Source organism: Suncus etruscus, chromosome 16, assembly GCF_024139225.1.
Source record: "Suncus etruscus isolate mSunEtr1 chromosome 16, mSunEtr1.pri.cur, whole genome shotgun sequence".
NCBI lineage: Eukaryota > Metazoa > Chordata > Mammalia > Eulipotyphla > Soricidae > Suncus > Suncus etruscus.
Window position 1 is genome coordinate 79,121,713 of NC_064863.1, and position 72,089 is coordinate 79,193,801.

The window sequence follows — 72,089 nt, forward strand, 5'->3', positions numbered from 1 at the left end:
AAAAAATTAAAATAAGCCATTATCTCATCACCAAAAATCAAATGTTCAACACATATATTCATCATACATTAGTGATATGATTAATATGGCATAAAGACTCATGATGGCAGACTGTAATAATATTACAGTAATAATATTTAATATTTAATAGTCTCTTCTTTTTCTTTAAATAATTATTATCGTAATCAAAGTGAATTATGAATCTTTCACAGTAATATTTAAGGCACAAAGTGACAATGAATCAGGCCATTCCCACACCAGGGTTGTCTTCTCTATACCCCTGGTTCCCAGCATGTATCCCATATATCCCTCATTTGCCCCCCTGCACTATTAGTGTTACTGGTCCTCTCTGTGTATAGCTTGTTGTAGATTGGGTATCGGTGTCTTTGTCGTTGACTTCGGGTTTGATTTTAAAGTCCGATAATTTTTTATTTCCACTCAATGCTCATATGACTGTTTGGTCCTGGTACCATCATGTCCCCCCACCCTAATTATGAGGCAGAACAAGATGATTTAAGTTATGTGATTCTGTTGGTGGAAAAAAAAACTGGGAGGAGTCGGTCTAGAGACTATAAATATCTATTTGTTTTTGTTTGGGGTCACGGCCTGGTGATGCTCAGGTTACTCTTGCTTATGCTCTCAGAAATCAATCCGGGCTGGGGGACCATATGGGATGCCGGGGATAGAACCCCCATCTGTCCTGGGTCAGATGCGTGCAAGGCAAATTCCCTACCTCTGCACTATCACACTGACCCCCTATAAATATCAATTTAAAAGAAGAAAGGAAAAAAAGAATAAATAATAACAAAAAATAAACAAACAAACAATAACAAAACCAGCAACTATATAAAAAGCACAAAGCAACAACAAAAATACAACAAAATAACAAGCATAGAAAGAAAAGAAATAAGAAAAAAATAAAAAGAGAAAATTAAATAAGTAAATAAATAAACAAATAAATAAAAAGGAAAAAAGAAAAAGGAAGAAGGGCTGGTGTAGCAAGGTTAGATTTTGTGCCTTTTTTTTTTTTTTTTTTGCATAGCACAGTAAGTATTGAAAAAATTAGAAAGGAAGGAAATTCCCTTGGCCTAAGAGATACAGGATTTCTCTGCCCCTTTGAAGCATACTGTCATGGAAGAAGTACAGGACCCATTACATGCCATTATTGAACCCTAAGGTCTTTTTATGGTGCCAGGAATCTTTTCTGCTCAGTTGTGGATGATAAATCAGGCCTCTGTAGCTAGAGATCTTGGTATTTGCACAGGTCATATAGAGCAAAGTCTAGGATACAGTCTTCCTTTATTGTTCTAGAAGTTCTGTTCCATCATGGTTGTTGTAATCAATCCTTCTGTAATTAGTGGGTCTTGGTTTTTTGCACAGGATTACTAGGGACAAAGCCTAGGAAAATTATTTTCAAATAAATAAATAAAAATTTACAAAGCAATAATAAATCTTTGGACAATGGGGGCTTACTAAAACAACGGTATCCAGGGAAAAAACCAATTTTGACAATATAGTTTCCTTTCTTTTTCTTTTTTTTTTTCGGGCCACACCGTTTGATGCTCAGTGGTTCTCCTGGCTAAGTGCTCAGAAATTGCTCCTGGCCTGGGGGGGGACCATATGGGTACGCGGGGGGATCGAACCGAGGTCCTTCCTTGGCTAGCGCTTGCAAGGCAACACCTTACCTCTAGCACCACCACCTCGCCGGCACTATAGTTTAATCTAATATTAAAATTTTAGATAATCTAATTAATTTTCGATTATCTAAAAGAAAGAACATAATAATACTTTTTAAGCAGGAATTTCAGCAATATTTTTTTGAAATTGTTTCTTGCTGAGTATTAATGTCTCAGAAAGAATTTTATATTGCATTTTTGACAGCTTCTGGATTACAGATAGATATTCTTCAATTAGAGGATGCTCCACATTATTAAAACCATCAAATAAACTAGAAATTCTCTGCAGAATAACAGAGTAAGAAGGCTTACAGGAATTACAATGAGCTACAGAACTTTTAGCCTTTTGATCACATTGTCTCTTGTGAGCGAGAATGGCAGTAACCAAGGTCATTTCTGGCCAATACTTTATAGGAGAGAATATTGATAGCTTAGTTCAGCAAAGTGTTATTATCATGGAGAGGCTTTCATTATCAGCTATAGATCCAATGAGGAACACTACCACTTACATGCTGCAAATGTGATATGGGTTTGCTGTGGTTTTATAATCAAACTGTAGAAGAAAAAAATCTGTCTCTGTCATTATTTGGCTTGTATATTTTCAGACTGCCTATTTATCTCTGCTTACTAAATTAAAAGAGAATGATATATAAGTTATACAGTACATAGAGATATTTTTTTCTGAATTACTATTCTCTAAGCCAAAGTGAGTTGTCTTTGTCATTTGTAGATAAAGAACCTGTACAATTATTTTAAAGGGTAAACTAAATTAAATACCTATTGTAAAATTTATGCAAGTTTCATCACTCTTTTTAGTAATTAAGGATTACTGGTTTGTCTGGAACTTCCTTTTACTTTTCACTAATGCAAGGTTATGGGATTGTTCTATGGTTCAGCTGAGAAGCATGTGCTTTGTATTCTGTAACTAAGTGATCTTGAATTGCTTTTCATTTAATTCATGTGTATTAATGTAAGTTGGATTTTCCCAAAGTGACTGATAACACCCATGGGGCTACTAGAATGATAGAGGGGCAGGATTATATCAGGTTCAACTGAGTTATGCTTTCCGTTGGTTCACTAAAAGAAGGTAGATTTTTTATAGGGGCATTGAATTTTTTTTCTGAAAAGAGGGTGGTAGTCCAAATAAATTTGGAAAAAAACCTCTGGTTTAAGTCATCTTATTTTATATAACACTTATTTATCAAGAATGTGCTCTTATGTGAATTTAAGGGGAAATATCATGAATAACTAGTTAGTAAGTCAGAAGTATATTAAACTGTTTCAAATTATGGTGTCCCAAATCCAGGATTTGAAACAAGAGTAATTTCTTAAAAAGATAATAAGAGAAAAGCTTTTCAATTTTTTTAGTACTAAAAGAAATTGTGTATTTAGCTAGTTTCTAATGCCTAAAATAAGAGTTGTCAGAGATTATTTACACAGAGAACTGGTCTTCAGATAACATGTAAGTCTAATGCAATTTAAAAGACAGAAATACATTTTTTCTTTCATAATATCAGCACCTTGTTGAATATCACCCTTGTTGAATGAGCTGGAGTGTTGTTGGATAATTGCTAAATAAATGAATACTTAAATGATAAATTATAAAAATTTATTATTTACATATTAAATAAGTCTTCTATACAATTTTATTCCTTTTTTTTACAGTTGGAAGAACTTAATTGAAGTCCAAAAATCAAAGATTTTCTAGAATATTGAAATTATAAAGCCCATGAAGTATACATATGAAAGAAAAATATAAAAGTCTTTGATGTAAAAAACAAACAGAAAAAACCATTACTGGGGCCGGAGAGATAGCATGAAGGTAGGTCATTTTTCTTGCGTGCTTGAGGATGGTGGTTCGAATCCTGGCATCCCATATGGTCCCCCGAACCTGCCAGGAGCGATTTCTGAGCATAGAGCTAGGAGTAAACCCTGAGCACTGCTGGGTGTGACCCAAAAGCAAAAAACAAACAAAAAAGTCTTTGATGTAATTTGGGACTGAAGAGGTGGCGCAAGTGGTAGGGCATTTGTCTTACACACAATAACCTAGGATGAACCTGGGTTCAATCTCTGCATCCCATATGGTCCTCTGAGCCAGGAGTGATTTCTGAGCACATAGCCAGGAGTAACACCTGAGCGACACTGGGTGTGGCCAAAAAAAAAACAGTCTTTGATGTATTTAATCTTGTACTTCTAAAATCTTATACTTTGATACTACAACAAAGGTATAATAGAACTATAATATAGAATTTCATTTTTTATTTTCATATGACTACTTTTCTACATTGATTCCTTAGTAGTAAAATAATAATCACCCTCATTCATGAGAAAATAAGGGCTAGAATAGAGAGAAGTAAATGTTTTATTATTAAATATTTAACCTTGCCTTGTAGAAAATTTGAGAGCATAATTCAAAGTGTATGCCTTGTATGTCTGCATAATTTATTTGCACATACTTTTATTTTTGTTTTTGCATATAATTATTTTTTGGTTTTTGGGAAGAGGGTCACACCCAGCAGCGCTCAGGGGTTACTCCTGGCTCTCTGCTCAGAAATCGCTCCTGGCAGGCACAGAGGACCATATGTGATGCCAGGATTCGAACCGCCATTGGTCCTGAGTTGGCCACTTGCAAGGCAAACACCCTACCACTGTACTATCTTCCCAGCCCCCTGCATATAATTATTAATATTAACTTCACATAATGCGATAGTTGGACTGCATCTATAAAATAAAGCCTCCTGTTTATTTTTAATGATTCAGACTGTGATGTATAAAATTCAAGGACTACTAAATTAAATTTTTATTTGTATGTATGCAAGAAATAGCCACTTGAGTGTATGATTATTCTCTGGATGAAAGAGAGTAGAATTGTGCTACAAAATTTTGTTTCTCAATATCCTTTAGAAGGACAAAATGTTAGTTTCCTAGTTCAGCTCATTACAAAATATTCCATATTCCCTGTCATTGAATTGACATTTCTCTTCAAAATCAGCAGTGAATAAAACATGAATGTAGCCAAGAGAGAAAAGTTACTCTATGTTTTCCTCATAGATTGTTCTGATAATAATTGCCTGTACTTTCCCATTTGTCCTTTGCTCTGACAGAAACCCTCACTGCTTCCATAAATCCATCCTATGAGAGGTCATAGATCACACAAAACCTACAGAAACAGGAAATCAAACTTCCTGAGTCCAGTCCAAAACACAGAAACCTGTTTCCTCTACACATCTCAAATTGGTTAAGTTCTTTCTTAGTGAGTCAGTGTGGAAGCAACTGCCAAAAGGGTGAGAAGAAATTTATACAATCTACCTTACTTCAAACTACAATGATGAAGGAGGCAAAGTTATTTGTTTTGCTATCTAGTTTATGGAGTGGAGCTGTGGGACTTACCAATACTACGCTTACAAGAACTTCTACAACTAAAGAGAAAAATTTCCAGAAGAACATGACCTCAACTTCTTATGCCCTAAATCAAGCACAGAGTCTCCAAAGGATGCCAACCACTCCAATCATGACACTTGAGACAACTCCTAAGACAAGATCTTCTGAAAACAGTCTTCTAACATCAACATTACTTCCCTCAGAGATTGAAGAACTTCCTGAGATGAGGAGAATCCAAGCCCCTACCAAGGAGAAAACAGAAGAGGTGTTAAAGATGCAGACTCTTGCACCTCTGAGCAAATCTAGCATCCAGTTCAAACCCAAATCCAGAGAAGAGTCATTTGTCCTTTCTAATTCTACATTGAAATTCCTTCAGAGTTTTGCCAAAAACTCAAATCAACAGGCAATCCCACTCAGCTCAACTGGAAGTCTGGAACATCGAGCCACACGGGATATGTACCTCAGTAGAGGTGACAATCCTAGAAGCCAAAGAACCAACTCTCAAAAATCAAGTTTTGAAACAACTAGAGGAAAGTAAGAAACATTATTTTCTCTTTTCCCTCGATTGGATAGTTAAACTAGCTTACTTTCAGAAAATAATTTCATGTTCAAAATGACATTGAATTACACTCCAGTTATAGAATTAAGTGTTGCCTTATTTAATAGAAAAAAAAAACGAACAAATAAAAGGTAGTAACTTTATTTTAATTGCAATAGTCACAGTCACTTACAGGGTGCTTTACTGGAGAGAATCAATAATAAGTGATATATCACCAAAGAAATTGTTGAGTTAATTCAACTCAAGAGTAAATTAGTTGTGTGCATAACTATATCGATAGTTGAAAAGTGAGTGTGAAAAGGAGAAACATACTAATATCATTGGGTCTTGGACATATTTTTAAGGTGGACCCTCTGATGTTGAAGAAACTACATTTACAAAGAACTCATCAACCAGAGCTGGGTTGGAATCCAGCCATTGGTACTTTTTAACTCAATGACTTTGAGCAAAGCAATTGAGCTCTCCAAACCTGAAGAAGCTTCTTAGCTTCCATGTATATCAAATAAACATTAGTATAAGAAATACCAGTAAGTACATCAACTTTGTGGAGTTGAAATGCTAAATTCAGATAAATAGAATATGTTTACATTTTAGGCACCCCACAGAATCGATAGTGAACAAATAGAATTTTATAGTACTGTTACATTGGGTTATGCTATGATCATGAATGTGATGATGAATGAAAACTCTTTAATTGATCTTAATGGAAAGTTCAAGAAAATTCTATTCGTAAGTAAAGAATAATTGCTGAACGCAAATAGTAAAGCAGCACTTTAAAAAGTATTTTAAAAAACTTACAAAACAAAGTATATTAAAAGCATCTGTGAAAACTTCAAGCCAGTTCTTTGCTCTTTTAATGTTTAGATTTTTTTTTGTATATTCAGAATAGTGGCAGCTTAGTTCTATAAAACCATGTTTTTGCTGATGGTACAATAATTATATGATGTCAAGTAATACGTTAAGAGCTTAACTGAGCTAGGTACCTTACCAACTATATAAAATAATTAACTTGTAGTATTAGTGCATTTTTCTCAATGTAAGTCATTGTGTTATTATTATTGACTAAGATAATGCAAGTATGGAGGTTCATTTTAGTGTATTTTAATTCCTATAACTCTATTTTACTTTAGTAGAATATTTTAATATATAAAAATTCTGACTTAAGCTAACAGCCTATAAAATAATCTTTTAATAATTAGAATAATAATTCTAATAAAAATTAGAAGAAGAAGAAGAATTCTACCAAGATAGGTAGTATTTGAAATAATTCCAATTTTCTATAAAAGTACTACAGATAAAATATGTTTACCTTAAGACTGGTAAATTTTTGTCTACAATGGATATTTTAGTATTTAGATCAATTCTCCTCATGTTCAGAAATAAAATATTTTTGCTTTAAAATAATGACCAATATCAGTTATTGACTCTAAGTCACTTAAATGATAATTCTATTAATCAGAATTTGTTGGTGTTTGTCATTTAATTTTTAAAACCAGTTACATGGAACTCTGGGGACTTAAGAAATTATGTGAAATGTTTAGACATTTCTTTGTCAAAGATTTTTAATAGAATAGGATGTATAATGAAAACAAGAAGACAATTCAAATCAAAATGTCACTTATATTTTATATAGCATATATAAAGCATATTATTGGTTTCTTAGAGTACCTCATTTTCAAGTTTGGGAAACGTAGTAAAATTATTTGCTGGTAGTTTATTGTTCCCTTATTTTGTGCCAACATTATGTTAAATCTGGATATAGGTGAAACTTTGATAATAAGAATAATGTTTGTTTACAAATAATGCTACTTAAAATTAAGCACCAGTGTATCTGACAGAACTGGAAACTTATCCACAAATTATCAAATATTAAGTTAATTTGGGAGGGGTTGGGTCACACTCAGCGATGTTCAGGAGTTATTCCTGCCTCTGCACTCAGAAATCGCTCTTGGCAGGCTTGAGGGACCATATGGGATGCTGGGAATTGAACCCGGGTTCACCCTGGGTCGGCTGCACGCATACCTTACCACTGTGCTATCTCTCCAGCCTCAACTTAATTTTAGATACAACTGAACATAGATATTCTTCAAATTGATATTTTGGAGAGCTTGAAATCCTCTTTTGGTAAATCTTCCCATAAAGTTTAGACTTCTTATTCACATGCCATGCATTTGAAAATGATGTTAGAGAAAATTTAAGTCTTATAAATCTACTGCCAATGCAAAGAAGCCTTAATAAATTCAAAAGAATGTTTTTTAAAAAATATATTGTCTCTTTATTTTACAAAAGTGAATAATGAATACTTTATGGGACTAATTCTTGGTGCTGCCATTATACTACAACGAACACACACACACATATATATTTAATTAAACATATATCTTAACTACTTAATCATTTTCATAACTCATAGATTGTAGCACTTTTTAAGGTAAAAGTGGGTCTCCTAGGTACACCAAGGATCCTAAGGTCTCCCGCAGTCACAGATTTATGAATGATGACTAAGGCTGGTAGTGTGTTGCCCGCCCCCACATTTCACCCTCTGACATTATGGAATTGCTCTTGTAGTTTAGAGGTGCTACAACTAGTGGTTCTCGGGAATCATGAGATGCTGAATAAATGGGCCTAACACTTTTAGCTACCCTCCCTCTTATATCTTTACAGTAAGATTAAGTAACTTAACCAAGGCCACCTACTGAGTAAACATCAGAATAAATATTTAAATTCTAAATGGCTTTGATTCAGAAACAAACAACTCAACCTCAATTTATAGTCCTTCAGAAGAAATAGTCAAATATTGAAAATGGAAAAATTAGAATGACCAGTTAGTTCACTTTTCTAGTTTATAAATTTCCAGAGGGAACTCTCTGCCCTAGAGTAAGATCTGGATGTATTTTTTCCTAGTTCGTCATCTAAGTCCTTTCTATCTCATGCAGTTTCATCTTCTTCCTCTTAACCATTAAATATATATAGGTTCTGTTAAGTGTATTTTGTTAGTTAAACTTGTTGTTCTCTTTTGCTCCTTTGCCTCTTCTCTCCTGACCTGTTCATCATCCTTACAAATCAGCTTTGTGGTTAGGACATTGGTAAAGTCTGACATCTACTGGAATAGAAATAGTTTGCATTGTCCTGTCTCTGGATATTTTGTATCCAGAACTTATCTAACTTATTTATTTGTCCCATCCTATACAAACACACACTCACACACATGTCAGCCTATGTGTGTATTTGAATAGGGTGACACAAATAAATAAGTTAGGAACAGAGAAATACTACAAGGCATAAGACTTATTGCCCTGCACACAGCCAAGTCCAGTTTGATTTCCAAGACCACATATGGTACTCTGAGCACTATGAAGAATGATATTTGAGCACAAAGTCAAAAGTAAAGAGTGAGACCTGAGCACCACCAAGCACGGTTTAACACCCCACCCAAAAGAACTTGTTTATTCTTGAATAAACAAGAAAAAAAGAAAAAGAAAAAAACTCCCAACTTAACTCTACAGATCACGTAATCATCAGCAAGAGCACATAACATAATATATATTATGTTAGCTCATTCAGTGACATAGTAATTCAGTAATATTATTTTTGTTGTATGGCTTGTATACACAATGGAGAAGGCAAACAGTAATATTTCCTAGAGTTCACATCTGAAAGAAGGAAAGTTACCATTAGCACTCATTTACCTCTAGCATGTATTAAATTATTTCTTTATAATTTTCTTTCACTTATTCGATACTTCCAGCCTTTTTCACCTTCCAACTTAACTTAACAACAACAACAACAAAAATAACAACTACAAATACAGATACATTCTCTTCATTTACCCTCTAAGAAAAAGACTAGGGACTGAGAGAGGCAAGCAGGAATGGTGCTTGCCTTTCACGTGGCTGACTTGGGTTTGATCCCTGTCACTCTATATGACCCACGAACCCTACCAGGAGAGATTCTTGAACAGAGCCAGGAGTAACCCCTGAAAATTATCTGTGTGGTTTTAAAAAAATAAAGACAAGAAAGGAAAGGAGGTAGAGAGAGAGCAAGAGAGCTTTATTTTGTTTCATTTTCCTCTTGTTCCTCTATGAATACCTAAGAACCTAAGTTCATATCAATTAAAAATAATAAAAATATAGTCCTAAAACTTTTCAGTTTGTCAGGTTTCCTGACAGGCATGAAATCTTTTTGTCTGAGAGAAAATTGCATTGAATTTTCTAGTTAATGCTAAGATTTTAGATGGTTTATTCTGAATTTCAGTGAGCATTCACAGGATCTGTTGTTTTCGTATTCTTGTGTCAGTTCAATGATAGATTATCAAGAGCCTGGTAACCCAACAAATATCATGGCAGATAAGATGTTTGCCTTATGTACAGTTGACCAGGGTTACATCTTTAGCATCCCTTATGGTTCCGCTGAGCCTAATAGGAGAGATTTCTGAGCACTGAGCCAGGAGTAAACACTTAGCACCACCAGGTGAGGCCTCCAAACAACCAAATGAACAAAAAGAGGACCTGAGAGTAAGTACTGGGACAAGGTGCTCATTTGATTGCACACAGCTGACCGGTATTTGGCACAGCTTTTGATCCCTTGAGCATAGAGCCAGATATAAACATTATACACCATAGTGTGTCACCAAAAAAATTGTTTATTTATACTTTCTTTCCTTCATTGTCCTCAAGTTCTATAAATTAAAATTAATTCTGCCCTCTCCTTCTTTGGTTTTGGGCCCATATCCTCAGGGTTTACTCCTGACTCTATGCTCAGGAATTACTTCTGCCAGTCTGTAGCTACTTCTATATATTACTTCTATGCAGTTCAGAAGATTGAACCTAGTCCAACTGTCTGCAAGACTAATACCCTACCTGCCGTACTATCTTTCCTGCACCGAATTTGAATTCATTTACTCCCTTATTTTGTCAATTCCAGGAACTAGGATCTTGCTCATCAATAATTAAATAGATCTGTCTTTTCTCTAGAACAAAACTACTAACTTGCAATATCTAAATAATCAATAGGTGCTTTATTTTCAGTACATATTGTGGCACAAGCAGAGTTAGAATTCCAAATTCAAAGTGCTATTTATAGGATATAGCCATGTGAAAAAAGGAACACTTGAAGGTAACTGCCTTCCATCCACCATAATCAGTCTGGAAAGGCCTAAGGGATTTCTTGATTTAAGGAAAAAGCTTGCCTGGTATGACCCATTGACCTTTATACTGTCTGTCACCTTTCTACCAAGACAAATTTTAAAATTTAATTTGAAGAAAGAATTTGGTTTTGAAATACTGCGTACATCTTTGACATCCCCTTAATGAATATATTTCATTAGAAGTATATGACAATTATGAGTCACTCAGGTGTTATTTAGCTGTGGATAGTTCTGATTTACACTAGATCAAAAGTTGCTTGACCATAAACAATCTGAAGTTTTGCTTTATTTGCCTACTCAGTTATGATAGCTGTGAAATTGTTAGGCTGTTTAGGATTTTAATACATGAATCTAACTTGTTTCACAAATAATATTTATCTATTCATTAATTATTCATCTACCACTCACCTCTCTTTTTCTATTTTTCTTTTTTAAAATAAATATCTTTATTTAAGCACCATAATTACAAGCATTTTTTAGTTGGGTTTTAGTTACATATAAAAATACAGAACACCCCCTTTTAGAAAATTGGTTTTTTGTTTTTTGTTTTGATTTTTTTGGTTTTGAGCCACACCAGTGACACTCATGGGTTACTCCTGACTATGTGTTTAGAAATTACTCTTGGCTTAGAGAACCATATGGGATGCCGGGGATCGAACAGCAGTCAGTCCTAGGTTAGTGCATGCAAGGCAAATGCCCTACCACTTGTGCCACTGCTCCTACCCCCCAAATTGGTATTCTTTAAAAAAATTTTTTATTGTGGCCAAAGTGAATTACAAATCTCTCACAGTAATATTTAAGGTACATAGTGACAACGAATGAGGGGCATTCCCACCACCAGTGTTGTCCTCTCTCCACCCCTGTTTCCAGCATGCATCCCACATCTCCCTCCTTTACCCCCTGTAATGCTAGCACAATTGTTCCCCACGTTCACCTCTCTTTTTCAAATACTAGGCCATATAATAGGTAAATTTCTTCCTATTGTATCATACTCTATATCCTTCTATAATCATTTGCCATTGTTTGTGTTATCAAACAATGTTTGATACAAAGTTTGAAACAAGTTTGTTTCAAACTGTGTTCGTTGAAGTGAGTTATTCTCTATCATCCTTGATATAACCAATGAATTTATATGGGTAATAAAAATTTTAATGTCCTTTTATTGTGATCCTATCATTCTGAATCTTTTGTTTTTATTGGTTCTCCAGTACTTTGTTCTTTAGTTCTTGGTTTCCCAGTTCTTTGTTTAATGCATTTTTGACTCAAATTCCATCTTGTTTCAATGGGGTGTCATGAAAAAAAGGCTCTTTATAGAATTGGATCTTCTTTGTGGCACTAAATTTTTCAACTTTTTATTCAAAAGACTTATTTACAATAAATTGTATGTTTTCTATTTCTCTGCTTTAGCTTCATAAATCACTGAGTTAGATTTACTTAGAGAACATTTGGTCCTTAGAAGTCTAAATATTACAAAGCAAATGTTAACGACTCTGACAGAAAAGGTTGTGGAATGACTTTAATGAAAATGACTCTTCATCTTTATTTTTTTCTGACTTTGTTTCTTCCATAGGAACTGGTGTGCTTATGTACATACTAGATTATCTCCCACAGTGATACTGGACCACCAAGCCACTTACATCCCAAGTGGGATAAGACCCTGTGGATCCTGTTCTCAAAGGTATACATATTTCTTAAGAATAGTCACTTCTTTTTTCTCATGTGTAAAATAGATCTGATATTGATTATATCTCATAAATGCTTTGTATGAATTCATTATTAATACAGATACAATTATATATGAAATATATAAAAGTAGTCACTTCTTTTACTAGAATCATGTATGACCTATGATATAGTAAATTAATCACCCCCGGTACAGGTTTATGTAAAGGTCAGAGAAAGATCATCCTATTAACTTAGGTGAGTGATCTTCAGTAAGTTAAATGCAGACACTAACAATACTAATAATATACATGGTAGATTTTAGAACATGTAATAATGCAGTAATCTACTTAGCTTGGTGCTTGGGACTATGTGAATCTTCAATAAATGTTGACCTTTAGCTTGATTTTATTATTATTATTATTATTATTATTACTATAATTACTGCTATCCTACAGCCTAATCTGTCATTCTCTTCTTTAATTCATGTGACATTTATACACAGTTTTAAAGCTTTACTAATGACTTCTCTGTCGTGGACATACGGCATGTCATAGCACAGAGTAAAGTCCATAATAGAAAAAGTCTCTAATTACAATTAGGTATGGTAAAGCAGTTAAGTGAAGTTTTCTTTCTAACATCTATTTTAATTACTTGCTTTATACAGTTTATATTTTTGTAATTCTCTGTAATTGCCCTATCCTAGACTATATGACTAATTGATAAATTCTCTGAATTCATACAGTTAAAGAAGGTCATCAGATGGTTCAGAAGAAGTTGATATAAAAAGTAAAATTGTTATTCTGGACATGGTATTAATAGTATGTATTATCATACAAATAAATGCAAGGTAGTGAAACTGCTATATTAACAGTCTGGAGCACTATGCAATAAGGATGCATAAAATTAAGGTGTTGTGTAGACCTCTGAGGGATAACTAATGTTCATAGTAGAGGGAGCTAAGTACAGCCCAGGGATTTATGAGATCTGAGCTCCATTTCTTCTTTCATCATTTATTCCCATTGTTATAATTTTCTTGCCTACAAAGAACGAAAAATGCATTTTTAATTTTTAGTAATGAAATTTTCTTAGTAACCCTTAAAGTATTGAACATTTGAATTCAAGATGAGCTTTTGTTCTTTTTAAACAAATCAGAAATATATCTTTTATTTACATCTCTTGCATCTTCACCCAATCATTTTCTCGGTATTTAATTAGTATGTCATATTTTATTTTTATCTAGTGTAAGAGCCACATTTACATATATAAGAAAATCAGCTTAGATTTAGGTTTTGGGTAGAGATGGTATTTCATTAAACAGAGTCATTTACTAAAAAATAATGGACTTGAATGAGCATATATTAATGTTTAGGCTACTTTAGACTTGGAAGGAACCTTATCGGTTATTTTTAAAATGAAGGAATAACCTCATACATTTTGCATTAAATCAAGTAAAGCAGCAGTTAAAACTCAAAAATTTTTTTGTTTTGGGGGCCACACCCATTTGATGCTCAGGGGTTACTCCTGGCTAAATGCTCAGAAACTACCCCTGACTTGGGGGGACCATATGGGACACCAGGGGATCGAACTGCGGTCTTTCCTTGGCTAGCGCTTGCAAGGCAGCCTAGCACCACCTCACCGGCCCCTAAAACTCAAATATTTTTAAGTCCAGCCTATGATGATACATCTTTCTTCTATAATAAACTATTTTAGTTGTGAAAGCAATTACTATTTTCTCTATTTAAGTATACATGACAGATTCTAAGATAAAAAAGGGGGAGACTAACCCACATAACATATATTAAAGTATTGTCTCCATGACTTTTTTGTGTCCTAGTGTTTTCATCTTTCTGTTCTTTGCTCCTAATCAACAACTTGGCACAATTATTATGGACTGACTGTGAGGACTAAACAAGATAATTACATACTCATTTCATACACCGTTTGACTAATATTAGCTAAGTTTCAAAGTGATGGGCATGGGAGATGGAGCAATAGTATAGCTAGTAGGGCATTTGCCTTGCATGTGGCCAACCCAGATTCTATCCCCAGCATTCCTAACAGTCCCAAGAGTATTGCCAGGAGAAGTAATTGTTAAGTGCAGAACCAGGAGTAACCCCTGAACCAAGTGAAGCCCCCAAAGAAAACAAAAAAATTAAAGTCCCAGACATAAAAATAATATGTTTTAATGTTTTATTACTTACAGAATATGACTAGTCTGAATCTAGCATATGCACTACGTTTTCTGAGTGTTACACTAAGAGTTTAGTTTTTTTATTTACCTTCTATTATTTGCCCTCTAAAATAGTATTTTCTTCAAATATCTCCCTCCCTTTCCCACTTTTCCTCTTTCGTTTCTCTTTCTCAGAGAAATACTATGTGAATAATATATAATATTATTTTAAAACTTGAGAGATGAACAAAGGCAGATTGAAAAGGATAGAGATGGGGCCGGAGAGATAGCATGGAGGTAAGGCATTTACCTTGCATGCAGAAGGTGGTGGTTCAAGTCCCGGCCTCCCATATGGTCCCCTGAGACTGCCAGGAGTGATTTCTGAGCATAGAGCCAGGAGTAGCCCCTAAGTGCTGCGGGGGTGTGACACAAAAGAAAAAGAAAGAAGAAAGAAAGAAAGAAAGAAAGAAAGAAAGAAAGAAAGAAAGAAAGAAAGAAAGAAAGAAAGAAAGAAAGAAAGAAAGAAAGAAAGAAAGAAAGAAAGAAAGAAAGAAAGAAAGAAAGAAAGAAAGAAAGAAAGAAAGAAAGAAAGAAAGAAAGAAAGAAAGAAAGAAAGAAAGAAAGAAAGAAAGAAAGAAGAAAGAAAGAAAGAAAGAAAGAAAGGAAAGAAAGAAAGAAAGAAAGGAAAGAAAGAAAGAAAGAAAGAAAGAAAGAAAGAAAGAAAGAAAGAAAGAAAGAAAGAAAGAAGAATTAAAGAAAAGAATAGAGATTATATTCATTTCAGTTAGATGACTGATATATGATTTAAGTTCTTTGATATTGATTTAAAAAAAAGCAGGTCTAGAAAAATCAGTATAAGGATATAAGAAAATGCTAAGAAAGAACAAAAACATACCTTTATAAACTATTTTAATGTTGTGATTAAACCACCTTTTAATATCGGCTTATGGAATGCATTATAAAGAGAAAAACTACAATATCACTAGAAAATGTAATAATGGTAAAATTACAAAATATAAAATACCTAATTTTTGTAATATATTTAAAGAAATAAAAGTTTGACCATCATATAAATTAATCATCATCATCATAACAGAAAATACTTACTAAATGCTTGTTATAGTTCATGCATTTTCCCAAGTACTTTAATTTAATGTGAGACAAAAATCTACTCTCTCTTTCTTCTTTAGATCTCTGAAGTTATCAAATCCTGTCTATAAGATGCAACATAAAATCGTTACCTCATTGGAATGGAAGTGTTGTCCTGGATTCAGTGGCACAAACTGTCAGATAAAAGGTATATTTTAATTAATGTCATAACAGCAATCAAAAGCACAAAACTTGTAAAAAAGCAATTGTTTTCAGAGAAGAAAAAAATGCTTGGTACCTTTTGAAGTAAGGCTAATTGACATGCAGCCTAACTATTGGGACAGTTAACCTTTTGAAAGGTTCTGATTTGTTATTATAGGTCCTTAAAATCTAATATAAATTATCCTTTGATTTCTTTCACTTTTTATTGGTTTTATATGAGAAAACAGACACAACTATTGTCTTATTTGCTCTAATGCTTTTTTAATAGAAATATGTGTTATTTAGGTGACAAAACCTTAATTTTATATGATGATTAAAAATAACCTTTCTTAAATGGAGACTGCAGTCTGGATTTTCTACAATTCAATTATTTGAAATATTATGCCTATGAATGAAATTCAACTTTAAAGAATATATAAATGGAACATGCATAATTCTGCTTTTTAAAAATATTCTAATGAAACCATCATTTGAACTGAGATTTTAAAGGTTTTCTAGTGACAATTCTGATTAAACTCATGTGAACTGCTGTGTCCTAACATCCATGCTACTATTATTTTCTTTTAGCTTTAAACAGGTTTCCTTTGAAAAATAAGATATGTCATCAGCATACATTTTAAATGAATAAATATTACAAGTCTCTTAGTAGTAGTGGGAAATTCAATCATCAGCAAAAGAGAATGTTATTAAAAATTAATGTAAGTGTGGAGAAAACCATTATGATTCACATTAAGAAAAAGAAAATTGTACTACCAAACCTCCAGGAACCTGATGGCTTAGTTAGGAAAATTATATATGGTTTCTTCATCTTACACACTATGAATCTATACTATTATCTGCTTTGAGTTGGGCCTAAATTTCAGAGATGTTATAAAAATTTCATATATTTTAAACTATAACATAATGTGTAGTAATAATGAAACAAAATATTTATACTAAAAATATTTATAACAAAGAAATTCACATATTTCTAAAAATGTAAGTATGATCTTTTTTCCAAAGCACTTCTGATTTTCATGAGGTACACAGATATAACCAACAGTTTATATATATATATATATATATATATATATATATATATATATATATATATATATATATATATATATATATATATATATTCCTAGTCTTTATAGGATATAGAAGCTCTGATAGTATTTAAAATAATATTTATCTCAAGTGTAAGATTAGTTTTTATATTTTATTTATAATTTACTCATCTTTTTGTATAAAAAGCCTATCTTAGGAAGATTAATTTTATAATTCTTAAAAATATTTAATTACCTACTTTCCATAAATTAAAAATGTTATTAGACTCACAATTCCACAGAAGGGACTTAATGTAGAAGTCTCAGGGGCAAAGTGTATGTCAAAGAACGTTATGAATTCCAGCTGATGATTATGACTGTGGTCTGATATTTTGACCTTTTTACCCACTGATTGATTATTGATCACCGGACTTGACTAGATATATATATAAAAGGTAGAAAAGCAAATTCCATTATTATTATACATATAAGAAACAATGAATAGTTAATGGCCTTGAATATTTACTGTGAAAATTACTTCCTTTTTCTAGTGTATTATATGAAATAAGTGGAGTTCAAATAGTTTGGCTTTTATTCTTTAATGCTCTAATCGTGTTCTATTTGGAAGGAAACTGGATATCTTTGATTTTAGATTTATGAATCAGTATCTTGACCCTTTATTAACAAAACTGATCCTGAATGGTTATTGCTTCTGTCAAAATATTGCAATTAGAACCAGCCATTATTAACTTGTCTTTTGTTAAACTACTGTAAAAATGTCCTTTTTATGACATTGTTGGAAGGAATAATTTTCGGGTGCTCTTTCATCAGTAACACACTCCTTGTACCAGCTGTTATGTGTTCAAATTCAATATAGCTCTAATTAAAAAGAAAAGTATTGTTGTTCCCTATAATGTTCTGACCATCTTACTTATTACTTTTATTATAGTACAACATAAAGCTAATGCATTTTTATTAGTGCAATTGTTACACTGATGGTATCGATAGCCAGTGTGTCCCTTTGTTCCTGATTTATTCTTTATTGTTTGAGCTCTCATATTTTTGGCGTAGGACTGGGGTGGAGCATTTTGCACATTTTTTCTCTTCTACTTCATATCCATACCAACTTTCTTTTCCATCTTTTCTAAATCACACTTTTCACTGTGCACTAGTCTTTTATCTTTTATAAAGAGAAAATTGTCAAGTTTCCTATTAAATCACGTTATACAGTCTCATGTGACAATACCCCCAAATATGGCAGGAATCATCTGTATGTTTGATTAATTCTTTAAACCTTACAAGGTTTAGAATTACCTGATTTTATAGTTGCCAGGATGACAACTTCAATACTACCCTCCACCACATCAGAAGATAATTTTATTCATAGGATATTCAGATAATGTGATACTTGAATACCTCTGCTTTCTACTGGTTTCCTTACAACAGATTTTTATCATAAGAGAAGTATGATAATATAACAATGATTTTATTTAGGGATATTAGGAATAATCTCTTTTAAATATATAAGAAATTAATAGATCTATGCATAGATTATAAAACACACTATAGCCCTTCCTAACAGTATGAAGAGAGAGAATGCAAACAAAAGAGTGATGGGCAGAAACCACCATTTTATTTATTTTTAAAAATTAAATGGCCTTTATTTTAGAGATGTGGTTTACAGAATTATTCATAAATAGTTATTTCTGGCATTCAATAATTTACTACCAATGTAACATTGCCCTCATCCTGGTCATCAGTTTGCTAAAGTCTGGCTCTTGGTCGGTAGGAATAATTTACTTACTATTTTGTCTTTTCCTATAACGATATCAGAATTAAAATCATGAGGGTATCGCAAGGTCATCTAAGAGGCCGAGAAGTTCACAGATTTTAGGATCTGTAGCACAGAGCTAATGAGCTCATATAGAGACAGGATGGAAGCCACCATTTTAAAAGTATAAAGAACCAGAGAGATAGGGCAGCAGATAGGATGCTTGCCTTACAAGTAGCTGACCAGGGTTCAATCCTGGCATCCTTTATGGTCCCCCAAGAACCACCAGGAGGAAACCTGGAACACCCTGAGCCCAGAAACAAAACAAAGTATAAATAGAAGAAATTTGTAAATTAAAATTTACTTCGATAACAAATGGACATTTTTACAGTTGTTAATGCTTTTTGAAGGTCATAGAATTTTATCTTTAAAAGATAACTAATTTATTATATAGAATCCAAGACATTTTTAGAAATATCAATTGCACATATTTCTGAAGTGTTTTATAAAATCTGCAATAATATGCTTTTCCAGTAGATGTCTCTAAACTGTTCTGAAATAGACCAAGGAAATTGTGATTTGCTCTCATAGCATAAGGATTTTTCAAATCAAATTGTATTAATGAAGACTAAAGAAAAACTTCCTTCACAAATCTATTTTCAAAATACTTATTCAATTTAGATTCTACATGTTAAAAAAGGCTATATAATGCGGCCTCAAAATTGAAGGAAAAAAGAGAATTATTGTTAAAAAAGAATAATTATGACAGTTTAATTTTAAGTCAAATTAGAAATTACCTTAAGTCCTTGGAAAGCACCAAACTTTTTTTTTCTATTTTGGTTTTTGGGCCATAGTTGGCAGTGCACAGGGGGTTACTCCCAGATCTGCACTCAAGAATCACTCCTGGTGGTACTTGGATGCTTGGGGTGCCAGAGATCAGGTTGTTGGCAGGCAAGGCGAGTGCCTTAACCACTTGACGATCATATTAGCCCTGTATCAAACTTTTTTTTTGATAGAACTACTAAATATCAATATATTTGTGTTGAGTGTCTGAAATTGCTAATTCCTTTACAATCATAAGATCCTCTGGAAAACCACCTTCTAAAGCTACACAGGAAGAGCTGCTGTTGGTGATTTTACAAACCTTGGGAGTAAAAAACACAAATGGTACCTGTCAATTGAAGTAAGAAAGAAAGAAAGGAGCCCGACTCCTGCTTTTGATAGCCTGAGCTAATCTACTTGCTCTTGCAACTTGATCTACTGATATCAGTTACCAATATTAAGGGAAAAGACTAATTGTAGTAAGAAAATGGGGCGGGGTATGTATGACAGGATACAACATTTAATATATTGCATTTTAAAAGAAAACTAAAGTGCAAATATTTAAAAGCTTTAAACTTAAATGTCTTTTAGTTCTGGCACCCTAGATTTCCAAAAGACCAGGATAAAGGAATAGAAATTTGTACCTTAGGAAATAAAGCAAAGGTATTTGCTAAATTGCAAAGCAAGATTACCTGGAAAACAGAGCATGTGGCAGTCCTGGTGGTAGAGAATACATTTGAGAAGACAGAGAGATTGTTAAATGGTAAAAATAAAAAAAAAACATCGGTCAAAGAGGAAACTTATCACAGGAGAGTAACTGACTCCACTGTCAGAGATGCTCTGGGAATCCTCCACAGATTAAATCCTCTGCAATAAAGTGGAATAAAGTAAAAAGAATTGAATTGCAGTCAGAAATAGAACTAGGCAAAGAGCATAAACTGCTGTATTTGTTAAACGAGTATTTCAAGAATTTTTCTTTCTTTCTTTCTTTCTTTCTTTCTTTCTTTCTTTCTTTCTTTCTTTCTTTCTTTCTTTCTTTCTTTCTTTCTTTCTTTCTTTCTTTCTTTCTTTCTTTCTTTCTTTCTTTCTTTCTTTCTTTCTTTCTTTCTTTCTTTCTTTCTTTCTTTCTTTCTTTCTTTCTTCCTTCTCTCTCTCTCTCTCTCCCTCCCTCCCTCCCTCCCTCCCTCCTTCCCTCCCTCCCTCCCTCCCTTCTTTCTTTCTATCTTTCTTTCTTTCTTTCTTTCTTTCTTTCTTTCTTTCTTTCTTTCTTTCTTTCTTTCTTTCTTTCTTTCTTTCTTTCTTTCTTTCTTTCTTTCTTTCTTTCTTTCTTTCTTTCTTTCTTTCTTTCTTTCTTTCTTTCTTCTTTCTTTTTCTTTTCATATTTTTATTTTTTCCCTTTATTTAAACATCTTGATAACATATATGATTGTGATTAGGTTTAAGTCATGTAAAAAACACCCCCTTCACCAGTGCAACATTCCCACCACCAATGTCCCAAATCTCCCTCCATCCCACCACACCCCCACCTGTACTCCAGATAGGCTTTCCAGTTCCCTCATTCATTCACATGATTGTGGTAGTTCTCTGTGTAGTTATTTCTATACCTGCACTCACTACTCTTTGTGGTGAGCTTCATGAAGTGAGCTGGAAGTTCCAGCCCTCCTCTCATTGTCTCTGAGGATTGTTGCAAAAAATGACATTTATTTTTCTTAAAACCCATAGATGAGTGAGAGTATTCTGTGTCTCTCTCTCCCCCTCTGACTTATTTCACTCAGCACGATAGATTCTATGTACATTCATGTATAGGAAAATTTCATGACTTCATCTCTCCTGACAATTGCGTAATATTCCATTGTGTATATATACCACAGTTTCTTTAGCCATTCATCTGTTGAAGGGCATCTTGGTTGTTTCCAGAGCCTGGCTATTGTGAATAGTGCTGCAATAAATATAGGTGTGAGGAAGGTTTTTTTTTTTTTATTGTATTCTTGTGTTCTTAGGGTATATCCCTAGGAGTGAAATAGCTGGGTCGAATGGGAGCTCAATTTCCAGATTTTGGAGGAATCTCCATATTGCTTTCCATTGAGGTTGGACTAGACGGCATTTCCACCAGCAGTGGATAAGAGTTCCTTTCTCTCCACATCCCTGCCAACACTACTTGTTCTCATTCTCTGTGATGTGTGCCAATCTCTGGAGTGTAAGGTGGTACCTCATCGTTGTTTTGATTTGCCAGCACTGATTGCTCTTATTCTTTGTGATGTGCACCAATCTCTGTGGTGTGAGGTGGTATCTCATTGTTGTTTTGATTTGCATCTCCCTGATGATTAGTGACAAGGAGCATTTTCATGTGCCTTTTGGCCATTTGTATTTCTTTTTTTTTTTTTTTATCAAAGTGTTTGTTCATTTCTTCTCCCCATTTTTTGATGGGATTAGATGATTTTTTTCTTGTAAAGTTCTGTCAGTGCTGTGTATATTTTGGAGATTAGCCCCTTGTCTGATGGGTGTTGGGTGAATAGTTTCTCCCACTCGGTGGATAATTTTTGTATCCTGGGCACTATTTCTTTTGAGGTGCAGAAGCTTCTCAGCTTAATATATTCCCATCTGTTAATCTCTGTTTTCTCTTGTTTGCCTCCCATTTGTGAAGTTTCTGAGCTGTTGTTTATCCATGAAGCTATGTATTCTTCCTTCAAACCTGAATGTGAGCCGGGCTGGGTGCAATATTCTCGGTGAGGCATTCATTTCATTCAGTTTTGTCACAATATCCCACCATTGTCTTCTGGCCTTGAGAGTTTCTTGTGACATGTCTGCTGTAAGTCTTAGGGATCCTCCTTTGAATGTAATTTCCCTTTGTGATCTTGCTTCTTTCAGTATTCTATCTCTATCTATGGGATTTGTCATTGTAATGAGGATGTGTCTTGGGGTGTTTTTCTTTGGGTCTCTTTTAGCTGGTGCTCTTCAGGCATGCAGGATTTGATTGCATGTAGTCTTTAACTCTGGGAGTATCTCTTTGATGATGTCTTTGACAGTTGATTCTTCCTGGAGATCTCCTTCTTGGGCTTCTGGGACTCCAATGATTCTTATATTGTTTCTGTTGAGTTTATCAAAGACATCTATTTTCATCTGTTTGCATTCCTTGAGTACTTTTTCCATTGCCTGTTCATTTCTCTTAAGGTTCTTTTCCAATTCCTTCTGTTGTGTTGAGTTTTTCTGCATCACATCTTCCAGTACTTCAATTGTCTCCTCAGCTGCTGATACCCTATTGGCGAGGCTATCCATTGAGGTTTTCAATTGAGCAACCGTGTTCTTCAGATCTGTTATTTCAGTTTGGAGTTTTCTGATTTCTGTCTTTGTGTTCTGTTCAGATCAATCTATGCTTTTTTTTTGGGGGGGGCACACCCATTTGACGCTCAGAGGTTACTCCTGGCTATGCACTCAGAAATCGCCCCTGGCTTGGGGGGACCATATGTGACGCTGGGGGATCGAACTGCAGTCCGTCCTATGCTAGCGCTTGCAAGGCAGACACCGTACCTCTAGCGCCACCTTCCCGGCCATGATCTATGCTTTTTTTTTTTTTTTTGAGTTCTACGAACATCTTCCATATTTCTATTCTAAACTCCTTGTCTGAGAGGTTAATCAGGTGGTTGGAATTTCTTAGGTCATCTGAGCTTTCATCTTCATTCTCTGTGGATGGTGTTTGCCTGCGAGGTTTCCCCATTGTCACGCTTGTAGTGTGGTTTTTCCTGCGTGTTGTGTTGGGGTTCAATGGTTAGAAAGAGTGCGCGGCTGCGAAGCAAAGCAGCTGTGCTCTTCTGCTGCCTCTAGTTGACAGTCCTCAGAGTGAACAAAGGCACAGCAGGGCGGAGCCTCCACAGGCCAGCGACCTCAGCGACCCCCGCAGCCAGAATGTATTTACTGGGCAGCTTCAAAATGCAGTTTTTTGGGGGGGAGCGCTCCCTAGGCCTCTGAGGAAACCTTCAGGGATACAGAAGCACAGGCAGACAGGCATAGAAGAAATTTCCCTCAAAGTCCTCAGAGTCAATTTTTTAAATTATTGGTGTGTGCTTTCTTTAGATATGAATAATACCAACCTAATAATACCCTATGAGATTGATTTAATTAGGGGATTGCTTCAACCTCTTTTAGTAACTTCTCCATTAGATTTATACATATTTAAGTTTCAAGGTAGGGTAAAATAAACTATTCCAGTGTTTCTAAGTTTACAGTTGCTTCTGATTTTTATCAATGCTTTTATCTTGCCCAAAAGTGATAAACATATGTTTTTCATATATGTTTTAGCATATATGTAAAGCTTATTATAGTAAAGGAAATTTAAATTGCTTTGTGCTACTATCATGCAACTCTATATGTCACAAAGTAATAGTGTGTTTTTACTATACCAACAATCTACTAACGTACAGTGTAACAGTGTTTGTAAATATACCAGCTCTATATGTTTTCCAACTCTTCGAGAAATGGGGAAGATGGTGAAATGGGAGTTGCTCAGAAAGAGTCCATTGGTTCTCTCTTTGTGATGTGAATTGTAATTGAGGATCTTGTAAAAAAAAAAACACACACATAGATTATTGCATCAAGTGTCTTAAATTAGTAACACCATGTGGGCCAGAAGAATGGTACAGAGATTAAGGTGCTGCTTTAACTGTAGCTGACCTGATTCAGTTCTCATCACTGCATATTGTCCCCTGTGTACTTCCAGGTGTAGCTCCCAAAATAAAATTGAGTAGTCAAGGAAAAGCACCACAAATTGTATTTTTTTATAGCTCCCACATTCTGCAGGGACCCTGGTATAAGACCGCTAATTCACTCCAGTTGTTGATTTGGAGATTAATGCTTCAGCTGTCACAAAAAATGTTTTAGTACATTTTAAAGCAAGAAAGTTGATAAAATATGCATTTTTTGAATAGATTTAATTATTTTATTTACTTAAGTTATCAGAACCTTTTACTAGTGCTTATAAAAATGAGCAATTTAACCAGCTTTTCCCCTAAAACCTTCAAATAAAATCAACAGTTACACAGAACCTTCTATGAAGTGGTGAAAGAAATCATCAAAACTAAACTATAAGAAAATCTTCAGCATGTGTAGGAATTTATTCATTTAGCATAAAGCTCTGAAGAAGAGCAAGCAAAATTCTAAGATACAATAGAAATTAAGTCAAATTAATTCCAAATACATTTTCTATGGGTTAGACAAATGTTAGTGTTATCAGAACCACATGTGTCTTTGGGAATATAATCATATGTGTTAGCGCTGCATTTCTTCGGCTTATGGACTGAAACACAGTCAATGACTTAACTCTTGTTTGCTCACATCTGACATGGGGACTTCAATGGATTAATTTATTCACTTGAAATCTTCAAATTATAGATATTGCTATTTAATATGTTTCATACTTTAATAAATGTTCTCTCCAAATTGTTTTCGCCCAATAGCATTTTATTGTCATTTAAAATATCACTTGGTTGATAGAAAATGAGAAGTGAAATTTAACAGACTATATTGATTTTTTTTTTATAATTTTTATTTTGATCATAGTGGTTTACATGATGACAATAATATTTTAGTTAAATATTTACATAACATCAGGGGGGGATTACCATCACCAAATTGTCTTCCCTTCACCTCCGTTTTTGTCCTATCTCCCATATCCACTTCCCTCACCCCCAGGGCTGCTAGAATATGTGGTCCCTTATGTACCTATCCTACCACATAGTAGTCTTGCATCTGATTGGTCTAGGTGTCTCCCTAATTTCCCCCTCTGACTGGGAGGTAGGCCTAGTTAGTTAAGTTTGCGTGGTTTGGTCTGAAGAAGAGAAAAGTAGTAAACTGGGGTAAAAGTCTAATACTCCAAAAGTGGGCAGAGTCCTTCTAGAGGCTCTCATCATCGATTTGGGGGGCGATGGAGAAAAAAGAAAATGAAACATTCCATCAGTACAAAAAAAAAAAGTGTCCATTATCCAGTGAAGACTCCAACAATAATGGTAAGCACCACACATGCACAAAACAAAAACAAAAACAAAAACAAACAAAACAAAACAAAAACAAAAACAAAAACAAAAAAAAGCAAAAACCGCCATGGTCTTGATATAAGAAACATGACTTAGCCCATAAAGAAAGAAAAGAAAAAAGGAGAAAAAATACTAGGAATATCTGGGGACAACAGCTTCAATAACCACACCTACACAGAGAAATCGACCAAAAAATAGTTATGTAAGTAAAAATAATAGTAATAATAATAAATGAAGGTACAAAATAATATATAATAAGTAAACAATGCTTTGTGCTTTTTTTTTCCTCCTGCCCTGGCACAGTAAATGTTGGGGTTATATTGATTTTTTTTATAAGATTTTCCATTTTCCTGAAATTCAAGGCTGTTATGCATTGGTGACTGTCGTATACTCTCATTTTATTCCACTTTGAACCTCTGCATTTCTTTAAAATCTGGGAACTACTCGTTTAAATGATTTTACAACTCAAAAATATGTTATTTCAGGAGGATACTGTAGGTATTTCCCCCTATTCCAATAGACCCCCTAAATTTTGTTTTTAGACAAGCAATTCTTGTGATAATTCAATTGCAAAGCAGAAATTGCTCTTTACACAGCTGATTTTAAGATCTCTCATTCATTCAGGCAATTTAAGTCCCCTAGTTTGTTCAGTCAGTTCCACCAAATTACCATTCATTTTCACTTACTAAAAAGCCCAATAATTTTTTCCAAACAGCATTAGAAGCCAGTCCTTTAAATATCAACGTAGTAGCAGTGTGCCTTGCGGATGTGGCTGGAGCAGCTTACTCTGCCATCATTGCAAAGCATCACGCTTCAGTGCCCAGGGAAATGAATGTCATCACGTGATTACTGAGAACTGAGGGGAGAGCGAGGGTGCTTCACTGCATTTTCTTTTGCTCTGTCTAGCCCAGGAACGCCGTCAGCTGTTACACAGTGCCCAGGCGGAGAGTGACGCAGCCACTGGCCAAGGGACAGCAGAACAGAAGCAGAGGCGGGAAGACTGCGATGAGCCAGGTCACAGATCATAATTACTATCCTCCCTAGCCCAGTGATTGCCAACATTGTTTCTGACAAGAATCCAAACGAGAAGTCTTTGGCTGTCAAATATCTGAGGACACACTCATGTACTTTTCAAACTCTTGGGGCTACATGTTGGGAGAAACCATTTAAATCAAGGCAAGCCAATTAAGAAATGTGATATAAGGGATCTCTTTTACAATGCAGGTGACTGTCTTAGCAACTGTATTCTAACTATTCTAAGGAAGGACTTGAATTCAGTATTGTAAATTTCTCAAAATTCTCAGAATTATGAAGTTGCATATTTTAGGCACAAAAATTATTGTCATGGGAAGTAATTAAAAGTTAAGTGAATCTCTTTATCTCTTATTAAAAGTAAAGGAAAGTGCTTGCCTTATATGACCCTGGACAAAATATGGTTCCTCAGCTCTGCCAGAGGTGATACATTAGCACAAAATCAGAAGGAATGCTAAGCACTTTTGATCACAAGCAAAAAAAAAACAAACAAACAAAAAAAAAAAAGAAAGAAAGAAAAGAAAAAACTCAGGAAGGAATACATTCTCAGAATGTATATAACTGTGGCTATTTATACAATATATGCACTTAACGTGTTTGAGCTAAAGCATCATATTTCAAAGCAAAGTCTTCTTAGCTCTGTGTCTTCAAGTAAATTATCTTGGTTTTATGGCCACTGGTTTTATTTGTTGAGGGTATCTGTAACTATTTGAGATTAAACAACAAAAAGACTAAAGATTCTGGGAGATGTTTCAAAATGAAAAATATTATTTTCTTACTAAAAAATCCATGCATATACACAGAAAAACATATTAAAATTTGTTCTGTATGTAATATGTGCTTTTTCAAATATGAAATGCGACCATGATTTTTTTAAATCTTTGAACCCTTACATGTAGTACTTTCATCATGTATATTTTTTACTATCATATCTTCTATATGCAGCAGTGACCAAAAAAATCACTGACCAGATGAACCAACAAGCAATAAAACTGTCCCTTGTGCAGAAGAAGATTGACAATATTTCCTTGGCAGTGAATGATGTAAAGAAAGCACACTCCTCCCTAGAAGAAAAAATCAATGAAGATTATGGAAAGGAGTTCCAATATTTTTTAAAAGGTAATGGTAAAACAAATTATTTGTTCTGTTGAGACACAAGACACAGGAGTTACTCATCTTTTCAAGCATTATTCTGAGTATTCCTATAATGAGAATGCTATAGTCCTGTGCCAGGAAACTTCAGGGGTAGGGTCTCCATGTATTTAGACCATAATTTGTCTTTCCATGTCCCTTATGTTTTGGTGGGCCTATGCAAACAAATGCCACTTTAATACCGTTTTTTACTATGTTCCCTTGACTCCAATCCTTAAGAAAAACAACCCACTAAAACTTTTTTTTTTTTTTTGGTTTTTTGGGCCACACCCGGCATTGCTCAGGGGTTACTCCTGGCTGTCTGCTCAGAAATAGCTCCTGGCAGGCACGGGGGACCATATGGGACACCGGGATTCGAACCAACCACCTTTGGTCCTGGATCGGCTGCTTACAAGGCAAACGCCACTGTGCTATCTCTCCGGGCCCAAAACTTTTGAGGTTAACTTAAACTCTCCGGGCCCAAAACTTTTGAGGTTAACTTAAACTAGTAAGCATGTGCATGGAACTAGAGAAATGTACTTTGCCCTCAATGTTCAAGGAGTTACATAAGTCTAATGTCGTTAGATTATATTGTGTGCTGCTAAGAAATAGTATGTACTACAACTGGGGATTTGAGGGACAAAGTACATGGGTTCAGTTTTGTTTTCCTTAATGTTCTTTGGCTGAAAGTTCAAGGCTGGGATATCATCGATGGGACTACCGAGAATTCTGTTTATGGGTGATTGGGCTTCCACTGTAACTTTACCCTGTCCTCTTTCTTTGCATCTTTGTTGTCATAATTAAAATAAAAAAATGTGTACACATATGAACAAAAAAAGAAAGTCCAAACCTATAAGAGTAAGTATTTTACTGCCTGTCATGTTGCATAGGAATTGTGCTTCCCTTCGTCCTGAAAAGATTCACCACAGTGTTTTTTTCAGCAAAGAAGGTACCAAACCAGACCAGATTTTCTGAGAAATTAATGAGCATGTTACTGTCAGTCCCAGTGAATGGAGAAGGTGACAAGTCTCTTAAAGAATTTAGCAAAAGCACAGAACTAGCGATGCCACATGGTCTTCAATAATGACGAATTGTTTCTTGTAACTTTTACGTGTTCTACCAAAATCTCAAGACAATAAAGTAATCTCTAACTATAAAAAGACCAGAGATTAGTAATTACATCTCAGATTCTATTTTCTACCAATTTTTCCTGAAAATTAGTTGCAACGTGCTTGCTTTTCCTTGAGACTTCATCAACAGAGACTCTCCATGCAAAATAAAAAGAGAACAGACAAGCTACTGAGGCTCTGATGTCACCAATTCAACACAACCATATCAGACAGCGTGTTTAATTGTGCCAGGCAAACATTAACCAAAGACAAACTTTCACATTAAACCAAGTGTTGTTATTCAAAAAAAATTGCTATTAGGACCAGAGAGATAATCCTGGGAAGAGGGTGATTGCATGCGTTGCATGCTACCAACCCAAGTTTGATCCACAGCATTCCTATGATCTCCCAACCTCCACCAGGAGTGATTCCAGAGCACAGATCTAGAAGGAAGACCTGAACACCATCAGGTGTGACCCAAAAAGTATTATTCATTGATATAAAATTTTCAGAACTTGAAAAAAAAAGAAGGCTATTTTATTTATAGAATATTTGTAGAATATTTTTTGACATTTCGTTTGGTTTATTGACCTTGTGTACATAGGTACACATAAGTCTAACATATTTCCATGTAGTTAAAGTGAACTATGCTTAATTTTGCTTGCCTTATGGTTTTGCATAGGTCAGGATGTGGTTTTGGAGCACTGTATGCATGAAACTTTAACATAAATAGTAATGTAATTGCTGGTGCCTCTAAAAATTAGAATAAAAAATAATGGTGAAGTAAGTGGATGATTATTAAGGCAGGTATATGCATGGATGTCTTAATTAAATTCAAGATATTATTGAGGATAAATCTAGGAATCATTATTCCAGAAATTAGCTTTTGGAGTATAGTCTATAAAATATACCCTGAAAATCTCGGGTTAAAAATAACTTATTTATACATGTCAATCAACTTTGCTTGAATTTTGACCAAACTGTCTTAGCAGATGTTTCTGTTTGGTTTTTTTTTTTTTTTAAACAATAATTGAAGTAAAGTTGGACCAGAACTATAATACACAGATTGTTGGGTGCCTGCCTTGTATGTGACTGATCAGGGTTCAAGCCCTAGACTTCTGGGGTCCTCCAAAAGTGTCTCTGGGCACATAGCCAATAGTAAGCCCTGAGTTCAGTGGTGTGAGCCACAAATCAAAATAAATATAAATAAGTAAATAAACAGCCTGTTATAAAACATATCTGATAAGTTTGCAAATTCCATAACATTCTATAACATTTTAATGTTATTTTATTATTGCTAGCAAAAATAAAATAGCCTTAGTATTGAATAGCACCTTATACTTATCCAAGTTATATGAGATATTCTTTTTCAGAAAAGAAACCCCACTTTCTAAATTTCATTTTGTATGTAACATAAAGAGTGGACTTATGACAACCATAATGATAGTATAGGGGTTAAGGTTAAGGATGCCTTGAATTCATTCATCTTGGTTTAATCTTGGTACATGGTTCTCCACAAACACCACCCCTAGCACATCCAGGTGCTTATCACCCCTATAATACCCCTTCCAACCATTCCATTAAATCTGTACAATGTTTTGGGGACTATTGCCATTTTAATGAGATGGATCCTCTTCATCCATGAACAGGGTATATGTCTCCATTTTTTGTTTGTTTGTTTTTGCGTCACACCCGGCAATGCTCAGGGGTTATTCCTGGCTCTGCGCTCAGAAATGACGCCCGGCAGGCTTGGGGGACTGTATGCGATGCTGGATTTGAACCAGCGACCTTCCGCATGTAAGGCAAATGCCTTACCGCTGTGCTATCTCTCGCGCCCCTATGTATCCATTCTTTATGTGCTCTTTTATTTCTTAAAGTATTGTAGTTCTTTTGCATAGGTTCTTCACATCTTTAGTGAAGTGGACTACAAGATATTTGAATTTCTTGTGGTACTGTTGTGAATCAGATTGCTGTTTAATGTCTATTTCCTCTCTATCATTATTGGTGTATAAGAAGGCCATTGATTTCTGCACGCTAATTTTGTGGCTTGTGACTTTTCTATACAAATATGTTGTTTCTAGAAAGTCTTTAAATTTTCTAAATACAATATCATATCATCTGCCTACATTGAGAGTTTGACTTTTTTCTTTCATATCTGGATGTCCTTGACATACTTTTTCTTGCCTAAATGCTATGGCAAGTGCATCCAATATAATGTTGAATAGGAGTAGCGAGAGAGGCCAGTCTTGTGCCATTTTTTAGAGAAAAAGCTTTCTGTTTTACTTCATGAGTATAATATTTGCCATAAGCTTATGGTAAAATGCTTTGATTATATTTTTAAAAATTACTTCCTTTTCCATTTCATTGAGTGGTATGTTTGTTTGTTTGTTTTGGGCCACACTCATTTACTCTTGGCTCTGTGCTCAGAAATTGCTCCTGGCAGGCTCGGGGGATCATATGGGATGCCAGGAATTGGACTCAGTCTGTCACAGGTTGGCCACGTGCTCTTTCCAGCCCCTCTTTGAGTGTTTTTATGATAAAAGGGTGTTTGACCTATCAAATGATTTCTCTGCATTTATTATGTGATCATGCCATGTTAATTTTTTTCTTTTGTTGATATGGTATATTATGTTAGTTGAATGGTGTATTATGGTGGAATGTATTATGGTGATATGGTGTCTTATGTTAGTCATATATGTTAAACTATCATGCATCTCTAGAATGAATCCAACTTGGTCATGGAATATGACCTTCTTGATGAGGCATTGCATTTTACGTGTTAGGATTTTGATGAGAATTTTTGCATCTTTGTTCATCAAGGATACTAACCTATAGTTCTCTTTTGTGGCATCTCTGTCTTCCTTTGATATCTGGGTGATGTTAGCTTTGTAAAAAACTAGATGGGAGTGTTTCTGTTTCTTCAATTTCTTGAAATAGCCTGTTTCTACTTTTTGTTTTTTTGTTTTTTGAAACAATTTTCTGGAAGAGTCAGAAAAAGATTGCCATATGTCCTGTTAAAAGGTTTGAGAGAGAGAATTCTTTAATGAGTCCATTTGGCCTAAGTTTTTTTTTTCTTTTTGAGAAAACTTTGGATTGCCATTTTAATTTCCTCAATAGTCAGAGGTCTGTTAAAATATGCCAGATCATGCTGGTTCAACGTTGGGAGGTTATAAAAGTCCAGAATTAATCCATTTCTTCCAGTTTTTCTTGTTTTATGGCATGGAGAGTCTATGATTATCCTTCAAATTTGTATAGGAACTGTAGTAATCTCCCCTTTTTATTTCTAATTTGGTTTATTAAATTTTTCTCACTCCTCTTTATTGTGATTTTTACTAGTGATTTAACTGTCTTGTTTATTTTCTCAAAGAACCAACTCTTGATCTTTTAAATCATATTTTGAATTTTCTATTCATTAATTTCTCCTCTAAGCTTTATTATTCCATTCTGTCTGCTTATTTTTGGTTCATTTTGTTGAACATTTTTCAATTTTATAAGCTGTGCCATTGAGTTTTATATGTAGGCTCCTCCCTTCCCGATGAGTACTTGCTTGCAAAAGTATAAGTTTTCCTATTAGTACCACATTAGCTGTCTCCCACAAATTCTAATAATGCATGCATTCATTCCCGTTTGTTTTTTGGAATTTTCTCTTTGGTTTGCTCTGATCCACTGGTTGTTCAGTAGTGAATTGTTTCATTTCCAGGTGTTAATTTTTTTGAATCTCTTTGTAATTTACATCTAATTTCAGTGCATTATGATCTGAAAAGGTCGCTCATACAACTTCTGTCCTCTTGATTTTATAAAGATATCTGGATGGGTCATCATGTTGTGTATCCTGAAGATTAATCCATTTGCATTACAGAAGAATGTGTATCCAATTTTATGGGGATAGAGAATCCTATGTATATATATATATACCAAGAAACTCTCTTTCATTTTTTTTTCAGAGCCAGTATATTCTTCTTAGATTTTAGCCTAGTGGGTGACAGAATGGTGTTGAAGTCTCCCATTATTACTGTGTTGCTATTTATGTCTTCCTTTTAAGGGACAGATAGTCATTTCTTAATAAACAAAGGATATGTGCAACAGGAAGAAATCACACTCCTACATATAGAAAAATATGTGCAATATTTGGGACTAGCCAAATATTTAAAATAATTTGAAGGAAGATATTCATATATCTTCATAAAATTAAGAGGACAGAAGTTATATGAACTACCTTCTGTCTGTTTCCTTCTGGTCTGAGGTGGGAGCACCAGGCACTTGCAGCTTCTGGGGGGTTGTGGATGGCTGCTGGTCAGCTCTCCTGCTGGGTTTCTTTGGAGCTTCAGAGTGCATGTCTATTATATATTTTTAAATAGGACCGTTCCCAGCTATGCTGAGCAGACACAGGGAAGGAGTTAAGAGTCCCTACATGCCAGGCTTTTCTGTCACTGTAAGTCTGAATCTTTGGTTCTTGGACCTGACTGTGACCATGATTATACCTAATTCTGCTTTTTGAGGATTGGGGAGGGGTACAGTGGACATCCATGCAATGCTCAGGATCTCAGGGTCCCCACCAAGATGGGCATATGCCCCAATGCTATGAACTTTTCCCCAGATAAATTTATAGTTTTTATTAGATAAAAACCCAAACTCTGAAACCCAGTTACTAGAAACCTAATAGTACAATCATGAACTAGCATCAGTCCTTTTACTAAGACAAAAAGCCTTTACTCCTGACTCTGAACTCAGGGTTTACTCCTGGCCATGCTCAGGATATCATATGTGGTTTCAAGAATCAAACCCAGGTCAGCTACATGGCAGGTAAGCGGTCCTACCTTCTGTAATATCTCATCACTTGAGTTATCTGTTTTTGTATAAAAATAGACTAAATCTAGAATTATTACAATGATTCTATTAATTGAAGTTTGTATTTTTTTCTTGTCTTTTATCCAGAAAATTCTAGTTTTATGGTCTACATCACAATTTCTCTCCTTAGAATTATCATTAGGAATGTAATCATCCTCTATGAACTATAGTAGTTTTTCTAATTCTGTAAATAAATGTAGTCAATATCTATTTTTATAATTATATATTAGAGTTTGATCTATAAGTTTGTATCTTTCTATACATATCCAAATCATCTATGATTTAAATAATTTATTGATTTTTATTATTTATTTCTTTAGGTCTAAAATCCAAAAGCATTAATGATATGGTCAAAGACATAGTAAGAGAACAATTTAAAGACATTCAAAATGATATGCAAGAGACTGTAGCACAGCTCTTCAAGACTGTATCCCGTCTCTCAGAAGAACTTGAAAGCACCAGGCAAACAATTCGACAAGTAAATGAATCCGTGGTTTCAATAGCAGTTCCGCAAAAGACTCTGATACTTCAAGAAAATAAATCAACTTTGGTCTCTGCACAATCCTTTAAAAAACACATTGAGAATATCAGACAAGAAATGAATATTACATGTGAGAAGCCTATTAAAGAACTAGAGGCCAAGCAGGCTCATTTAGAAGGTGCAGTTGAACAGGAACGCTTATGGCGCATTCTGTATTTTGAGTCATTGAATAAGACACTGTCTGAAATGAAGAAAGAGCATGATCATCTTTTATCAACTGAACAAGTGTTAGATCAGATGAGTATTTCTCAGGCTAAATCAGTTGGCAATACTGTCACTGGGGACTTATCTGCACTACATGAAAATATAAAGAGACAGGGTTTAAAGATGTTACAAATATTTGATGATTTGCAGGTCCAAGACAGCAAGATTAACAACCTCACCATCTCTTTAAAAATGAAGAAAGAAACTGCTAGGAGTGAATGTGAAAATATATTATCCAAGTACAGAAGTGATTTTAAAATGCAAATTAAGGACACAGAAGAGAATTTACAAGTGCTAAACCAAACTCTGGTTGAGGTTCTCTTTCCCATGGACAAGAAGATAGATGACATGAATGAGCAAATAAATGATTTGATTTATGATATGGAGATTCTTCAACCATTTCTTGAGCAGGGAGCATCACTTAAACAAAGAACAACATATGGACAATCAAAGGAAGATGTAGTTACAAGGAAAAGGGTGGAAAATTTGACTGGTGCTGTGAACACTCTAAATTTTCTTATCAAAGAACTCACAAAGAAACACAACTCACTTAGAAATGAAATGCAGAGTCGTGGTGATTCCTTAGAAAGACGTATCAATGAATCTGCCTTAGAAATGGAAGATGGTTTAAATAAAACAATGATCATTATAAATGATGCCATTGATTTCATTCAAGATAACTACATGTTAAAAGAGACTTCAAGTACAATAAAACTTAATCCTGAGATTCATTATAAATGTAACCAAAATATGGAAACTATTTTAGCATTTATTTCTCAATTCCAGCGTTTGAATGATTCTATTCAAATTTTGATCAATGATAATCAGCGATACAACTTTGTTTTGCAAGTTGCCAAGGCCCTTGCAGATATTCCTAAAGAAGAAAAAATAAAACAGTTCAGTTTTCAAAAGATTTATCAAATGTTCAATGAAACCACTTCAGAAATCATGAAATATCAGCAAAATGTGAGTCATTTACATGAAATGATACTCTCAGCCACAAATAATTCAAAGAGTTTTGAAAATAGATTACAAGATATTGAGTCTAAAGTGACTAAGATGCTTATACCTTATTATGTTTCACTTAAAAAAGGCAGTGAAGCTACAAAAGAAAGAGACCAGGCTCTTCAACTCCAGGTACTAGGTTCCAGATTTAAGACACTAGAAGCAAAATCCATTTATCTTTCAATTAATCTCTCTTTGCTTAATAAAACTCTCCATGAAGCATTAACTATGTGTCGTAATGCTTCTACAAGTATATCAGAATTGAATGTTACCATACCTAAGTGGATAAAAGGCTCTCTACCAGATATTCAACTTTTTCAGAAAGATCTGAGGAAATTTGTGGAATCAATAATTGAAATCAAAACCCAAGTTGTTCTGTCTAATTTAACTTGGTATGTGAATCAATCATTGTATAGCAATCTTGCAAATGCTGTCAAGTTCCAAAAGCAAAACAAACTGTTAATGAAGAAACCCAGTCCTCTTAAGAAACCCACGGTGAATCTTACTACCATAATAGGCCGAAATCAAAGAAACACAGATGACATTGGTAAGCTAACCCCTCCAGTAATTTCTAATCTCTCTTTTTATTTAAATAATTTTGTAGATCTGTGCCACTCAAGGAAGACCCTAAGTAAAACTGCTTTCTTGATTTTGGATATTCAGGCAATTCACAGAACCTTGATATATATTTGATTATTATGAATAAACTATATAATATTTTATATATAGTATAAAATATAATGTAATGTAATATAATTAGATATAATTCTACAATATATACATTATAATAATATATAATGTGCATAATTGTATGATTATAATTTTATGATAATATAATTATGTAACACATAGCATATGTTAATATAATAGAGTATATAATTTTATATAGCATATTATTATATTATTGCATACCATATATAACAGTATTGTATATTATCTATTATTTGAATCTGAATCTGTCTTTTAAATTTCAACATCAAAATAAGTATTCAAAATATAATAGTCAATACTTTTTTGTGTTTTTTTTGTGGGGGGACACACCAGTGGCACTCAGGTTACTACTTGATCTGCACTCAGAAATTGCTCCTTGCTTGAAGGACCATATGGGATGCCGACGATCAAACCCGCATCCATCCTGGGTCAGACAGGTGCAAGGCAAATGCCTTACCACTGTGCTACCACTGTGTCCCATAACGACAAATATTTGTCTATGTGTTTTTAAACATTTTTTCCTGACAGTACCATGACAAAAAATAAAATTTGCTCCAAATGATATTTTTGCATACATGATTAAACATTTTTATTCATAAAATCCTAAATGCATAAGACCAAACTGTGCCTTTATTACTTGAAAAAATGTTTGGTATACAATATAACTTGAATTAATACCTGCTGAAGCGCTGATTATATGATGATGTGTAAATGAACAAGAATTAGGTTTGAGTTCACACAGAAGACCATGAATGGCATGCAAAATGTCTTATCTGTTCTAACTATAAATAAATATCATTGATTGAACAGCTTATAAACAATCAAAATTTATTTCTTACAATCTAAAAAATCAAAGTCTAAAATCCGGGTGCCAATATGAATGGCTCTGATGAGAATACTCTTCCTTGTTTAAATCCAGTGCTTCACATGGAAAAGGGAATGGAGTATCTCTCTGGAAACTCTTTTGTAATAATACTAATCCAAATATTGGAAGGTCCACCCTCATAGCCTTTCAAAAGCCCTATCATTTATTATCAGCTTTGGGATTGGGGGAGACATATCAGAGGCTAGAATTAAAAACTTTAGGCATGAATTTTTGAACATTTGGAGCAGAGATTTTGGTGTAATAAAACTATATCGTGTGTGTGTGTGTGTGTGTGTGTGTGTGTGTGTGTGTGTGTGTGAAAGAGAGAGACCGTGACCACATCCAGCAGTGTTCAGGGGTTATTCCTGAGACCCAGGTCTCAGGAATAACCCCTGGCCTGCTCAGGGGACCACGTGAGATGCTAGGGATTGAACCTGGGTTAACCTCATACAAAGCAAGCTCCTTACCCACTTTGCTATCTTTCTGGCCCCTAAAACTGTGTCTTAGAAGCATGATATTAGTTGAAGTGTATGCTCTGAATCCAGCGAATAAATTTGAAGATACCACTTAGAATATTATTAAAGAAATTATGACAAGACCATATGACAAAAGCCATATCTAGGGGAAAAGAAGTTAAGACAGAAACATATGTGAGAAAAATGGAAGTAAACAGAAACTAAGAGTGGATCTGAGGAATGACAAATCATGATTTTCATGATTTGTAGCCTTGAGTAGGATGGTCTCTCTGTTTCTGAGTTCCTTCCATTAAGGTGATGGAATTGAAATAGGCATGTTACTGAGTTCACTATTAAGTTATATTATCAACTATATCACTTTTAAAAAGCTAATAACAGCCAATAGGTATATCACTTGGAGAAGAGTGACGCCTAAATATTCTAAGACTTTGAATATGGGAAGTGAGAAGCTTCCCATATATCAGTAACATATATGTTAACCCTAAAAGAGAGCATAAACTTGGGAGGAAAAAAGAATCAGTGTGGTACATTCAAACTCCTTATGTGTTAAAGAAATGCTTTTATGAATATGTCTCCCATATGTGCAGTATTAAATAATATTCTAACAATGCAAAGAGTGGCTATTCATTTTTATTCTAAGAAATGTCAGCATTCCTCAGTTTACTATTAAAGTATATATACAGTGGTCAGAGTGATAACACATCGGTAGGGCATTTGTCTTGTGCTTGCCCACCCAGGTCTGAACCAGGTTTATTCTCTGGCATCCCATATTGTTCCCCCAAGCTTGCCAAGAGTGCAGAGCCAGGAGTAACCCCTGCATTGCCACTGGATGTGGCCAAAAAAAAAAAGTATATACAAATTTTTATATCATTTGAGATTTTGTGATTTATAATACCATTAATCATTTCCGTTGGTGTGAATATTCTTTTAATTTTAATTATAAAGTTGTATAGTTATTCTAAAGTGGTGACCTCAGATTTTTTTAACATAATTTTTATTTTGATCATAGTGGCTTACATATTGTTGACAATAATATCTTAGTTACATATTTACATAAGATCAAAGGGGATTCCCATCACCGGTTTGTCTTCCCTACTCCTCCCTTTTTGTCCTACCACCCATATCCTCTTCCCTCACCCCTAGGGCTGCTAGAATATGTGGTCCCCTCTGTACCTATCCTATTACTTCGTAGTCTTACACCTGTTTGGTCCTGATGCCTCCTTTATTTCCCCCTCTAGTTAGGAGGCAGGAGAAGGTAGTTCAAGTTATGTGGTTTTGTTTGAAGAGGAGAAAAGTGATAAACTGGGGTAAAAGTCTAATACGCCGGAAATAAGCAAAATTCTTCTAGAGGCTCTCGTCATCGATTTGAGAGGCGAAGGAGAAAAAGAAGGTGAAACACTCGACCCCTACGAAATGCAGTGTCAAATATCTATTAAGAGTTCCAACGCGAACGCTAAGCACCACCAGAACAGAACAAAACCAACAAATACACAACCAAAAAAAACAAAAAAACAAAAAAAACGCCGCGATCTTGAGATAGGCACCATGGCATAGCACATGAAGAGGGAAAAGAAGGGGCCAGAGAGATAATATAGAGGCAAGGCATCTGCCTTTCATGCAGGAGGTCATTGGCCCGAATCTTGGTGCCCCACATGGTCCCTCATGCCTGCCCGAAGCAATCTCTGAGCCCGGAGCCAGGAAAAATCCCCGAGCGCTGCCTGGTGCCTCCCAAAAATCTGAAAGAAAGAAAAAAAAAAAGATAAATGGGGCAATAACTTCAATAACCACACTAAAACAAAGAAATCGACCAAAAATAAATAGGTAAATAAAATGATAATAGTAGTACATGAAGATAAAAAGTAATATATGAAAAATAAACAAGATTTTTCCCCCTGCCCAGGCACAGTAAATATTGGGGTCATTCAAAAAGGGATTCACATGGCCTAAGATGTATGGGGTTTCTCCGCCCTTGGAGTATATTGTCATGGGATCCACTATAGACTCTGTTCATGATCCTTTATTCTCCCGGTGGTCCATTTGTGATGTTTGGGAGGCTTCTGGTCCTTCCTGGGTGATATAGTGAGTCCTCTGTATCTAGCAATCTCAGTATCGGCACAGTTACAGGGGTGGGACTTATGATGAAGTCAGTCTTAGTGGTTGTAGAAGTTCTGTTCCATCAATATCATTTTAGTCCATCTTCTGTGGTTGTTGGTCTTGGTCTTGGCACTAAATCTGGGATGGCACCTAGGATAATGCCTTTCCTTGTGTTTCCAGAAGCCCCATTCCGTTACAATGGTCTCTGCCAGACCTTTGGAACTGGGATCATGGTTTTATTTTTAATGTTTTAGAATACTAAAAATCACAGAATCATATTAAATCACATAACTAAAATACATCTTAATACTTTTATTTTTATTTATGTTGTCAAAAAAGTTATCATTAAAGGAGATTTAGATAAATGTAAGGAGAGAGAAAGAGAAAAAGGTACATGTTCAAGAGAGAACATTGGCTTCTCCAGAAGAGAAAAGGCTAATTTTTATGGCAATTTACTATTTACTTTAAATTAATCAAACTACAGAGAAATAATCTTTACATATAAGACCACAATAAAACCCAGTTAGACTGAGTTAATTTCAAGATAAAGTGGGTTTGTCAATACAAAAAAAATATGGAAATATATAATAAGGTATTTGGTAATATAGAAGATTAAATTTAAAAAATACTGATGTAGGGGCCGGCGACGTGGCTCTAGAGGTAAGGTGTCTGCCTAGCAAGGGCTAGCAAAGGAAAGATTGGAACCGCGGTTCTATCCCCAGGCATCCCATATGGTCCCCCCAAGCCAGGGGCAATTTCTGAGCACTTAGCTAGGAGTAACCCCTGAGCATCAAACGGGTGTGGCCCGAAAAACCAAAAAAAAATACTGATATAAATAGAGCAATATTTAAAAGAAAAATAAATTTTGAAGGCCACTTTATTATTTTATATAACTGTTTAGAAATATGTTAAATTCTGTCTCCGTACAGAGATAGCAATGATGACTAAAGTCACTGAATTTGGTGTCAGAAGGCCAAGGTTCAAGAAACTGAAACCAGTGCAGAAACCCTCCTACTTTCATTTCCAGGTCTAGTCACTGGGGGATCTCAACAGCCTGCCTTAGGCCCCATGACTTCAGTGTATACTTAGGAGATAAACTTGTCTGATAATGAGCTTGTTTGTAATAATTCGCTTAGTATTTATTTATTCTTTTTGGGTGTGTGTGTGGGGATTGGGACATACCCAAATACTCAGGACTTACTCAAGGCTCTATGCTTAAGGGTGATATCTATCACTCCTAGCAATGCTCAACTGGTGTACGTGGTGCAGTGGTTGAACCTGAATCATGCACTTGCAAGACTAGAACCTTAATCCCTACACTTTCTTTTGTTGTTGTTGTTTTGTTTTTCGGGGGTCACATCCGGCAGCGCTCAGAGGTTACTCCTGGCTCTACACTCAGAAATTGCTCCTTGCATGCTCAGAGAACCATATGGAATGTCGGGTTTCGAACTACCGTCCTTCTGCTTGCAAGGCAAATGCCCTGCCTCCATGCTATCTCTTGGGCCCCAATCCCTACACTATTTATCCATCTTGGAGTCACTTATTTTTGCTAAAACCTACTGATGAGAGCCAGAGCGATGATGCAGTGGTAGGGCCTTACCTTGCATGCGGCTGACCCAGGACAGACCATGGTTGGACCCCCCAACTTCCCATATGGTCCCCCAATCCAGGAGTGATTTCTGAGCGCATAGACAGGAGTAACCCCTGAGCATCACCGGAGGTGCCCCCCCAAAAAAAATCCTGACTAAAGAAGAAGAATATACCTACCTTATAAACTTATTTTAAATATCAAGAATATAATCTGCATATATTTTAAGTTAGTAATTACCTTTTGATGAAATTTTCTTAACCACATGCAATATTATATTTTACCAGTGTTGTAGTTGTTATGTAATTACTTCCATCGAACAACAAAGTTCTTTTTATCTGAAATTTATTGAATATGTTTATAAGCAGGTGGTTTTAAACTTTATTAGGGGGGCACATCCAGCTGTGCTCATGATTTACTCCTGGCTCTACATTCAGAGGTTGTTTATTATAGAGCTCAGGACCATGTTTTTCAGTTTTGGAGATCAAATCCAGGTAGGCTTCATGTGGCGCAATCATGTGTACTTAATCTGTTTGTACATTAATTGCTTTCTGCATATTGAATCATCCTCATGTCTCTGAGATGTAACCACTAGGTTACAGTAAATTATTTGCTGATTTATTGCTACAATCTATTTGCCAAAACTATTAAGAATTTTTGCATCTATATTAATTGGGGATATTGATGTGGTTTTCTTTTACTGTGATGCATTTCCCGGTTTGGGGATTAAAGTGATAATAATTTTATGAAATTTATAGAATTTCATCAAATTTATTAGGCAGACTAGGGGAACCATATGGGATGCAGGGATCAAACATGGGTCTGTCCTGGATCAGTCGCATGCAAGGTAAATAAATGCCCTACTGCTGTGCTATCACTTCTGTTTTTTTTTTGTTGTTGTTGTTGTTATTTTTACATTTCTCTACTCTAGGTAATTCCTCAATTCTGTTTCAAAATATGTACTTTAGCACTTCACAAAATATGTATTTAGCTCCTAAAGTGCTAAATTTAAACCTTGGCAGGTTTTCTTAATCACTGCTTCTGCTCGTAAGGGACACCCCAGTTCAGAAAGCTTTCTACTTTCATTTTCAGGTCTAGTCTCTGGGGGATCTCAACAGCCTACCTTAGGCCCCATGACTTCAGTGTATACTTAGGAGATAAACTTGTCTGAATTAATCAAGTGGGGGTGGCCCTCAGTCATGTAAGCTTATGGTTATCTCTACAAAGTTTAACTAAAAGGGTTTATTGTTGTTTTTGTTTGTTTGTTACCTAAGATTCTCACAGTTGCAAGCTACTCCTGGTTTGCTATGCCACTAAATTGCTAAGATTTTATTTTTGTCAGAATTTAATCCTTAGCAGTCCCATAGATCCCTGTCTCATCTGTGAAGGAACTTGCTGATTCTTCTGTGCCCAAGATTCAACCAAAATCAGTTACATGCAAGGCAAGCATCTCACTTGTCTACTATCTCTATTGGTCCCAGATCCTTGATTAAACTTTTAAAGGTGCTTAAATATTTTAACTTGTTCGAGTAATTACAAAAGTACAAAATAAGGAGATGTAAAAATTTAAACTTATAGCTAATGAATACAATTTAGTTTGAATTTATTAGTCAATGCTAATCATTATTTAGATATATTATCAGATTCTACTAAATACTGATCTATTAAGTATTTTATTAATAACTGGAGAATCACATAAAACATACATTTGAGAATGATAGCAAAGCTGAAAGAGTTGATTGAAGCATTGTTTATAAAATAAAAGAAAGAAAAGTTTCTGTGGGGCTGGCTAGGTGGCGCTAGAGGTAAAATGTCTGCCTTGCAAGCGCTAGCCATGGAAGGACCACTGTTCGAACCCCTGGCGTCCCATATGGTCCTCCCAAGCCAGGGGCAATTTCTGAGCGCTTAGCCAGGAGTAACCCCTGAGCATCAAACGGGTGTGGCCCGAAAAACCAAAAAAAGTTTCTGTAGACAGATAGTCCAATCATATAAAAAGAGAGAAAGAGCAGTAAAATGCCTGTCTGGAATACAGACAGACTGGAGTGGGGAACCTGGGGGTGGGGGGTCATTGACTGTGGGAATGTTGCACCGGTGAAGGGGTGTTCTGTTTATGACTGAAACCCAACTACAATCATGCTTGTAATCATGGTGCTTAAAGAAAGATTTTATATTAAAAAAAAAAAGAAGAGAAGCCAGAACCTTTTTCCTATAAGAATAAAAATGAGGGGCCGGGCGGTGGCGCTAAAGGTAAGGTGCGCCTGCCTTGCCTGCGGTAGCCTTGGACGGACCGCGGTTCGATCCCCTGGTGTCCCATATGGTCCCCCAAGCCAGGAGCAACTTCTGAGCGCATAGCCAGGAGTAACCCTGAGCGTTACCGGGTGTGGCCCAAAAACCAAAAAAAAAAAAAAAAAAAAGAATAAAAATGAAATGTGAATCTTGGAAAATAGCAGGCAAAGACTTTGTTTCCGTAGAATAAGAAGGACAATACCAGTGCAGAGGAAGATATTTGTAGGGAAAGATCTCATAAATAATTCAATGTGGCCCCAATTCCAGTATGCAGTTGATGTTTTCTTAATGAAGCATTTCAATTAGGGCTATTATGTATATTGATCATTATGCAAAATTTATAGAATATGAAGAAATTATAAAGCCCAAGGTAAAGAATTCAGATTTCTTTGAATAATAGAGAGCAATTTCTATGAGTTGTGAAAAGATTTTAAATTGAGCTAGTAATAGTTTGTTTTTAGAATAATAGTAATAGCAAGTAGAAAAATTTGAGAAATTATTAAAGAAGGTGGGCCACTCTGAATAGTTCTTAAAATATATTGCCCACTTATAGTAATTTTACATGCATTTTAATGTGGAAAATATATTTTAGAAATTGCTATGTCTAATTTCATCAGTAGTAATGTTTTTTCTGTACCAAAATATGTATCACACTAAGTATCCAATTCTTTTATGTTTTATGTAGATTAAAATTTTAAGTATAAAGTCTATTAATGTAAAATATTTTTATATCTCATTAAACAATATGTGTAATGCTAAATTTAAAAATCAATCTTGACTTGAAAAGTGAATCACAAACTATACCATTACTATTCGGTAGCACCAATTTTGACAGCTGTCAAGTTACATATTCCAGTGTTTTCTCTGTACTTAATTATGCATTATGTTTTTCTTTATTTTATATCTAAACCATTGTGATTTACAAACTTCTTGATAGTTTGGTTTTAGACATATATTTCATGGCTAATACCATCACTAGTGTGTATTATGTTTTTAATTAAATTTATAATTGGAGGTCTTTTAAATAAGAAAATCTATTCTTTCATTATTATTATTATTATTATTATTATTATTATTATTATTATTATTATTTGTTTGCTTTTGGGGGGCCACACCCAGAGACGCTCAGGGGTTACTCCTGGTTCTACACTCAGAATTAGCTCCTGACATGTTCAAGGGACCATATAGGATACTGGAAATCAAACCTGAGTCCATTCCGGGTCAGCCACATACAAGGAAAATATCCTACCTCTGTGCTATTGCTCCAGCCCCAATTTATTCTATTTTTAATATGAGAATTAGAACTTACCTTCAGCATAGCAACTGTTTTGGAGATTTATCTTATTCTTTAAATATAATCTAATGCTCCTTAGTGAGAATATACTGAAATTCATTAACAAGTATTCTACCTCAGGGCCCGGAGAGATAGCACAGCGGTGTTTGCCTTGCAAGCAGCCGATCCAGGACCAAAGGTGGTTGGTTCGAATCCCGGTGTCCCATATGGTCCCCCGTGCCTGCCAGGAGCTATTTCTGAGCAGACAGCCAGGAGTAACCCCTGAGCACCGCCGGGTGTGACCCAAAAACAAAACAAAAAAAAAAAAAAACAAAGAAAAACAAACAAAAAAAAAAAAACTAGTATTCTACCTCAGTCATCATTTATGTGTTAACAATCTTTCACTAATGAAAGTGCTGTAGTAAAGTAGATTTTTTTGTTGTTGTTGCTGTTTTGTGGGTCAAGGGGATGGAAGGTTCAGAGCTAAAGAAGCTCAGGGACTGTTTGCGGTGCAGGGACAGAACTGGGGGTTGTTGCACTTAAGGCAGGTACCTTACTCCTGTACAATCTCTGGTTCACAAAATACACACAATTTGAACAGTTATAATAGCATATATAAACAAGTTGTATGCAGGAGACATTCATACATTCATGTTTCAATGGGGGAGATCACCATCTTTCTATTCATCTTATATTATGATCAACTTATTCTATACTTTTAAATTCTAACTCTGTATAAGGATACCATTTCCCTCGTTTTACAACTGACTGATATTTACATGATATCACCATATATAAAAATGTTTCATTGACAATTTATAATACTTAAATTAGAATTAGTAGTAAGATTGATATCTTAAAAAATAGTGAACTTTCCCTATTTATTCGGTAATTTGCTAACTCATGCCATTTGCCATTTTAAAAGAAATTACTTATTTATGATGTTAATAAATTTTTAGTATAATATAAATATGGTGTTTCAGCTTTCAGTTTTGCACAAGAAAACACAGAAAGTCACAGGAAAGGGTGCATTTTTGGCCAGGGCTTTTCGAGTAGTTCCTTGGGTCTTACTGAGCCAGCCAAGCTTCTCAGCTCTCTACTGCTGTCCCTGCTGCTTTTATTAGCCAGAGTTTAATCCTGACCTAAGGATCAGGATTGGCCTAATTAAGGGTACTTGTGCTTAATTAACTCAGAAAAGGTGAAAGGTAAAAGTAAAGTGACTTGACATGTGTATGACAGCAATAAATATTAATCATTAGATCAGGATAAGTGCATGCATTTAAAATATTTTCTCAATATAGCACATATCTGAAATTTGATCAAGGTGATTTTATTACAAATAAATTTGAAATCTTAGATGGTCAGGCATCAAACTTTTTCTAATTTTATTTTGCTTTATTTGGAAAGAGTTTAAAAATATTAAAACACTACAAAGGTTGCTCCTTTGTTTTATTGCAATACAATCACCATTTTAATTTAGTAATCTTGTATATACAGAATTTATGTTTTTCTGAATAATCAGTTATCTTGGCACTATGTATTGAATGGATATTTTGTTCTCCAACTCATTGTTTTGGGGCCACATTTTACTTCTGGATGATTGCTCAGGGATCTCCTCTGGAGGTCTTGGGGAAACCATATGGAGTTCTAGAGAATCAAACCCTGGTCAGAGAAAAGTCATACCTTCCATAGTATCTCTTCGGACCCATGATTTTATTTTATTTTTGTATGATTCTGGGAGTAAATCCAAAGATAAGATGAAGGATAGACTATTGAACCGTCCTATTTCAGTTTTTTTCCTTTTAAAGTTTTTGCTTTGGAACTGGAGAGGTTATAGAGATGTTAGGACACTAGCCTTGCATGCAAATGAAATTGTTTGAATCTCTGTCACTACATATAAAGTTGTTTGAATCTCTATCACTACATTTGGTCCTAGGAGATCACATTTGAGGAGTGACCCGTGAACAGTCAGCCATTGAGTACTGTTGAGTGTAAGCCACACCAAATTATTTATTATAGTTTAGGTAGTATTGCTACAATATATTAACATTTATGATTTGTATGTACAAAGATATAGTATCTTCACCAATTTCACGGTGTCTAAGACCCTCACCACTCTCCCTATGTTTCTTCTAGTGTACCTCCCTCCTATCAATGTCCCAATTTTCTTCATCCTCTGCTTTGTAACCCTGGTGATATGTTGAAAGTGCAACATATTTTGTCATGAATCAATATTGCCTTTTCCGTTTTTTTGTTTCTATATACCACAGAGTGAAGTTATTTGGTATTTGAGCTCATCTTATGTTCAATAACATGGGTAGGCAATTTGGGCATGGGTAATCCATTTTTATTATTTCTAATATTGTTTTCCTTTTTCTTCTGCTAGAGACAAAACAAATATCATTTACTCTCTTCTATCGTGTTCTTTTTAGTGATGGAAGAGAACTCAGACTGTACTAGGTCCCCATGCCAGAATGGAGGCACATGTATAAATGGTAGAACCAGCCTTATCTGTGCTTGTCGACACCCTTTTACTGGTAACTACTGCACAGTCAAGTCGGTGGAAGAAAATGCATTAGCTCCAGGTAAGAATGAGAACGTATACTTAGATATGCTCACTATCATACAAAAATAATTTTATGATGTTTAATAAATATATAAGCTGAATGAAAGATGAATGCTAAACTTGGCTTGTCAAAAAGTCTTCCTGATTCTGAGATTTAGTGGATTTCAGGAGGTTGAACAAAATGAATCATTTGCAAGGCAAATGTTATACTGTCTCTCTGCTATACAATCTGCTATACTACTCTCTCAACTGGCAATGTCTTTTGAGAAGAAAATTAATTGGTATACTTTATTTTTCAATGGCTGTATAATAGAAAGTTTATTGTTCAGTCCTCATTGCTTCACTTTTCTGTGCAGCATTAAAAATTACAAACGTGTAACTTTATAAGTTTTTCTTTATAACAACTTTATAAGTTGTTAAATTAATATATACATTTTATTTAAATTAGGCATGCTTATTTGATAAGTGAGCCTAGCTGTATATTTTTAATAAATCTAAGCATACATTGATTAATATATCATTCTCAGATGTATTGATTAGAATAAAATGCTTTTTGTTGTTCATTAATTTTCATAAAATTGCTAAAGTTCACATCAATAACCATGTACTAATTTGTACACAATAAAGCATGCAGTACTTTAAATAGTTTGGCATTAACGACAACTAAAATTCTAGTCAGGCATTTTTTTAAATATACTACATAGTGAAGACTTATTTTAAATATAATCCTCTACATATATTTGAGATTAATTACATTGAAAATTGTTTTTGTTTGATTTTCCATAATACATATGACTTTACTGCTCATTTTGGTGTTTAGAAATATTTGACGTTTCTGGAAAAATGGTTTCTACATCATGTCCAGATCAATTCTTGCAGGGCCTTTAAAGCATGTTGGTATAACATAATAATCAGCACTTTGGTTCTGAATATAAAAGTAGCTTGTACATTAATCTTTGATGTGAAGCTATGAAGGAGCTATCATGTGTTATTAATATGCTAACCATATTTGGGGGCTGGAGTGGTGGGGCTGTGGTAGGACATTTGCCTTGCACATGGGTGACCTAAGACGGACTGCATGACTGCAGCTCAATTCCCTGGCATCCCGTATGGTCTGCCAAGCCAGGATCGATTTCTGAGTGAATAGCCAGGGCGTTGCCCCCCCCCCAAAATATAAATGTATATATCCTAACCATATTTAAATGGGAAATCATATATTCTAATCATATTTAAATGGGAAATCTGAAGTGCATAGGGGATCAACAATTGGTGTAAGAGAACCAAAAAGGACAACCATATCATTCCCCTGTTTAGGTGATGAATCATCATCGAGTTTGTGCTAATTTTTCTTATAAAATATAAGCATATGAGGAAATATTAAACAAAATAAGTAAAATAAAGACAAAAATAACTGTATTTTCCCCCTTTTCAACAGATTTTTCCAAAGGATCATACAGATATGCACCCATGGTAGCCTTTTTTGCATCTCATACATATGGAATGACTACACCTGGTCCTATCCTGTTTAATAATTTGGATGTCAATTATGGAGCATCGTATACTCCAAGAACTGGAAAATTTAGAGTTCCTTACCTTGGGGTATATGTTTTTAAGTATACCATTGAGTCATTTAGTGCTCATGTCTCTGGCTACTTAGTGGTTGATGGAGTAGACAAGCTTACATTTGAATCTGAAAATATTAATAGTGATACACATTGTGATAGGGTTTTGACTGGGGATGCCTTGTTAGAATTAAACTATGGCCAGGAAGTATGGTTACGACTTGTAAAAGGAACAATTCCAGCCAAATTTCCCCCTGTTACTACATTTAGCGGTTATTTGTTATATCGTACATAAAATATTCTGGAAGAGGGGCCAGAGTGGGGAGGGTGTTTGCTTTGCACCCAGCCAACCATGGTTCAATCCCCTCCATGCATACGATTCCCCAAGCCAGCCAGGAGTGATCTCAAAACCAGTACTTGAGTGCCTCTGGGTATGGCCAAAAACAAACAAAAAAATTCTAAAAAAGTTTATCACTTTTGCAGATAAGCAGGCAGTATTTTTTATTTAGCTTTGCATCACATATGCTCTACATTGTAATTTTCTAAGTGAACTTGAACAAAATTCTTTTTAAATATTATTAAGACTAGAAATTTGTTTCATAAAATTATCTTAAATATTTAAGAGAGCCTATATAATAAGTAATTCCCTAAAGAGAGAGACTAGAACAGACAGCAAGGTTTATTTGTTAGCATAATCATTCCTATTTGGGGGGAGGCACACCCAGTGGCACTCAAGGGTTACTCCTAACTCTGTTCTCAGAAATCTCTCCTGGCAGGCCAGGGGACCAGATGGGATGCTGGGAATACAACCCAGGGATATTCCAGTAATATTTCTAATAAAACAACTAACTTCCTTTATATCTTGTATATATACATATAATTCACAAATTCAAATAAATTACTCAAAGACCAAGAAGTATTTTAATCATTATTTTATAGAAGTAAAAAAAAATTACTAGAGTATAAAGGTTCATATGCTTAACAAGTACAATGTTACTATACTACACCCACCACCAAAGTGCCATAATTCTTTACTACAGTCCATAAAATTCTTCCTTTTCCCCTTTACACACACACACACACACACACACACACGTGTGTGTGCGTGTGCATGGACCCTATGTAGGTAACTCGGTTCTGTTGTCAGAGTCCAAGAATGTGTTTTTATTGACCAGTCATAGGAAGTTGTGAATCATTTTTAGACATATCTGATAGATAACATTGTCTTAATTTTAAGTATATTTCATGATGGCATGAATATTGTGAAATAATCACCACAATAACTTTCATTAATTTCCTTCATCTCATATGTATCAAACTTTTTATTTAAATTATAGCTTTTATAATTATTACATTCATCAGTAGAACATAAAATACAGTGTCATCTTTTCTTTCACCATCAGATTTTGATACATCAAGCTAGTGATTCATTCATATTCTTGCTTTTGCATTAGACTTAGGAAAAATATGATCAAGAAAATGAGAAATGGAGACTGGATGACTCACAACTATTCTGTGATTTGTAAATGTGTTATTTTCAAAAATATTTAGAATGTTTGACAGTTTATTCCCTGCTAAAATTACAGTGGTCTTTATTTTAAATATATTTATTAACAGAATCTGATTAAGTAGAATATTGATCATCCAAAAACATCTTTTACAGTGTCCAGTAATTTCAATTTATTGGTTTTTTAGCAGATTGTAAGAAGCAAATATTAAAATAATATTTATCATTGTCTTTACTAATTTTATTTGTTTTATTTGGAGGGATTGGGCCACAACCAGTTATGCTAAGGTGTAACTTTTGGCTCTGTGCTCAGAAATTACTCCTGGCAGATTTGGGGGACATAATGGATGCTGGGGATTGAACCCAGGAATATCATGTGTTGTCTACGTGCAAGGCAAATGCCCTACCACTGTTACAGCCCCTGTCTTAACAAATTTTGAAAAAAGATAATAAGGAAACATTAGCACAAAATTAATTGTTGGGATAGTTGGAACTTTAATGATTAATAATAATTTTTCTTTTCATATTCTGTATGAAATGGTGAATTTGTATTAAATGGTGAATGGCTACAGCAATATTTAAAAGGCATTTAAGCAACTTCTATGTCTTTGTGAACTTATCTGTAAACTTACTTGTTCTTATCACTCAATATGATGCAATAAAATTAATTTAGAAATTTTTCTAATTGTCATGATCAATCTTAAGTATATATAAGGAATACAACACCAGGAGGCCAGAGATAAAGGATAGCTATTTATGTGCTTTCTTTGCATGCGACCAACACCAGGTTGATACTTGAGATTCCTTAATTAGAAAGGAATAACTTGGAGTAAGCCCAGAGCACCAACAGTTGTGGTTCTAAAACAAGAAAAAAAGAAAAATATAAAACTGGTGTCTCCTTATTTCTCCATTGGAAAATGCATTATTTTATTGATACTACTTGCTTAGCCATTTCTGAAGTTTCCTGAATTAATGTCTACTTGCTAGACACAAACTCATATCCAGTTATTCACAATAACCAGCATCTGTAGACAGTCTAAGTACCCAAAGACAGATGAGTGGATAAACAAACTATGGCACCTTAACACAATGGAATACTATTATACAGCAATTAGAAAAAATGAAGTCATGAAATTTTCTTATACATGGATGGGGATGGATTTGGAAAGTATTGAGCTGAGGAAATGAGTGAGTGGATGAGGAATAGACATAGAATGATTGAATTTATTTATGGGATATCAAAAAATAGGATAAAATGGTAATAGTATCCAGAGATGATAGAGATGAGGGATAGAACCACTAGTTCATGGTAGGATCTTGTGACAAGTAGAATGGGAATGCAGTTAGGTCATAGTAGGGACCACCATGACAATGATAGTTGGAATTTATCTCTTTGTACAAGAACTGGATGCTAAAAGGAGATATAATGCTATACATAAAACCCCCTTTAGTACAAAATTGCAAGCCACAATGTCTTTAAATAAAAAAATAATGGAGAAAAGAGAGTGAGAAAGAAAGAAGAAAGATATAAACACCCACCATCGAGAAGAGATTGTGAGGGCACAGCAGGAAAGATCTCCTGAGCTCAAACCATCAAAGGTAGGTTGCCTCTTCCCACAGAGTTGAGCCAGAGAACCGCAGCTGCTCCACTTTGCTTCATGGCAATGCACATCTTCTAACCAATGAACCACAGCACGTAATATAAAAATCACCACACTACAACCATGACAATGGGAAAGCAATACAAGCCAACACCATACATAGAGAATGAAGATGGCACCTCTGATGATCCAAAAAGTGCCAACCACCTATGTAGTCTCACAGATAAGGAGCTTAGAGAAGAAATAAGGAGGATTCTCATAGAAATCAAAGAAAGCACCCAACGAGGCTCACTTTAAGGTTTCAGGGGTCTCAAATTCATGGCCCGTGGGCCGTTTGCGGCCCTCCGTACAACATTTTGTGGCCCTGCCGTAGAGGAATCATTTTTTGTTTTGTTTTGTTTTAGTTGTTTGGGTCACACTCCCCAATGTTCAAGGATTACTACTGCCTTTGCACTCAAGGATCACCCTGACTTTGCCGTCTGCGGCCCCCAGGTAAATTGAATTTGAGACCCTTAAAGGAAGTATGCGTAACTCTAAACAACAGCTTAGAAACTTTACGGATATAAAACTAGCCTTAATAGAAAAACTGAAAGGTCTACTTTAAGAAAAGACAGACCAACAGACACACCAAATTCCTATATAAAGATGGCACTCAATCCTATGACAATTATCTCTCTTAGCATCAATGAACTAAATGCACCTGTTAAGAAACAGAGTGGCAAAATGGATCAAAAAGCTAAATCCAATATTCTGCTGTCTACAAGAAACATACCTAAATAGTCAGAATAAACAGAGACTCAAAATCAAAGGTTAGAGGACAGTCATCCAAGCAAACAACTCCCTTAAATCTGGAGCGGCATATTAATCTTAGATGACAAAAACTTTAGACTTAGAAAAAATACTAGGGGACTAAATGGACATTTATGATAATAAGGTATAAGGAATATGTGAATCAGGAAGAAATCATACTCCTAAACATATATGCACAAAATGAGGTACCAGTAAAATCTTAAATAGAATTGTTCACAAATCTAAAATAGACCTAGATAGCAACATAATATAGTGGGAGAGTTCAACACTGCCCTGTCACCCCTTGATAGGTCAAGCAGGCTGAAACCCAACAAGAATATGCTAGCTCTGCTCTCTGCATTGCCCTTTTATTGTGAGATGAAACTAGAGGATGCTCTACACCATCCTAACTTCAATTTAAGATATGCAGATTCCAGGATCTTTAATACAGAAACATGATACCAACAACAGAGACTGTATGAAAAAATAAAAGTGTATTGGCACTACAGACAATGACTTGGATTGGACAAACTAGTTTGCCTGGAGACTAGAGTTGGTCTTCTGCTAGGATACTTCAGGGGTAGGGTCTCCTTGTATTTAGGCCAAGGCTTTTCCTTTCCATGTCCCTCATATTTTGGTGGGCCTATGCAAACAAAAACTGAAACTCTAGCACCGTTTTTACAGTGCTCCTTTGACTCTAATCCTTAAAAAAACGCACTTAAACTTTTGAGGTTAACTTAAATTAATATGCATATTCAAGGAAATGTAAGAAAATACTATGCCTTCAAAGTTTAAGGAGTTACATAAATTTTATGGCCTTAGATTGCTTTGTGTACTGTTAAGAAATGTTATAATGTACTACAATCTGGGGACTTGAGGGATAAAGTAATTGTACATGGGTTCTATTTTACTTTCCTAATGTTCTTTGGCTGAAAGTTCAAAATTAAGGTATCAGCAAGGGGTTTTCTTCTAAGAATTCTGTTTATGGGTGATTGTCCTTCCACTGTAACTTTACCTTGTCCTCTTTCTTTGCATCTTTGTTCTCACAATTAAAATGAATTTATTTTAAAACAAAGAATATGCTAGCTCTGTAAAGATAAATAAAAGAAAGTGAGATAGTATGTAGATATAGGGCATCCATTTCCAGAAAACTGGATACACATTCTTCTCCAGTGTACATAGATCATTTTCCAGTAAAAATCATAAGGCATACTCCATAAAATAAAGAAAATAGAAAATGTACGGGGCCGGGCGGTGGCGCTAAAGGTAAGGTGCCTGCCTTGCCTGCGCTAACCTTGGACGGACCGCGGTTCGATCCCCCGGTGTCCCATATGGTCCCCCAAGCCAGGAGCAACTTCTGAGCACATAGCCAGGAGTAACCCCTGAGCGTTACTGGGTGTGGCCCAAAAACCAAAAAAAAAAAAAAGAAAAAAAAAAAAAGAAAATGTACAAACTACCTTGTCAGAACACAATGCACTGAAATTAGTGCATCAGAGATGAAATCAAGAGGAAATCAAAAGATACCTGAAAACATCTGTAAATAAATACACAAATTATCGGAATTTGTGAGATACAGCAAATGCGGTAGTAAGAGGAAAATTTATAGCTTTGCAAACACACATCAGGAAGGAAGGTGGCACCTACATAGATAGTTTAATGACATGGCTTCTGAAATTTTTTTCTTGTAAAGTTCTGTTAGTACCTTGTATATTTTAAATATTAGGCCCTTATCTGATGTTTATTTAGTGAATATTTTCTCCCATTCTGTGGTGGCTTTTGTATCCTTGGCATTATTTCCTTTGAGGTGCAGAATTTTCTCATCTTATATAGTCCCATCTGTTTATCTCTGCTTCCACTTGGAGAGTGCTGTTTCCTCCTTGAAGATGTATTTAGTCTCAATGTCATGGAGTGTTTTTACCTATGTCTTGTTCTATATACCTTATAGTTTCGAGTTTAATGTTAAGGCCTTTATCCATTTGAATTTGTCCTTTGTGCATGGTGTTATATGAAGTTCTGAGTTTGCTTTTTTGCGAGTGGATGACCAGTTGTCTCAACACCACTTGTTGAAGAGGCTTTTCTTGCTCTATTTTGCATTTTCCCCCCTTTCCAAGAGATTAGTTGATTGTCTGGAGAACATTCTCTCAATACTCAAGTTTATTCCACTGATCTGAGGGTCTTTCTTTATTTCAATACCATGCTGTTTTAATGACTATTGCTTTGTAGTACAATTTAAAATTGGGGAAAGTGATACCCCTGATATTCCTTTTCCCAAGGATTCCTCTTACTATTAATGGGTGTTTCTTGTTCCAAATAAATTTAAGGTGTGTTTAACATACTTCACTAAAGAATGACATTGGTATCATTAGAGGAATTGCATTAAATCTGTACAATGATTTTGGGAGTATTGCCATTGTAATGATGTTAACCTTTCAATCCATGAATAGGATATGTGTCTCCATTTCCTTGTGTCCACATTCAGTTCTTGATGCAGAATTATATAGTTTTATTTGTATAAGTCTTTTGCCTCTTTATTTAAGTTGACTCCAAAGTATTTGAGTTTGTGTGGCACTGATGTAAATGGGATTACTTTATTGTCCATTTCATCATACATTATCATTATATGTATATAAAAGGGCTGTTGTTTTTTGTGTGTTAATTTTGTAGCCTGCCACTTTGCTATATGAATTTATTACCTCTAAATGTTTTTGGTAAAATCTTTTTTTAAATTATTTTTATTTAAACACCGTGATTACACATATAATTGTACTTGTATGATTACAGTCATGTAAAGAACACCCCCCTTCACCAGTGCAGGATTCCCACCACCAATTTTTTTGGTAAAATATTTAGGGTTTTCTAAATATAATAGTTGTGATTTGCAAACAGTCAGTGCTTGAATTCTTCCTTTCCTATATGAATGTCCTTTATAAATTATTCTTGCCTAGTTACTATGGCAATTACTTCCAGTACAATGTTGGATAGGAGTGGTGAGAGGGGCAGCTTTGTCTTGTACCATATTTCAGAGAAAAAGCTTTGAGTTTATCCCCATTGATAATAATATTTGCCATCAAAAATAGCATATATAAAATAGCCTTGACTATATTGAGAAAAGTTGTCCCCCCATTCCCATCTTGTTGAGAGTTTTAATCATGAATGGATATTGAACTTTATTGAATCCTTTCTCTGCATCAATTGATATTATCATATTTTCCTTTGTTAATATAACATATTATGTTGATTGACTTACACATGTTAAACCATCCTTGCATTTCTGGAATAAAATCATGGTGTATAATGTTCTTGATGAGGCATTGGATCCTATTTGCCTGGATTTTGTTGAGGATCTTTGCATCTTTGTTCCTTAGGGATATTGTTTTCTTTTTTCAGCCTCTCTGTCTGATTATGGTACCAGGGTGATGGTAGCTTTATGAAAACTACTTGGGGGTGTTTCTCTTTCTTTAATTTCCTGAAAGAGTTTAAAAGGATTGGTAGTTTTTCCTCTTGAAAGGTTTGAAAGAATTTGTTAGTGAACCCATCTGGGCCTGGGCTTTGTTTTGGGGAAGACTTTTGATTACTATTTTAATTTTCTCAATAGCGATGGGTCTGATGAGATATGCTACATTATCCTGGATCAACAATTAGCATCCAAAAATGTATCCATTTCTTCCAGGTTCTCTTGTTTTGTGGCAAAATTTTTCTCAAAGTAGTATCTTATTACCCTTTGGATATCTGCAATATTTGTAGTAATCTCCCCCTTTTCATTTATAATTGGCTTAGTAAGTGTCGCTTTTCCTTTCTTTGTGAGTTTGGGTAGTGTTTTTATCAATCTTGTTTATATTTTCAAAGAACACACTTTTTCTTTTGTTGATCTTTTGGATCATTTTTTTGGATTTCCACTTTATTGATTTCTGCTCTAAGCCTTGTTATTTCCTTCTGCGTACCTGTTTTGGGTTTATTTTGTTGATCATTTTCTAATGTCATAAGCTGTGTCATTAAGATATTTATGTAGGCACCCTCTTCTTTCCTAATTTGTGATCGCAAGGCTACAAATATTTCTCTCAGTACTGCTTTTGCTGTGTCCCACAAATTCTGATTATTTTGTGTCTTCAATTGCATTTGTTCCAGGAATCTTTTGATTTCCTTTACATCTCTGACCCACTAATTTTAGTGCATTGTGTTCTAAGAAGGTATACTGTACAATTTCTATTCTCTTGATTTTATAGAGATATGACTTATGCTCTATACTGGAAAATGGCCTATGGGCATTGAAGAAAAATGGTTATACAATTTTCTGGGGATGAGTGTTTTATATATATATATCATATATACATATATTTAAACTAGTCCACTTTCTTTCATTTCTCCTTTCAAAGCTAGTATATTCTTGTTGTGTGTCAGCCTGGTTTACCTATCAACTGCAGTGTTGAGGGTGGTGTTAAGCTGTCACACTATTATTATGCTGATATTTGATTCCTTCCCTCAAATTTGTCAACAATTGTATTAAATATTTTGCTGGTTTATCAAATGGTGTGTATACATTTAGGAATGAGATTTCTTCCTGTTGTACATATCCTTTATTGAGTACAAAATGTCCATCTTTGTCCCTTTCAACTTTTCTGAGTCTAAAGTTTGTGTCCAATGATATTAATATGGCCACTCCAGCTTTTAAAGTGTGCTGTTTGTTTGGAGGATTTTTCTTTAGCCTTTAATTTTGAGTCTATGTTTGTTCTGACTATTCAGGTGTGTAGGCAGCAGAAGGTGAGATTCAGCTTTTCGATCTATTTAACCACTCTTTGTCTCTTAGAGGTGCATTTAGTCCATTGACATTGAGAGAAATAATTGTTATGGGATTGAGTGCCATCTTTGTGTAAGAGTTTGGTGTGTCTTTTTGACAGTCTTGTCTTAGAATAATTCTTTCCATTTTCTTTTTAAGTATGGTTTTGAGTCTGTAAATTTTCTGTGCTGTTTTTTATCTGTAAAGCCATGTATACTTCCTTCAAACCTTAAAGTAAGTCTGACTGGGTGCAATATTCTAGGTGATGCATTCATTTTACTAAGTTTTGTCACCATGTCCCACCACTGCTATGGCCTTGAGGGTTTCTTGAGACAGGCCTGCTTTAAATCTTAATGATGCTCCTTTCAATGCAATTTTCCTTTTTGATCTTGCTGCTTTCAGTATTCTATCCCCATCTGTGGGATTCATTTTTGTGAATAGGATGCGTCTTGGGGTGCTTTTCTTCAGATTTTTTAGCTGTTACTCTTTGGCATGCAGGGTTTGGTTGCATGAAGTCTTTAGCTGCGGAATTGCTCAGCAATGATGTCCTTGACTTTTGATTTGTCATAAGATTTACTCCTGCATCTCTGGGACTCCAATGATTCTTATGTTGTTTCTGTTGTGTTTATGAAATACTTCTATTTTTGTCTCTTCGTATACTTTGAGGATTATTTTCATTGTTTGATCATTTGCTTTAAGGCTCTTCTGTAGTATGGCGTTTTTATGCATTTGATCTTCCAGGTCACTGATTCAGTCCTCAGCTGCTGTTACTGTTGGAGAGGTTTTCCATTGAGGTTTTCATTTCTTCTACAGTGTATCGTATTCCTATTATTTCAGTTTAGAATTTTCTTATTTCTATCTTCATATACTCTTAATTCTTATTTGTGGTTCATTTTGGTCCATGCTTTCTTTGACTTTTATGAACATTCTCTATATTTCTTCTCTAAACTCTTTATCTGAAAGGATAATTAAGTGGCTGGCACTTTTTGGGTCAGAAGAGCTGTCATGTTCGTTCTCTATGCATGCTATTGGACCACATTTCTTCCCCATTGTCATGGTTGTAGTATGGTGTTTTCTATGTGATGTGCTGGAGTTCATTGGCTAGAAGATGTGTACATCTATGAAAAAAAGTGGAGTGGCTGCACTCTTCTGGCTCTGCCCTTTGTGTGTGTAGGCAGCCTACCCTTTTTGGTGTGCCCTCAGTAGTTCTTCTCTGTTGCATACTCAGGGCCTCTTTTGGGTGATATGGTTATTTCAACCTCATGGAGCAGGTCAGAGGCCTTTCAAAATGTCTACCATTTGCAAAGCACAAGGCAGGAACCTGGCCTCAAATATAATATTGGTCCTACTTTCTCTTCTCAGTCCTCCCTGTTTTGCACACATTGAAATAGAATATCAATGAAAAAATAAATGGATTAGAAAATTTGTCTTCCTTTGTCTTCTTTCAATTTTCCCCTATATTTTCTGGAGTTATAAGTAATATAAACACTACCCTGAAAGCATTATATTTTCATAAGATTTTTATTAAAATATATTTAAAATATATTTTATATAAAAAGTTTTACACTAAATGTTGTTTACTTATATTCCATAGCTATAAATTATATTAAACTGCATCTGTACAGTACTTTTCAAAAAGCAAAATTGACTACATTTATACAAATTGCATCCAATTTAAGGAAAGAGAACATTTTACATCCTTTAAATATTTGTGATGTACAAAGAGATGAGGTGATTTTTTTAAAACTTTACAATAAGTGGTCATCCTTACATTCAAATTATTTGAAAATAATATACATCAAAGTTAAATAATTCATAATACAGAAGAAATTCTTAAAGTAAATTAGCCACTTTATTAAAAATAACCAATTAATTTTTTTCATAGGCATCAAAATGTTTTGAATATTCAGTATACAATGTTTAGAATCAGTACTTCAACTGGTGAAAATTAAGCATGATGAATTTTTCCTTGACTCAGATGAAATCACATGTGCCCTATAGCCTCAGTTTTTGTTGCAAATGTACAACCTATTGCCATTCAATTAACATAATTTAAATTACAGTTATTTTAAATAAAAGATTATTTATATACTCTAGAAAATCAAATCTATTTTGTAAATGACTTAATTGTTTTAATAAGAAAATATTTTTGAAATTATTATACATATAGGTGTATAAATATATATGTACATATATATAGCATTTTAATTACAAAGAAGCATTATTGTCTAGTATCTACAGAGAGGCATAGTTCCATCCATACAGATGGAAAATAAACAGAATATTAGTAGGGAAAACCATTAATAGAGTATAATCAGTACCCCAGAATCCAAAATGAGGATCTAATGAGAAGAGGGTCTGGAAGCAAAAGTTGACACAGGAAATAATCCACACAGTGAAAAAGTACAAGAACAGGATCGAGAAATCTAGAACTCAAGCAAGGAATGTTTTCACACAAGCCTTCTGCTCTAAGAAAGAAAACAGCTTAGTGGAGGAAGACTGAAGACTGAAGGCCTGCCTTCCCCAGACCCCTGCTTTTATTGACAAGAACCAGGCCACACCCTACGGTGGAAGAGAAATACCAAGTAGGGAATAATCTATCAATTAAACCCTTAGGGTTTAATCTGACTATTGATTAAGGAGGGACCAGTAATCCAACAATGGAACAGGTGCAGCCACATCAGTCAAAAAGCAGCAGTTCCATGTAAGTATCTGCGTCATGTACAGATACATACAAAGAAAGACATGAATACAGAATTTGGAGGCTCTCTCTGAGATAATTTATTGGAGCAAATAACTATCACATCATAAAGACTTGAACAGATTCACTACAGGGAAGGCAGCTCTACAGAGACACCCAGGTCAAAGGTGTGTTAGGGAAAAGATAAAGCAGAGATTTAAAAAGTAAGGGATAAAAAAAGTCCAGCCAATCTGTGTCAGGCAGAAAATTTTACATAGGGTGAGAAGAAGCTGGATGAGGACGACTTTCAAAACACATAGGTAGTCCCTGATTTAAACCCATGCTCCTAGCAGGAATAAGAAGCCTCTTCCCTGAGATGAGAGGCTACAAAATGTAATAATTTCAGCTCCACCTTGACAGCTTTTGCTCAAGAGATAATATTGCCCTTCTTTCCAACTTAATCACTCTCAAGTATTGAGTTTAGACTTACCATAGCATTCAATTTGAAACTGTAACTCAGGAATCTTGAGTTAAATATTTTCTTAAATTGTACAAAAAGTGATTACCCACTCTTGAAATTGGCACTACACAGCAATGTTACAATCTCTGCTCAGCAGGGGAAGAAGCCATGTTCCTTTCCTATCTAACTCACAATCTCAGCACCAGCCTTGGGAGGAGATGACAGTCCTGTAACTTTAGTCAACATTCTTGAAACTTCAGCCAACTCAGAACCAAAGAAAGTTCCCCTAAGGTGGGCACATCAGACATAACCTCCAAACTAAGTCAGAGGACACTGAGCACAAAGGATCCAAAAATATTTTGGTTTTGTGTCTGAATAGTGTCCATATGAAAATGGAAACTGGAAGTAGCCAGCACAATGCATGTCATCCCCAGACCACAGCTAGGAGCAGTCATTTCTGGGAAAGCAACTGGTAGCCACCATGACATATGTCCAATTGCGAGCCACAGGCTGCAGGTGGACTATGATGTCACAAAGAGAACCCTAGTCAGATAATCCTGCTATAGTAGATACAAGGTTAGTACTAGTATCACAAATCTCTTATTTTAATTCAGCACACACAAACGAAAGCCACAACATAAGTTTGGTCTTACAAGAATTTAGGAAATTCTTAAAAGGCGTCTGGGGTTTCTCCATGTAAATAAAGTGTAGGCGTCAGCCTGAAACTGTGAGCGGGAGAAATAAATTGCTTCAGAGATCACCTAGAACTTTGAACTCCACCATTGGCTACTAAAAAAACACCATAAAAATGGGAAAGCATAGGAAATCAGTCACATCAATGGAAGGGGAGAGAAAGCCAGGTAATTCCTTAACTACATCATAACGTTCAAAGCTGCCTGAAGATGATATTAAAGAAACAATTTTTTTTGATAATTACTAAACTTAGAAAATTCATTGGAAAAAGAGATTCAATAAACTCAAAGAAAACTTGATGGATTAAAATGAAGGCACTAATTCAGTCAGAAAAAGAATTTAAGAATGTGTTCCATGCTCAGGACTTACTCCTGACTCTAAGTGCGGGACTTGGGTAACCCCAGCACCCCTCTACCGCCTTGCTCCAGATCTCCAGGGCTTCCCTGGGCCACGTGCCTGGGCAAGCCGGTGAGTTGGGTCCCTTGGTGGAGCTTGAAGGTACCCTGGGCCTTCCCCCATCATCCATGCAGCTCCTTAGGGAGGGTCTGGGTGGAGCTCTGAACTTCTGGTCTCCCAGCTTCTTGAAGGATCTCTCCTTCCTGGGAGCCGGGAGTCTAGCAGGAGGAGGTTTGGCTGGCACTGGTAATCTCTGTCCAGTCTATATTTTCAAAATCGCACGGGGGCTATAATAGTACTCTCACAAGAAACATTAATAGTACTCTCACAAGAAACATTAATAGTACTCTCACAAGAAACATTAATAATACTCTTGTAAGAAACATTAATAGTACTCTCACAAGAAACATTAATAGTACTCTCGCAAGAAACGTTAATAGTACTCTCACAAGAAACATTAATAGTACTCTCGCAAGAAACATTAATAGTACTCTCACAAGAAACATTAGTAGTACTCTCGCAAGAAACATTAATAGTACTCTCACAAGAAACATTAGTAGTACTCTCGCAAGAAACATCAATAGTACTCTCACAAGAAACATTAGTAGTACTCACTATCATTGAATTATGTTTTTATGTATGCAGAATGTCCATTTTGTACTCTGCCCTTTTGCATACCCCTTCATAAGTTCATATTTCTCTTTAATTTCTTTAACTCCTATCATCATTACTCCTTTTTTACCCTTTCTAACTTAAGTACTGTTGAGTCCTAAGTCACAGACCGAAGTGGTGCCCTGTAGTTAACACCCACCCAACTATTTTAAAAGGCATAAAAAGGACACATATCTTTTCAACATTTTATGGGTGTTTTCATTGACGGCTATAACTTTTGCTGAATACTTACTTATACAGTGATGATTTCCCCCCCCCATGTTTTTTATCTTCTCTTTGTGAATTGCTCAATATGAAATTTGGTGTGAAAGAATCCCTCAGTTTAATACTTATGTTTGAACCAAGTCATGGGTCTTGTTGGAAATGTTCTTATGCCCCCATATATCTGATAGCACCACGTGGCTTTATATCTTGTTTGCATAGGCACACTAACATGGGAAAATACTATACATACCAATAAGTTCTTATCTAATAGAAATGGGAACACACAAATCTTGTAGTGCAATGAGACCTTACACCCTGAACATTGACATAAAGACCTGGCACAGGCCTCAGAAGAATGGGCATTCTCCATTTACCCCTCGATCTACAGAAGACATTTACAAAACATCCAAGGTTGTATATAACATCACTCGGAGGCATTCCTGTACCAGGGAAGACCCTACAGCTGCTCTGACATCGATCTACTCAAAAGAGACACCCCTTAACACTGAGAAGACAACAAGAACAATGACCTGCTTACTGGACAGGGCTTGCTGTATTGCCCCTTAATGGTGAGGTTTGTCTATAACATCACCTGGAAGCAATCCTCTACCACGGAAGACCCTACCACTGCTCAGACATTGTCCTGCTCAAAAGAGACTTCCCTTAACACTGAGAAGACTTAACAACAACAACCTGCTTACAGGACAGGGCTTCCTGCATTGCCCTTTCATGGTGAGGTGAAATGAGAAGGCACTCCACATCATGACTTCAATATAGGACATGCAGATTCCAGAATCTTTAATACAGAAACATGATACCAACAACAGGGACTGTGTGATAAGTGTGTTGGCGCTACGAACAATGTCTTGGATCGAACGATAACTTTCCTGAGGCCTAGAGCTGGTCTTATGCCAGGAAACTTCAGGGGTAGGATCTCTTTGTATTTAGGCCAAGGTTATTCTTTTCCATGCCTCTCATATTTTGGTGGGCCTATGTAAACAACAATTGCCACTCTAACACCGTTTTTACTGTGCTCCTTTGACTCTAATCCTTAAAACGCACCCACTTAAAATTTGAGGTTAACTTAAGCTAATATGCATGTACATGGAAATGTAAAAAATACTATGTCTCTAATGTTTAAGGAGTTATGTAAGTTTGATGGCTTTAGATTGCCTTGTGTGCTGTTAAGAAATACTATAATGTGCTACAATCTGGGAACTTGAGGGACAAAGTAATTACACATGGATTCTGTTTTATTTATCTTAACTTTCTTTGGCTGAAAGTTCAAAGTTAAGATATCAGCAAGGGGACTTCTTCTGAGAATTATGTTATGGGTGATTGTCCTTCCACTGTAACTTTACCTTATCCTCTTTCTTTGCATCTTTTGTTTTCATAATTCAAAATAAAAAAATTATAAAAAAAAACAAAGAATTAATATACAAGGACTGAAATAAACCAATCCTCCAAGCAGGAACAAAAAGTCACTTTCCTGAGATGAGAGGCTACAAAAATGGGCTACAAAAATCCATTGTGAGACTCCGTTGTGTCTCTGGAGCATGCCAGACATCTTGGTCCTTCTCTATGCTTGTTTCAGCCTAGGAACTTTGATCCTCTCCAGCATCATTCCCTGAGGGCTCACCTTTTCCTGACATGAGTTGTCCCACTCACAAAAGGTGAAGCCAGAGGAGTACAGCCACTCTGCTTCTTTGCAGCCGCAAAATCCAACTAGCTGATAAATACAATGACAACACGTAGAAAAATCCACAATACAAGTGTGACAATGAGGAAACAACACAGGACAAAACCAGGCATAGAGAATGAAGATGGCAACTCTGATGTCCTGAAAATGGACAACCACCTAGTTAGTCTCTGAGATATGGAGTTTAGAGAATAAATTTGGACGATGTTACAGAACTCAAAGAAAGCATAGATCGAATTGAACAGAACACTAATAAGAATCAAGAGGGTATGAAGACAGAAATCAAAAAACTCCAAACTAAAATAATAGGTCTGAAAAACTCAGTAGATGAATAGAAAGCCTCTCCAATAGGATAATAGCAGCAGAGGACAGAATTAGTGAACTAGAAGATGAGATGCATCACAACTCCAGATAGCAGAAGAGATTGGAAAAAAAGCTTAAAGCTAATTATTAGACAATGGAAAAACTACTCAAAGAATGTGAACAAATGAAAATAGAAGTCTTTGATAAGCTCAACAGAAACAACTTAAGAATCAATGGAGTCCCAGAAACCTAGGAAGAAAATCCCCTGGAAGAATAAACAGGCAAGGACAACATTACAGAGAAACCACCAGAGCTAAAGACTACATACAACCAAATGTTACATGTTCAAAGACTACCAGATAAAAGAGACCCAAGGAAAAATACCACAAGACACATCCTAGTCACAATAACAAATCCAAATATATAGGGATAGAATACTGAAAGCAGAAACATAAACAAGGAAAATTACATTCAAGGGAGCATCCTTGAGAGTTACAGCAGATCTGTCGCAAGATACCCTCAAAACCAGAAGGCAGTGGTGGGACATAATGACAAAACTCAATAAAATAAATGCTTCACCTAGAATAGAGTGCCAAGCCAGACCTACCTTTAGGTTTGAAGGAAGTATACATATCTTCACAGATAAACAACAACTCAGAAACATTGCAGACTCAAAACCAGCCTTATAAGAAAAAGTGAAAGATCTACTTTAAGACAACTAAGTAACAGACACATCAAACCTCTACACAGAAATGGCATTAAATCTCATGACAAGTATCTATCTCAATGTCAATGGACGAAATGCAACAGTTAAGAGACACAGAGTGACTAAATGGATCAAAAAATGAATCCAACCTTCTACTGCCTGCAAAAAGCACATCTGAATAGTCAGAACAAACAGACTCAAAATCAAAGGCTGGAAGAAGAAAATTATCTAAGCAAACAACACCCTTATAAAAGCTAAAATGGCCATGTTAATATCAGATGACACAGACTTTAGACTCAGAAAAGTTGCAAGAGACAAAGATGGATATTTTGCACTAATCAAATGATATGTTCAACAGGAAAAAATCACGCTCCTAAATATATATATGCACTGAATGAGGAACCAGCAAAATATTTAATACAATTGTTGACAAATCTTAAAAAATATATTAATAACAACATAATAATTGTGGAAGACCTCAACACTGCCCGGTCACCCCTTGATAGGTCAGCCAAATTGAAACCCAACAAAAATATACTAGGTCTCAAAAAAGAAATGGAAGAAAGTGGACTAGTAGGTATATATATATATATATATATATATATATATATATATATATATATATATATACATACATATACATATATGTATAAGTATATATGGCACTCCATCCTCAGAAACCTGGATACACATTCTTCTCAAATGCACATGGGTCATTCTCCAGGATAGACTACATACTAGAGTATAAAACATATCTCCATAAAATCTAGAAAATAGAAATTGTACAGACTACCTTCACTGATCACAAGACACTGAAATTAGATGTAAACTACAAAGGGACATAGAAGAACTTGAACACCTGGAAATTAAACAGCTTACTTCTGAAAAACCAGTGGGTCAGAGATAAAATCAAAGAGGGAATCAAAACATTCCTGGAAACAAATGACAATAAAGAAACAAATTTTCAGAATTTATGAGACACAGCAAAAGCAGCACTGAGAGAAAAATGTATAGTTTTGCAAGTACAGATCAGGGACCTACATGAATAGCTTAAATACACAGCTTATAAAATTAGAAAATGAGCATCAATGGAATGAAAAATAGGTAGGCAGAAGAAAATAGCAAAGCTCAGAGCAGAAATCAATAAAGTGGAAATCCAGACAAGTCGAAAGATCAACTAAAGCAAAAGTTGGTTCTTTGAAAAATAAACAAGATAGATAAACCTCTGGCAAAACTCACAAAGAAATCGAGAGAGAAAAACTTGATATACTGAATTAGGAAAGAAAGGGGGAAATCACTACTGATATTGCAGATTCAAAGTGTAATTAGAGACTACTTTGAGAAACTCTACGCCACAAAACATGAGAACCTAGCAGAAATGGACAAATTATTGGATTCTTATAACTCCCACAGTTAAATAAGGATGAGGTAGCATATCTGAACAGCCCCATAACTATTGAGGAAATTAAAATAGTGATTAAAAATCTTCCCCAAAACAAAAGCCCAGGCCCCTATGGATTCACTAATAAATTCTTTCAAACCTTTCAAGAGAAACTTCACCAATACTTTCAGTCTCTTTCATAACAATGAAGAAACAGGAACACTTCCAAATAGTTTCTACGATACCAAAAAAAAGACAGAGATGCTGCCAAAAATAATATTACAGACCAATATCTCTGATGAACACAGATGCAAAGGTCCTCAACAAAATTCTAACAAATAGAACTCAATGCATCATCAAGAAGGTCATTCACCAGGACCAAGTAGGTTTCATCCGAGGAATGCAAGGATGGTTTAACATTGGTAAATCAATCAACATAATACAACATATCAACAAAAAGAAAAAGCATTCGATAAGGTCCAACACCCATTCTTAATTACAAACCCTCATCAAGATGGGAATGAAAGAAACTTTTCATAATATAGTCAAGGCCATCTACCACGAGCCACTAGCAAATATTATTATTAATGGACATAAACTAAAAGACTTTCCCCTAAAATCTGGTACAAGATAAGGCTTTCCTCTCTCACCACTCCTATTCAACATGGTACTGGAAGTACTTGCCATAGTGATTAGGCAAGAAAAATATATCAAGGGCATCCAGATAGGTAAGGAAGAAGTCAAGCTGTCACTGTATGCAGATGACATGATAATATATTTAGCAAACCCTAAAGATTCTGCAATAAAGCATCTAGAAACAATATACTCATATGACAAAGTGGCAGGCTACAAAAGTTACATACAAAAACCAATGGCCTTCTTATCCACTAATAATGATAGAGAAGAAATGGACATTAAGAGAACAATGTCATTCACATTAGTGCCCCACAAACTCAAATACCTTGGGGTCAACTTGACTAAAGAAGTGAAGGACCTATACAAAGAAATCCCATGACAATATATTCCAAGGGTAGAAAAACCCTGTATCTCTTAGGCCAAGGGGATTCCCGTTACGGATGACCCCAATATTTACTGTGCCTATGCAGGGGGGGAGGAAGAGACAAAAAACACTAAATAATCCTTATTTTTTATTTTTATTTTTATTTATTTATTTTTATTATTTTTTATCTAGTTTTTGTCGATTTCTTTGTTTTGGGGTAGATATTGAAGTAGTTGTCCATTTTTTAATTAAATATTTACTTTTTTCTTTTCTCTTCTTCCTCTTTGCACCTTGTCATATTTCCTATCTCAAGACCATGGCAACTATGTGGTGCATATTTTTAGTGCTGCAGTGCTCACAGGATATCTTATTTGATTCCTCTTTTTGAACTGTTGTGGTGTCTCACCTTCTTCTTTTCCCCATCGTCCCTCAAACCAAGGATGAAAGCCTCTAGAATGACTCTGCTCATAGTCAGCATAGTCGATTTTTACCTCATTATAGTACCTTTCTCTTCCTCAAGCAAAACCACATAACTAGAACTTTCTAGTCCTGCCCCACAAGGGGAAGTAAAGGAGGCACCAAGACCAAACAGTTATAAGACCACTAAGTAATAAACTAGACACAGAAGGGACCAAGCATTCTAGCAGCCCCTGGTGGGGGGGGGAGAGTGGAGGATATGGGAGGCAGGATGGGAGTGGTTGTGGGAGGACAATTTGGTGATGGGAATTCCCCTGATTCAATGTAAATATGTACCTGGAATATTACTGTGAACGATATGTAAGCCACTATAATTAAAATAAAAATTATATAAAAAAGAATACAATAAAAAGAATAAAACATGCCTAAAAAAGATAATTACAACACCCTACTTCAAGAAATAAGATAGGACACAAGGAAATGGAGATACATACTCTGGTCATGGATTGGCAAGATTAATATCTTTAAAATGGCAATACTCTCCAAAGCATTGTATGGATTTAATGCAATCCCTCTAACGATACCCATGGTATTTTTCAAAGAAGTAAATCAAACTCCTGAAATTCACTTGGAACAATAAACATCCACTAATAGCTAAAGCAATCTTTGAGGAAAGGACTATGGGAGGCATTACCTTCCACAATTTTAAACTGTATTACAAAGCAATAGTTATCAAATCAGCATAGTATTGGAATAAAGACAGATCCTCAAATCTGTGGAATAGACTTGAGTACCCAGAGAATATTCCCTATACATACAATTAACTAATTTTTGATAAAGGGGCAAGAAATCCAAAATGGAGCAAGGAAAGCTTCTTGAACAAGTGGTGTTGGGACAACTGGTTAGCCCCTTGCAAAAAAGCAAACTCAGACCCCCACTTAACACCATGCAAAAAGACCAAATGCAAATGGATTAAAGACCTTGATATCAAGTCTAAAACCAGAGGTATATAGAACAACAAATAGGTAAAACACTATATGACATTGAGACTAATGGCATCTTCAAGGAGGAAACAGCACTCTTCAAACAAAAAGAAACAGAGATAAACAAATGGGACTATGTTAAACTAAGAAGCTTAATATAGATACGAAAGCCACATACAAACTATTCACCCAATACCAATTAGATAAGGGGCTAATATCTAAAATATACAAGGTACTGACAGAATGTAATAAGAAAAAAACATGTAACCCTATCAAAAATGGGTTATTATCTATTTCTTCTTTTGTCAAAGAAGAAAAAAAATGGCCAAAGACACATGATAAAATGCTTCACATCATTAATCATCAGGGAAATGCAAATCAAAACTACAATGAGGTACCATCTCACAGCATAGAGACTGGCACACATCACAAAGAACAAGAACAATCAGTGCTGGTGGGGATGTGGAGAGAAAGGAACTCTTATTCACTGCTGGTGGGAATGCTGTCTAGTCCAGCCTTTATGAAAAACAATATGGAGATTCTTTTAAAAACTGGAAATTGAACCCCTATTTGATCCAGTTATTCCACTCTTAGGGATATACCCTAGGAACACAAAAATACAATTCAAAAATCATGACTGAAACCCAAACACAATCATGTATGTAATCAAGGTGTTTAAATAAAATATTTAAAAAACTTTACAGAACAAAAGAAAAGATATGAAGGAGATGACAAGAGGAGGAAGTATATAAACTAAATGTTATGTCAACATTCTCTCTAACCATAATGTCAGATTAATACATACCACTCATTAAAATAGTTGTGAATAATTTCTGTTTTAGAAAGCTTTATTACCTCAAAATTGGTGCTATTTAATAAACTGAGAGCTTCAAAGCAGTTTAATTCATATGGCTGCTTAATCATGTAATTAAACATTAAACATTAAAATGTGTCTAAGTTTTCTACTATTAAGTAAGTTAATCATTAACCTATTGCAAGTATAACATGAGTAAAGAAGTAAGAAAAATCTACAAAATGAAGGGCTTTATTTTTTTATTTTTAGTTTTTCGGCCACACCCTCTGATGCTCAGGGGTTACTCCTGGATATGCGCTCAGAAATTGCTCCTGGCTTGGGGAACTCTCTGGGACTTCAGGAAATCAAACTGTCTTTTGTCCTAGGCTGGAGTTTGCAAGGCAGACACTTTAGGGCTCGCACTGCTGCTCTGGCCCCCAAAATGAAGGTATTTTACCTACATATACTATACAAATGGTTTTATTTGAAAGTCTACAAAAGCTATAAATTTATAAAGATGTATTTGAATAGAATGATGAAAATGAGTTTTATATAGGAACGTTTAAAATTATTTTCAAATAGGCAATGTATGTTTCAAAAGATTCACAATATAGGAAATTGTAAGATAGAAGCACTATTAAATAGCAGTAAATATTCTGGTTATAAATTGCTAACCTTAGAGAAATCTTTGAGTATAAAATAGATTGTTTAAATAGAAACCCAGGCAATGAGAACCTGAATTTGTTGAACCTCATCTTTCAGAAAAGGTGTGGACGAGCTGAACATATAAGAAGATTCCTCAACAGATTTTCATATATGAGCTCTTGAAACAGCAATTGGCCTTGACCCAGTTATTTATAAGATACACTGATCACTCCCTGTGGTAACTTTAAGTGACTGTGACTAATCTGTTTGAATTTAAATGTTTTTTTCTCAATGTTGTATTTTTTCCTAGTTAATAGGACTAACTTGACGCGTGGAAAAGTTAGTGAAGATAACAGACAACAGAAATGTTTCTATTCTTACATCCTCTGTGATATGATCAACTCACTTAATACAGGAATTTATCTTCTATCTTGTGTGTAAGTAGCTTTATGTGTGGAGAGTAACAAATAAAATGTAAAATAATGTGCTGACCTGATTATAAACATAGCCTCTTTTCCTATTTCCCTCAGGAGAAAACAACTTGGCTACAAATGCTTGATTCTTTTGTTTGTTTGATTTTTGTTTGAAGGGCTACACCAGATAGTACTTAGGGTTTATTTCTGGCTCTGTGCAGAGAGCACACCTGGCCATGCTCAGGGACCTTTTAGAAAGTCAGGGATAAACCCCAAATTAATCATCCATAGGACAAGACCCTGGCAAGCTGCACTATATCTCCAGCTTCCCACACAATACTCTAGTCAATTTCTCTAAGTGATGGTTAGAAAATGTTTATTTCTCTAAATTACCAATGCACTGAAACACTGTTGGTCAATACTCAGTTATGTTCCCTTGGTCCATTTGTTTTACTCTTTTATTAATAATATCTTTATTTAAATACTGGGATTATAAACAGTACTGTAGTTCAGTTTAAGTCAGAAAAAGAACACCCTCCTTCACCAGTGCAATATTACCACCAACAATGTCCCCCATCTCCCTCATTGCCCATCTCCTGCCAGTGTTTGAGACAGGCATTTTAGTTCTCTCACTCATTAACATTGTCATGGTAGTTGTCTGTATACTTATTTCTCTAAGTGCACTCAGCACTTCATGTGGTGAGCTTCATATCATGAGCCGATCCTTCCAAAACTCAACGCTGGGCATTATTACAATAATCTCTTTTATGTTCCTTAAAATCCATAGATAAGTAAAACTTTTCTATGTGTCTCTCCCTCTGGCTTATTTCACTCAGCATCATAGTTTCCATGGCCATTCATGTATAGGAAAATTTCACGACTTCATCACTCCTGACAGCTTATATACTACAATTTCTTTAGCCAAACATCTATTGAAGGGCACCTGGGTGATTTCCAGAGTCTGCCTATTGTAAATAGCACTGCAATGAATATAGGTGTTAGGAAGGTATTTTTGTATTGCATTTTTGTTTCCCTATATTTAACCTTAGGAGTAGTAGAGCATAATATTCCATTGTGTATATGTACTACAGTTTCTTTAGCCATTCATCTATTGAAGGGCATCTGGG

General features: G+C 35.1%; 1 protein-coding gene across 1 annotated transcript; it reads left to right on the forward strand.

Annotated features, from left to right (window-relative positions):
- Window positions 1-5,004: 5,004 nt before the first annotated feature.
- Window positions 5,005-49,141, forward strand: MMRN1 (multimerin 1). The gene is made up of 8 exons (XM_049790091.1): window positions 5,005-5,591; window positions 12,333-12,440; window positions 15,788-15,894; window positions 26,462-26,569; window positions 27,533-27,706; window positions 33,996-35,972; window positions 47,151-47,303; window positions 48,720-49,141. The coding sequence occupies exons 1-8, from the start codon at window positions 5,005-5,007 to the stop codon at window positions 49,139-49,141; spliced, it is 3,636 nt and encodes a 1,211-aa protein (XP_049646048.1).
- The last annotated feature ends 22,948 nt before the right edge of the window (window positions 49,142-72,089 follow it).

What these genes read in the sequence shown, in the direction of transcription:
- MMRN1 (XM_049790091.1), top strand. Translation starts at nt 5,005, where the DNA reads ATGAAGGAGGCAAAGTTATTTGTTTTGCTATCTAGTTTATGGAGTGGA. An exon ending in TTTGAAACAACTAGAGGAAA is followed by an intron (nt 5,592 to 12,332) that starts GTAAGAAACATT and finishes TTTCTTCCATAG; the next exon opens with GAACTGGTGTGCTTATGTAC. An exon ending in TGTGGATCCTGTTCTCAAAG is followed by an intron (nt 12,441 to 15,787) that starts GTATACATATTT and finishes TTTCTTCTTTAG; the next exon opens with ATCTCTGAAGTTATCAAATC.